At 42.8% G+C, this 72,089-nt stretch overlaps 1 protein-coding gene across 1 annotated transcript; it reads right to left on the bottom strand.

Moving 5' to 3' along the window:
• Positions 1-27,081: 27,081 nt before the first annotated feature.
• SMIM7 (small integral membrane protein 7) lies at positions 27,082-68,541 on the bottom strand. The gene is made up of 5 exons (XM_089667644.1): positions 68,435-68,541; positions 52,866-52,907; positions 43,571-43,623; positions 32,515-32,605; positions 27,082-29,327 (listed from the first exon to the last, which is right to left on the bottom strand). The coding sequence occupies exons 1-5, from the start codon at positions 68,458-68,460 to the stop codon at positions 29,312-29,314; spliced, it is 228 nt and encodes a 75-aa protein (XP_089523770.1). The 5' UTR covers positions 68,461-68,541; the 3' UTR covers positions 27,082-29,311.
• Positions 68,542-72,089: the final 3,548 nt, after the last annotated feature.

Here is a 72,089-nt window from a genome sequence, read left to right as displayed (position 1 = left end):
TCTAAAACCTAGGTGCGTCTTATGGAGCGAAAAATACGGTCGGTCTCTCTCTCTCTATCTATCTATATATAGTTAGAATAGTTCTACAGCATCCCCCAACTGGGAGTGAAAAATGCTAGCAGCTTCTCTCCCCCAAAGCGCATGAAGATATAGTAAACTATCTTACACCAAGTCCTTAGGGCCATAATCAAGCCACTGTAATCTTAGCCCCTACAGTAAGGGAACAATACAGCAGAGGCACTACTATGAACTGAATCATCATAAATAAATCACAGTTAAGACTCCTTAGCATTTAAGAATTCATATTGCAATTTTTAATAACCGTTCATAACAAGATATTTTACAGACCTATTAAAAACCCAAAAATAAACTAGTAGTCAATCTTCAAAAAACATTCCTCAAATCCAAATACCTTAACGATCAAGAGCTATTTATGTTTATATCCACAAACCAATGTTCCCGACCTGCTACTTATTCTTTGCCTCCCAAGAACACAGCTCAGTGTTGGGGACATGTAACATCTGTGTGTTATGTGCAAAATTTACAACCTGGCCATCTAGAGGTTGAAGAGGAACGATGTTGTCAGCATGATGGACACATCACAATAACTGCAGTCTGGGGGAAGTTCTGCTCTAAGCTACTAGAAATGTTTCACAGGGAGACTTTATTTCCACTATATTACAGATAATTTTAAAGACTACATAAATTATCCTATCATACCATCTAAGCTGCATGTAGGCCTTATGCATACAGTTTTCATAACCATAGGAGATCCAGTCTGGAAAAATATGCTACTTTATTCACCTCTATGGTAAATGCAAACCAAGCAGCACACCATAAATAAATTTAGCTGGATGCCAAAACAACTGGAGCCCGCATACATGCCTGCATCAGAAACATTTCAATCATATGGTACATGACAAAGGTTTCTGAGCCACGTGCGCTTCCATGTCAATACAACACAAGAAAGGAGGTGCCACATACCAACATAGTACTGGTAAGAGCCATTCACACAGACACAGGAGAAACAGAGGTTACAGCAACCCAGTTCTACTTTGAGTTGGTCGGCTCCTAACAAATATGCAGATTAGAAACAAAATATTGCAACCAAAAGGGGCGGCACAACAGCCAAACACCCAACATTTTCAAAAAGCAGATGCCATGGTACAGTCTGCGTTAGCACATAGTCAGTTTATTCCAATATATAAAACCTCAGACTAGAGGCGTTTTAACCATATCTAAACCCAAAAGCAAAATGTAATATTTACTGCCGCTTTCAAATTCTTAGATGCAGAGGCTGCATTAGTATCACTTATATTTCCTTTATTTTCACCTGGTGATCCAGCTCGTAAGTCTTATTTTTCAACTTTCTTTAACCGACCAAGCTGTCCAGCAAAAGTGGCAGTTAAGCCAACCATAGATGGATCTAATCTCATCTGGTTCAGCAGGAACAGGCTGAAATTGGATCCATCTAAGAGCAGGCTTATTGTATCCAAGTTGATCCTTCAATCAACCAGCCTGTCCGATTTTTAGCATGCAATTACTGCCCATGGCTATAGCTGCTAGCAGTAATCGTATTCTACAGACTGGAAAAGCTCACCGCAACCCCCCGCCAGCAGAATACAACAGTGTGTCTGGGGGAATGCTTCCCGTGGAGCTGACTGATAATGGGGAAAATTCAGCGATATTCTTTCAACCTATGGGGGAGGGAAAGAAAAACTATGACTTTGCTTAGGGGGTTGAGACAAACCATTTAAAACTGACAGGGGGTTTACAATGGTCAGCCTCTGTCTCGAAAGGAAAGAAGAAAACAGTTTTCTGTTCTGCACCAAAAACACCTGTTCTAATAGAAGTCTATTGGAAAGCACAGGTAACCTGCATGAAAATGGTAGGCAAACTGCGATGCACCCATACTGCATCGGGGCAGTATGAAAGCATCCCTAAGCTGAACTCCAGTTAAAGCGGAACTAAACCTTGCTATCCTTTACTGCCAAGGAAGCTGCCATCTTGGCCTCTGTTTGACCTGCAGTGGCCACTGTCCTGCACGTGGTCATTTATCACACCAGCCACTTGATAGCTTGACAGTTCAGTTGAGAGCACAAGCAACTGTGACAGTTATTTACAACATGCTTTGAATGTAACCATTTTGGGTAACAACTGATTTGAATTCTGCTTTAAGTCCATCTAAATCTGTTAGTGCATCTAACACTTGCCTTCTCCCCAGACTGACAATACTGTGTCCAGGTGTTACATTAGCCAGATCACCAGCTGAAAATAAAGAGAAGACTGTTTAAAAGAACAAAAAAAAAAAATCACACCAAAGAAAACTTATTTTAGCCACCACATTTAAAGTGGAACTAAAGGCTCTATATGTGTTAACTCCTCTTTAACGGTCTGAACTCCATGGGGTGTCCCTCAGCGGCATCTTCTCTCAGAGTGCCCGTCTTTGGGGATATTTATTGGCCAGGGCAGGGGGATGTAACTTCTATGCATGAACAGGAGTCTGTGATCCCTGCACACAGGAACCATGCTAGCAATGCAAGCTGAGCATGCGCTGGTCTGTTTGCTCTAAGCAGTAAACTGCCAGCAGGCAGGTAGGTGTATTTGATCACAGAGAAGACATTGCATTCTTACCTAACAGAACAAGCTGGCTGCTATAAATTCCAGTTTAAGTAAATTCTGCCCATTGTTTTTCCATTTAGATATCTCCACATACAAAACACATGCATATCAACACCACCGCTGGAAATAAGGCCTAAAGAAATAAAATTTAGAGTATTACTAAACCCAGGACCCTGCATTCACTATATCTGGTCTCCCACAGTACACAGAACATGGAAGTGCAATTATTTTAGTAAATATAAACTGCTAAATACCTTTTCTCATCAGAAGTTAGAGCAGTCTTGTGACTTCTATCCATGTCCAGCAGAGCACTGGTTAAAGGTTGTAGGAGATTTCATTTTACTCTAGGAGGATGCAGAACCCCTGACCTCTATCTGGGCAGTACTGATTGGCCATGTGCTGATCACATGCACTCCCCCAAGGGAAAAAAAAAAACCTCTATAGCAACACACCAAACTGAGCATGTGCAGAGTGACTCCACACGCTACGTCTTATCAGGAGATGAGAGGGACACACTGAAAGAAGGGGAGGAGCAGAGAAGTCAGCAAACACCCTTTTTTATACAGTGTGGATTAACCCCTTAGGATCCGCAGTTAGTATAACAAGCATGCTTTACTGCATACACAGGACTGATTTTTACTGTAGTGGGTTTAGTAACACTTTTAAGGAAAAAAAAAAAAAAAAAACTGCACAGAGGTTTTAACTTTCCCACTCAAACATTTTAACACATTCAATTGCTTGCCCTTTCGGGTTTTTTTTTTTTTTTTTTAAACGCATTAAATGTGTTCTGGATTCCTAACCTTCAGTCTCAGGCCCCGTTCACACCAGGGCATAGTGGAAAGACGGGCAGAAACGTGTGGGCAGCAGTCGCATGTTTTCCACAGGAAAAAAGCGCAGAAACGTGCAACACAAAATGTGCTTGGCTCATGTCCAAAGCTTGGTACATTAGCATGCTTCTAGAAGGGAGGGAGGCATACTCATATGAATAGTGCTGCTCCAAAAAAGAACCAAACCGTGATGCGGTAGCGTCACTCAACTTTGAACGGGGCTTCAGAGACAACAGTCATTTGGAAAAACCATGACAGTAGGTCTCCCCAACAGGGACAAACCTGACAAAAGGTTCAACCCCTTTCCTACTATTTCCAGAATAATCTATGAGGGGAAAAAAAAAAAGTTCTGGTTGGTGATCTTAAAGGCCTCATGCACATGAAGTCAAAAACACTGTTTTAAGGCCATTTGACTTTTCTTTCTGCCTGTAAACTACCCTCCATGTTAGCCTATGTGTCCATGTACACAAGCTTTTACAGGCATAACACAACAGGTGTGTTTAGGGGCAGAAAAAATAACCATCAATTGCGTGTTCAGGAAAGGAGTGTTTCATCTGAAAAGAAAAACCCTGATGCGTCTAAACACAAGGCGTGTTTAGCGCTTGGGCATTCATTCATGTCAATGGGCAGAATAAGTTAGGATTCTGGGCAATGGGATGAATGAGCACACAAACCTTGATGCCCCTAAACACATTTGAAAAATGCAGCTTCAGACACTTTATTTTTGCTGCTCTTCACCTGCCAGGAGAAAAGGCATTCAGAAGAGCTGGGCAAACTAACAGTGTGCATGAGGCCTAAAGTACAGATATACTGGGAAAAAACACCTGTTTTCTGCAATTACAGACCTCTTCATGAAAATGCTAGTTAGCCACTTAAATATGATTTCAGTAGGAACAACCATGCAATATGTGAAGTCTGTGGTGTCACAATAGACCTCCTGACCGCATCACTGTCCCAAAAAGTGTGCCAAAGAACTGGGGCAATTCTACGGGAAAGAGGCAACTAGTATTTTTAAAAAGTTGTCAGCAATGGTAACCTAAATGTTCCTACATTACAGCTTTACTTCAAAGCTAGAAAAAGTGACAGAATGAAAGAAATAATTTGTCATTGTACTTGGGAGAGGAAAGCCATCAACTGTATCCACTGTACTAAACAAAAACATCCAAAAATAAGTGTATATATTAGAAATGACACCTGAACTCCAGGTAAAGCACTAATGGTTATGTGAATGGTATCATCCACCATAGGGTTTTAAATTGAGCCCAGACAACTTCATTCAAGTGTCAAGACAGAACAGCCAGGAGTGTGCCGCCATTTACTCTCTCAGAGGTACAGTACAACTAAAAAGGCTCCTGTATGACATTGTGAACAAATGTGATGCACAACCCTCAAAAACAAAAAAGTGAGTGAGCCAAATCCCCTTGTGTGTCTTCACATGCTCCACCCCCAGACACTGCAGCTCAAAATGTGGGGGATTCCAGCAACAGAGTCAGTGCTGCCAATCCAGAAAGCAGTGGACAGGACTGTGTGCAACAAGGTACTGAATGGCAAGCTGCTGGATAGTGAATCAGCAATGACAATGCTGATAGCTGCACCCTTTGCAACATTTCCCATCCCACTGTAGTACAAGCAGACAGAGCCTACATGAGAGTGACAACGCTGCTCTGAATTCAGGAGCAGTACAGCATCATTGCCACCGCATTACAGGAAGCAACATTAGGTGGACTTAAAGCAGTATTAAACCCAAAACCAACCAAGATTATATATATTTATTGGATAGTTGTCCGATGTAGCGGCTGCATTAGTTTTCTTTTGTAGGCTTTCCCTTTGTTTTCACCAGCAACAGACACCTTTGGACAGCAGCATTCACTCTGGGGGGAGGGTAATGTTAGGTGAACTAGTAGATTTAGAAACACTAAACAAATTGAAGCCACACTCCAGCTCACAAGCAGTTACAGCAAACAGTTTTCTTCATTTTGGGATTAAGGTTTTACACTAATGAATAAAACCTGACCGATGTAAACACCTAGATGTAGCAGTTAGAGGGTTGGTTTCAACCCTCTAACTGCTAAATCTGCACGACTGCTTGTTGTGTTGAAAATCAATAGACTCACTGGCAAGGGAAAAAAAAAAAAAAATCTAAGCGTGCATGCACACTAGCATAAAATAAAAAAAAAAAAAAAACTGCTGCTTCCACAGGAGTTTTGTGTTCTGCCTAAACAAACCTAAAAACATTGTACAAAAATGCTTTACATGAGCGTTTGTCTGCCAAGGGAATGGGCATTTTTTTTAAGCCAGCATGCATGGAGCCTAAAAAAAAAAACTAAAAAAAAAAAAAAAAAAAACTAACGCAGCTATGACATCTAACAATTGATAAGATGTATTACAATATTTTCTTTTGTGTTTAATACTGCTTTAGCTTCCAGAATCAAAAGGTATTTGTGAGCCTTTGAAGGGGGACTATAGGAGAACTACTGGGCCAAAAATATTTAAAAGGCTTCATGCACACTGGGCTTAAAAAAAAAACAAAAAAAAAAAACAAAAAAAAACGCACTACTTTTACAGGCGTTTGGGTCATTTGAGCATTAATGCATTCCAATGGCCAGGATAAATGAATCCATTCATGTGGTTCTAAAATCTGAAGGCTTTTTACCTTCATGCATTTTATGTTCCTGACATTGGATGCCAACATTGGACCTGAGGGGAAAATTATACTGCTGGGCTGAATCATGCCACAGACTGCATTTCCACCAACCCTGCAAACCACTGGAAACCTCTTGTCAATCCATGGTTCCTTAACAGCAATATAGAGGAAACAGCCCTTACTACCGGCACACTTTCTATTGGTTAATACTTGTGATTCACAGTCTACCTGTAGTGGGAAGCTTAACCAACATACTAGTATTTCACTGTATTTCTGGTACAATAATCAAACACTTGTTTAATAATCAAAACAAATGTATGGCCCAAACACCCCCCCCCCAATTTGGTTTAGGGAAGGATTAAAACCACCATCAGGTTATTTTTGCTGTCTGTACCCCACTGGGAAGAATTCCATCCACTTCTTGCCCTAAAGATGCAACAGGAAATGAAAGCAAATCTCTCCACAATGAAGATGGGCAATTCGAATTTTAGGCAGTTGTCACCAGAACATCTGTACCTATTAATGGATTCTCCCTTAGTCTAGGGTCACAACCAAGCATTTTGCAGTAACGCACTATAGTCCATTTAACATGATTTCCTATGTGACATGTTCACATCTCCATGTGTTCACCTGGTGCTTTTTTGGAAAGGGTGAGGGACTTTTATAAAATGCAAAATGTTGCATTTTGATTCAATGGAGACGTTGCAGAAATGCATGTAGTCCACGTTTTTGATGCATTTTAATCTGCCCAGCAACAAGTTGTCAAAAAAAAAAAAAGCAAAAACGTGGAAAATAGCAACGCAGTCTGCATAGGTGTGAACCTAGCCTTGCCCCTTGCTCAAATGACAGCTCTAAAATATTGAATTTTCCCTTGATTTCTGCCTCTGTGATAATGCTCATCAGGGAAAACAGATGGGAATCTTCTCAGCATGAGCAGCACAAGTAATACAAAACCAAAACCCTAAGCAAACCTTCTCTTCCTAGTGCTCAAAAGTTTTTAAAGCTAAAATTCAGAGATATAAAAAGTGACAGCTGTTTTCAACAATATATTTTGAATGCAAGCAGTTTGGTACCTGAATTTGACCTATTACCAACCGTAGGCAGCATCTGTACAGCAGAACTCAGACTGGAAGAGAGCAGAGCGACAGAGAATGAATTCATCATTGTGCTGCATCTCCTTTCACTGTCCAATAACAGGCTGCTGTGGGGAGGAAACCTGCTTGACTAACCTACCTGCATGACTAACCTACCTGCATGACTAACCTGTAGAAGAAAAAAAAAACGTATTCTGCCCTGCCAGATACAGCTGTGTGGTGTATTATGACTGTAAATCTCAGGACTAGATGGATAGAAATACAAATCTTTTGGCAGGTAAACCAACTCCAATGTATGCATTTGATCTCCATTGCACAGAATGCTGTTAGGGCCCATTCACACCAAATGCATTGTCCCTGCCCAACACAGTCTGAACACAGACAAGACAAAAAAAAACAAAAAAACCTTGTTCCCTATCATGGCAATTCACAGCACCATGCGGTGATGGTGTGCCCTGAAAAAAGTACGACATGCACTCTTTACCAGTGCAGTATGGCAAGATGTAATCCACAGCACTTCAGCCAACAAAATTGCATGAAATGTCACTTTGTGACATTTCAATATTGTTGGGAAAAAAAAGCTACAGTGTAACATGTTGCTTTCACAGTGCATAAGTACTGCTGTCATCATACTGCACACCAGTGGCCATGTGGTGGTAGTGCCCACATCTGCTATCAACAAACCTTAAAGTTTCTAGAGATGTCAGGTCAGGAGGAAAGGCTCTGTAATGCCTAAAGCACATGTCCTTACAATGTGCAGAACCTGCGCAATCAATCTCCCGGGACCCACAGCTACTGCATATAAAGCTGCCCATTGAGATGAATTAGAAGATATGGCTGGGTGTTGCATAAAGCACCTGCAGTAATGTGCACACTGCCTGCATTTGGAGGGTATTCCATGCATTACACAACCCCTGGTGCATACCTCTGTACAGCTACATCTTCTAATTCATCTCAAAGGGTGGCTGTATGTGGCAGCTGTGGGTCCCAGGTAAGTGATGACAAAGGCTCTGCATGCTCTACAGCCCCTGCACAGCTGCATGCATGAAAGTAGAACTAAAGGCAAAACTTTTCTCATTTTAGATAGCAGTAAAGGCAGATTATAACTCCTGCCAGGTTATTGTCAGCTGTGTCTCAATGGGGAGATCTCCCTTTACTTCCTGCCCTATAGCCAAAACAGGAAGTGAGTGGAAATCCTTCCAAAGTGGTTCTCTCTAGAATCAGAACTAGTTTTCCATTGAAAGATTTCCTCTCTATACCTGTTCTGGGGACAACACAAATGTTGGCCTTTCACTTTTGATGAGAATAGTAAATACAGCAAACAGAGAAGGCGGATGTCCCCAGCAGGGGCATAAAAAGCATTAAACACTTTCTAAGTGTTCTGATCCCTTCCCACACTATCCAAAAAAGGTTTTGTTATACTTAAAGCCTAGTGGTGACCATACACTATATGAACTTTAGATTTACAATCAACTACATAGTGCAAGTGCTTTTCTGACTGGATAAAAACTTAATGGATTGTTCAGATCTGTCCTCACATAACAGATTGAATAGAGTTTGGCAACTGTAAATTTGATCATACATTGTAAAATCTCTTTTAGATCTGCCATCAACAATGTAGTACAAGGGCCTATCTGACTATATACTAGTTCAATTGTTTAGGTTTGCCTTCAAATTACATCGTTTAGATAAATCTAATGGAGAATGTACAAACTGTATGGTCAGTATAAAGCTGAACATACACTGTTCAATCTCCTTTAGATCAATTATACAGTGCAAGGGCCTGCCTGACTAGATATAAAGTGAATTGATTGTTTCGGTCAGGGGGTCTCCAAACATTTTAAAGAAAGGGACAGTGTACTGTCCTTCAGACTTTAGGGGGGCCAGACTGTGCCCAATGAGAGCAAACTCCCAATATTTTGTATTAGGGGAAGAAATAGCTGGTGCAGCGGCAGGCACGGCGCCACATTGTTGGCGTCAGCGGCAGGCACGGCGCCACATTGTTGGCGGCAGGCACGGCGCCACATTGCTGGCGGCAGCGGCAGGCAAGGCGCCACATTGCTGGCATCAGCGGCAGGAATAATGGCTCAAGGGCTGGATAAAGGCAAGCAAAGGGCCACATCCAGCCCCAGAGCTGCAGATCGGAGACCAATCAGGTGCATCCTCATATATCCACTATTGGTGGTAGAACTAAAGGAAACTGTACAATCAAACCTTACAGTGCAGCCACTCAACCAGGGTTCTGTGGAACCCTAGAGTTCCTTGAACTATGGCTAATTGACCTCCTATCTGATGGTGCCTCCATAGATCCAGGTCCATCACCACTTTGGGCCCCTTTCGCTTGAAGGGTCTGATCAGGTTTGCCTGTCAGTTTTTCAGGTGGACCAGATCAGACCCTCCATACACCCCTATGGACCTGCAGGTGTAAAACTTGTGTCCATTTACAATGGCCTACTTCAAACCTGATCCACAATATATTAAAAAAAAAAAAACACACAGGAGGGGATCCACATCCCTCTGTCTAGGTAGATCTGATTTGAGATAGTCACATGTAAGTGGAGAGCAGAATCTGTTTACACCCACCGGCCCATAGAGTAGGGCATGCTGTCTGTATTCTCTGTGCATAGACTGAGTGGACATGGACCTGTTCTGCTCAGCACAGGGTGGAAAGATCCCCTGCTTATCATAATGGAGTCAGCCCTGTCTGAAGGGGCCTAGCAGAGCCACAGGCATGACACCACTGATCTTTTAAACTGCCTGTAAGGGTGCATTCTTTCCATAGATTGCCAATGCAAAGGGTCTTTTCTTAGCGACCCCGAGTGGCCTAATCCTAGCAGACGTGAAGGGTGACAAAGTGGGCTATAGTGTATGGCCAATCTAGGTCAGCGGTGGCTTGCTAGAACTTTAGTGAGGCCGGACAGCCTGCTGAAGCAGAGAGAGCAGCCCTTGGCCACTGTTAATCAGAACCTGGCTCCCAGTATAGGTCTAGGGGGTCTGGAAATGAAGCGATGACTGTCACGTTGCCCTGAATGATACAATAGAAACACATTCATGTTGTACAGGTCTAGGAGATTTTTATTATGCTGAGAGACAAGGGAAGAGTGGAGGGGCAGCCCCTGGGTGTTCAGTCCCTTGGAATGACAGATGGCCTTGTGGAAGGTGAAGGCCTGGCTTCTTGGTGGACTTGTTCAGTCAGTGACCTGCTGGAGTACAGAGAGGGGTACAGTATGTGTGAGGGGGACATGGCCGGGCCTGCTCCCTCCCAGCCGCCCCAGCCACGTTCCCCTCACACACACTGACACCTGGCCGGCAACAAGTGTCCAGGCCGGCAGTCCTGTCCCGGCACACAGGTGTCCTCGAAGTCCTGAGGGAGCAGGCCTGTGTCTGTCTGTCTGCCGGCTTCTCAACGGTCAGCTCAGCTCCAGCACCTTACTAACAGCCTTACCGGCTCTGTTCAGTCACCATTCCCCAGCCGGCCACCCTCACCCCCCACTCCCCTTCCCCACGGCCCCGGCACTCACATTGCTGTGCGGATCGATGGCCTGCAGCAGCCTCTCCCTGATCTCCCGCGGGGATACCGGAGCCGCTGTCATTGCCTCTGTCCGGGGATCACTGCGGAGGGCGGCGCGGCATGTTCCCGGGTAGGGAGGGACACACTGGCCCGGGCACCGGGAGCGCTCGACACCGGAGACTCCCAGGCGCGTCTCTCCAGCTGGAGCCGAGCGACCGGGAGCCCCGAGGCAGGACGGGAAATCCGCCGCCGCACGCTTTGTGACGCCACTGGGGCGACGTCCTTGCGTCACCATTCCTCTGGGCAGCACGCACGTCACGTTGAACGTCGGCACGCACGATTCCCCTCCCCCTCTACTCACAGGAAGTGTCAAGAGGCAGCGTGGGGCTGTCTGTCAGCTGTGTCATGCTTGTGGCATGCGTTGCTGTTTTAAGGCGGCTGTTGGCCAGGGCAGCCAGCGAGTTGTTAATCCAACGTTTTGTTGGGAAATCGCATTTAAAACTGAAATATATATGCTAGTTATAAATAAAGCTGTGTTTTACGAATGTGGGAATGGAGACTATAACTTATTTTTAATGAGAGAAATCAAAATATATTTTGCCATGCAAAATTGGTATATTTTATTGTTATATGCCCAAAGAACCATTACTGGAAGTGTAATCAGTGGGGGAGATTAAAGCTGGCTGCACATTTTACAATTTTCCTCTGGATTTTGCAAAACCGTATAACAGGAGGTCAACCATAAGACTTTCAAATGGTACACAATCAGACCAGCTCTTAGGTGAAGGTAAATCTAAAGGAAATTGAACAAGAAAATTGTATTGTGTAGCCAGCTTTAGTAAAACTAGACCGCTTAGATTCACTTGGTCACTTCACTCCCTGATTTCGAGGGACTGTCCCTCCTTTAGAACAAAGGCCCTCTGTCACACGTCTCCTCATTTGAGCTGATGTATATATCTGTTTTAAAGAAGTACAGCCAAAGCTCAGAATAAGATGCACTCTTGTGACCCGTTTTCAGCCGACAGCTGGCTAAAAGTCTGCTATTGGCCAATGTTACTTAGCTGGTCCAAGCAGGGGAAAGATCACCAGCATATGGTCGGGATCCACCCAGGACCAACAGTTGGCTCAGCCTCTCAGGCTAGGTTCACACTAACCCACACTCTGCAGGCTGGTTGCGGGTATCGATGCGATTCCCACACCTGCATTGCGCTTCTCTTGCGAGACATGGAGGGTGTCATTCATTCTGAATGACACCCCCACGCATCTCGTCCCACAGCACAATTACAGTATGATTGCGGGTTCGGGAACTGCACGGAAACCACATTGTCAAAAAGACCATGCGGTTTCTATGTGGATACGTTTCAGAGAAGGCGCATCCACCTTTTCCTTGTGAACACAGCAGCCCATTCAAAGGAAGGGGCTGCTGTGCCCACCCAAACACAGGCCACACAACCCACACTACTGTCAAAAATTATATGTCACTTTCTTCAATTAAAATATGTAGATTTCCAGCCTTGCTTGTATGCCTTGGCTCTATTCACACCTCTGCAGTTTGCTTTGTGTCCATTGTACAGTGCTTTTTGCATTCTTCTGCATGTGTTTTTGATGCGTTTTACCACATTTTGTTCAGCTCTTAGAGAGTAAGGCTGACAAAGCAGCTTTACAATGATGAAGCTCTCAGGCTGCCCAGAAGGGAGAAAGGGAGATAACACAAGAGATCATCTTTGTAAATATAAGTCTGTTGTGACTCCCTGGCAGAAGAGATTGTCCTGTTATTCCTCCTGCTTTGCTTTTCTTCCTCCCTAACCTGTGTTTCCTCCACACAGTCTGTCATTCGTGTTGCTTTCTTCCCCTTTCCGCAACAGTAAGGCCTCATGCACACAGGATAAAAATTCTCCTAGAAGTCCTCCCGACAGCAGCACTCATTTCATTGGCCAGCAAGATAATTTATTCTGGCCATTGAAATGAATTAATGCTCAAGCGCCAAGCGTGCCTAGCGTTTAGCCACGTCAAGCGTTTTTTCTGCCAAAATGCTGCAGCTCCTGGATGCACTGGCCCTGATTTTTTTTTTTTTTTCTGCTGGCAAATGCTACTACTACTAAAAGCTTCTAAAAGTCTATAATATGGATAACATGAAGGGGTGTTTGGAAGCAGAAAAAAAAAACCAGAACACTTGACGCCCCTAAAAGTGGCTGCAAAAACAGCGTGTGCATGAGGCGTAAATCTTAAAGCTGGCAGTTGATCAGCCCCTAGCAGCTCTGATTTTAGGCACGGTGCCAAGTATAGCGAGCAAATGAGCATGTGCAGGGTAGGGTGAGACTGTGCATTACTGGATTGTAAACAGTATAGGTATTTATTTTTAATGTTTTACATAACTATACCTGCAAAAGGGGCCAGTCTGAAGTGATCTATCAGGACTTAATTTTCTCAATAAAGTTAAGTTTAATGTGCTTTTTCTCCTTTTTTACCTTCTCAACAAAATACCCTTTATTTTCTTCACATACCTTATTGTATATCCAGTGACACCATTACTTTGTCTCTCTACTTCTCTGCACAATGCAAAGAGATCATGACTGATGGGTGGGGCCAGCAAGGTGCTATACAAAGCTCCCTGAAACCATGACAGGCCCCTGCCTCAGTATTCCATTCAAGAACTTTAATGCCTGATGCAAGCGGTAGGCGGACTGTTGGGGGGAGCTAATGTGAAAATGTCTTGATGGGTGGATGTCAGTCTGGAGTGGGCATTCCTAGTCAGGCTGTATTAGCATACAGAATCAATCGCGCACCAAATTATCATATCAAAAGTCTATATAGCTTTACCTGTGACAACCCGTAGAAATACAGTAGCCAATAAATCCCTCTTCTTCAGAGCTTGGGCCAGAGTTCTTATATGGACTGCGGTGAAATCTTCTCAAAGGGGATTATGATCTGAAATCAGACATATATGAAAATCTCAAAGGCCATCTAATGGTGTTGTCAATGTGCAAGCTTCCCTAGTTAACCTCATATGATGCAAAACCTCCATGCTTGAAAGAACTGAAATCCAATGAAAGAAAGGGGCAGGCATTTCAGACAATTCAGCTATGAAGAAAAGGAGTAGATGATACTGTATGTTTTCCAACTAGGAAATGAAGTGGACGCTCTCAGACTTGAAATAACAACATTTCTAGACCCTGGATGTCTCCAAAAAGAGAATCTGTTACGAAAAATCATCACATCTGGGACTCTTTGTCCCCTACGTGATTAAAACAAAAAAAGTTAAGCAAAAATAAATAAAAAATGAAAGTTACACCCAAACATATAATCCCCCCCAAAATTTTTCAAGGCACCCCCCCACATATACATATAAAAGCACGTGCTGGGGTGCCTACACATGAAAACGACGATTGCGATACACGTTACATATCACCGCGCACGCCAGAATGAGAGAAATAATTCTAGCACCAAAACCTGCTCCGTAACACTAAACTAATAAGGGGCTTGAAAAGTGTCACCTATAAAAAAATATAGGGTACTAATGCTAGTTGCCATTTCACACATGCACACAAATTTAACCACTTATCCCCCTTCGTGACCAGGCCATTTTTTGCTGTTCAGCACTGCGCTATTTCAACTGGTAATTGCGCGGCCGTGCAATGCTATACCCAATGCTGTCCTTTTTTTCACACAAATGGACCTTTCTTTTGGTGGTATTTGATCACTTCTGCGGTTTTTACTTTTTGTGCAATTAACACAAAAAAACCAAAAATGTTGAAAAATTATATTTTTCACTTTTGGTTATAAAAAATATCCAATAAACTCAAAGTTCGTTATAAATTTAGGCCAAAATGTATTCCGCTACATGTTTTTGGTACAAAAAAAAAATCTCAATACATGTATATTAATTGGTTTGTGTAAAAGTTACAGCGTCTACAAACTATGGTATATATATTGGAATTTACGACGCTTTTACTTTCTGACTGCCTATCACATTTCTTGAGGTGCTAAAATATCAGGGCAGTACAACCCCCCCCCTCCCAAATGACCCCTTTTTGGAAAGTAGACACCCCCAGGATTTTGCAGAGAGGCATGTTGAGTCCATGGAACATTTTATTTTTTGCCACAAATTTTGTGAAAATTAAAATATTTTTTTTTATACAAATGTATCATTTTAATGATATATTATTCATGCATGCCATGGGTATATGTGGAAAAATACCCCAAAACACATTCTTCTACTTCTCCTGAGTAACATGTACCACAGGCCCCCAAATCCAATGACCACCTCCAGGCTTTCAAAGGGCATATTTCCTCATATCATTTCCCCACTACTACAGTTTCAGAGGCTCTAAAATGCCAGGATAGTACAAACATCCCCCCCCAAATGACCCCTTTTTGGAAAGTAGACACCCTAAGGAATTTGATAAGAGGCATGGTGAGTATTTTCCAGATGTAATTTTTCACAGGGTTTTGAAAAAGAAAAAAATACATTTTTCGTTTTCAAAAAAACGTGGCAACAAATGAGATCTGTAAAATACTCACCATGCCTCTTAGCAAATACCTTGGAGTGTCTACTTTCCAAAAAGGGGTCATTTGGAGGGGTTGCTTCTACTATCCTGGCATTTCAGAGCCATCATTAAAACTTATGCCACACATCACCCGCTCTTGAAGACCAAGCCTTTTCTGACTTTTTGTTCACATGAAAAAAAGTTTTTTTTTGCTGGAGAATTACTAGAAAATTACTTGCTAGAAAATTACTTTAAACCCCCAAACATTATATATTTTTGTAAAGCAGAGGCCCTAGAGAATAAAACGGTGGATGTTGATTTTTTTTACGTCACACATTATTTGCGCAGCGATTTTCAAATGCAAATCTTTTGGGAAAAATACATTTTTTGGAATTTTAATGCACAAAAACACAATATATTGCCCAATTGTTTGATAAAGTATAAAAGCTGATGTTATGCCGAATAAATAGATACCAAACATGACATGCTTTAATATTGCGCTTGCTGGTGCAATGGCAACAAAGTACATACATTTTTATTATCGATAGGCGACGTTTTAAAAACCTTTACAGGTGACCAATTTATATTTATACAGGAGGTCTAGTGCTAGAATTACTGCCCTTGATCTGACGTTCACGGTGATACCTCACATGCATGGTGCAACCATTGCTTACATACCTTCACAGGGTCAACGCTTGCGCATGTGCAGGGAGGGCAAGGGTGCCTTTTTTTTTCGTTATTTTGATTTTTTTAAAATTATTTTTACACTGTCCCTTTCAGTTTTTTTAATTTTTAATGCTATCACAGGGAATGCAAATATCCCCTATAACTTCAATGGGCATTGTCATATATTTTTGGAGAAATCTGGGATCTAGATATCTCCTCTGCCCTTACATGATCTAATCTCACCAAGATCGGTGTGATCAGATGCTTTCCCATTTTACAATTTGCGCTGTTTATATCCTGCAAAACTGAAGTGATGAAATGCTCATAGCTTCCGATTTTTAGACTATAGAGATGATTGGAGCCAATCTGGTCTCTGATCAGCTCTATGGTCAGCCAGCAGACCTGCCGGCTGCATTTTCGAATTCCCCTGTGGGACAGGAGAGCCCAAGAAACTTGTGGAAGGCAGCGGGGGGGGGGGGGGGGTTGGCAATGTCCTTTCCTGCTGCTTATAAAAACATTTCAGCAGGTAATTGGCCACTAGGATTGCTTTAAAATGAAAGCCGACCGCCAGCTGAAAAGAACGATAACAGGATGATGCCTGTAGCTGCAGCCATTATCATGGTATAACCATTCAAATTCCAGCGACGTACCATTGCATTGCTGGTCCATGTTGGGCATATATGTAACAGCAGAGAACATGGGCATATGATGAACGGGGTCTGCAATTCATTCTTTTTTTGTAATGCCCATGTTGAATGTAAGTCCCAAAAAAGTTTTAAATTCAGAAACCGTGATAGGTTTCCATGCAAATTGTCTGGCAAGAACTGAATTTGGGTGGGCGGTGATGTAAGTATAAATTGTGCATATAAATTGCCTTGGCCCACAATCAATTGCTACAAATCTTCCGTGAAAAACAGCAAAGGGCCTAAACGCTAATGCTAGCAGGGAACGGGGCTGATCGTGCTAACATTATGTTTTTTGGGGACACTATACAAAGGAAGCACTAGTATAGTTCTGTTCATCGTCAATATATTGATCTGTACAAACACTATACTAGTAATGGCGGTGATCAGCGACCTATAGTGTGAGTGCAATAGTGTGCGGGCAATCTCACACTAGCTGACCCTGGCTGGGAGAGGCACTAACTGACCATGGCACTAATACAGTGATCAGTGAAACATTCTATGTACTGACACTGTACTAATGGCACTGGCTGGGTGTCGGCGCGACCAAAGGATTAAATTTGCTAATCGAATATGTGTGTGTAAAATGTAGTGCTTTTACTCGGTGTCGTGTTCTCTCTTCTCTCCCTGGACCGACCGGGGGGTCAGCGGGGGGCACAGCCGCATTCACACCTCACACCCCAAAATAGGAAGCGACACAAGACTACGTCACTTTCCCAAGAGCTGCTGCTCACCCGCAAAATTAACCTTAAAAAATAAAAAAAAATAAAAAAATTCTGAATATGGTATTTTTTATTTTTTTTAATGCTTTTATCACAATAGTACAATGTTACCATAGTAACATTGTACAACTGTGGGGGGGGGGGGATCAGGGATTTTTTTTTTTTTCCTTTTACAGCTGTGGGCCAATCACAGCTCACTAGGAAGTGAAGCAGAGGTATTATGAATGAGAATGATGCGTAACAGCTCTGCTTACATTATGATCATGTGATCACATAGCGATCACATGATCACTGGGTCCCGTTCACCGGGATTTTTATTCTGCTGTGTCCGCCGGACACAGCAGTCACAGTTGGGGAGCGCAGAGCCCTCTTGTGTTGGTACAGCCAGAGCGACGTATGGGTACATCGCTTTGCCTGTAGCTGACGCCCAGCCACAGTACATTGCGGTTGGTTGCTCGGGAAGTGGTTAAGGTTTGACATGTCGGATATCTATTTACACAATGCAATCTCATATTTTATATTTTAGAAAAAAAAATTATAATTTATTGCTTTTTGTGCCCTAAAATTAACTTAAGTGTATTTTTTACTGAAATTTTGTTTTTCCTACACCTCTCAGATAATATCGCGTAACATAAAAAATTGGAACTACCGCTATTTTATTCTTTAGGGTGTCTGCTTTCAGAAAATATACGTTTTGGAATTTTGTGTAATCTTCAGGCCTTAAATTATTTTTTTAAACATGCAAAATCGCAAAAACAGCTCTGGCAGTGAAAGGGATAAAGCATAAGCTGGACACTCCCCTTTCTTGACGAACAGCCAATCGGTGCTCATTACACTGAAAGGTATCCCCTCTCCTTGCTTGACCCCCTGGGTGCGGTGCTGGAGACAGGCAGGGAGGGGAGGAGGAGATAAACAGCGCAATGTTAAAAATATTAAACGTTTAAGTCGCTGTAAAGCTCCTTTTGTTTTTAAAAGCCCCAGACATTACTAACAGCACCTCAGATTTAAATACGGTTTTTTATTTTTTTTTTATCAGGACAAGTAGATTGTCACGTGAGACAAGTAGACTTGGGTACCGATTTAGTCCCTGGACAAGTAGTTTTTCCAAAAATTTCCACACACCCGTTTAAATAAATACAATATTTTAGATTTTGGCACCTGGCCAAAAAGTGAGAGTGCCAAGGTCCTAGCTTTTCTTTTTTTTTTTTTATAACATGGAAAAGTCCATGAAGTTTCAGCAAGCATAAAACAGCATGCTAATAGTTTCCCTGCAGTTAGCAATAGTGGCTGTTTGGCTGATAAATCAATTGATGTTGCTAAAGTAAAATACCCACTAGGTAATGTAAAGCAGTTCTATGGTCACATCATGCACTTTCATTTAATAACAGCAGCGTTGTAATAACAATAGTTAACATATCAACATATTGAACAATCCAATATAAGCTTACTTGAAAAATCTTCCTTTTTGTGAGTTCTGCCTATCTGCTGGCCATCTCTTTCCACAACCTCCTGGATTCCCTGCATGATTTGCAGTTTCTCCTCTGCCGTCTACTTTCAGTTTCTAAGGATTACATATCTTATGGTGCCATCCACCTGCAAGCAGTGAATCCTGTACTGATTCCTCCTCCTAAAACTCCTTCTCTCTGAACCTCTGTAGTTCAGAAGGCAGGCCTTGTGAGATGTGTGACACAGTAGAGGCTATTCACAAGGCATAGCGAATATGTGCCATAGACTTCAAAGAAGTAAATGTGAGGGGATCTTCACAAATTCATTCATTGAGACTAATGGGGGGTAGGCTAGAAATAACTGAAATATAATGCAGAAATGAATATATAATTTTACATCCTGACTATAAGTACACTTTAACTGATATATGGTAATGTAAATTTAAGGTTCTTGCAGACAGTTGCAAACTGAAACTAGAGATACAGTTGTGTTCATAATAATAGCAGTGTGTTGAAAAAAGTGAATAAAGCACAAAATCCTTCTAATAGCTTTTATTTCCATACACACAAATGCATTGGGAACACTACACATTCTATTCCAAATCAAAACATGAAGAAAAATATATCAAATTTCTGTTGTTCCTCTAAAAAAATTGAAGAAAAGTGAATATTAGACTGTTCAAAAAAATAGCAGTGTTTGTATTCTTCTTTACAAACTCAAACATTCACTATATAAACTGAAAAATGTTTGAAGATTTTGCTTTCCTTTGAATCACTTAATTAATATTTAGTTGTATAAGCACTGTTTCTGAGAACTGCTGTACATCTGTGTTGCATGGAGTCAACCAACTTCTGGCACCTGTGAACAGGTATTCCAGCCCAGGATGATTGGACTACATTCCACAGTTCTCTATTTTTTGGTTTTGCCTCAGAAACTGCATTTTTGATGTCACCGCACAAGTTTTCTATTGGATTAAGATCCGGGGATTGGGCTGGCCACTCCATAACGTCAATCTTGTTGGTCTGGAACCAAGATGTTGCACGTTTCCTGCTGTGTTTGGGGTCGTTGTCTTGTTGGAACACCCATTTCAAGGGCATTTCCTCTTCAGCATAAGGCAGCATGACCTCTTCAAGTGTTCTGATGCATTCAAACTGATCCATGATCCCTGGTATGCGATAAATAGGCCCAACACCATAGTATGAGAAACATCACCATATCATGATGCTTGCGCAACCATGCTTCACTGTCTTCACAGTGTACTGTGGCTTGAATTCAGTGTTTGGGGGTCTTCTGACAAACTGTCTCCGGCCACTAGACCCAAAAAGAACAATCTTACTTTCATCAGTCCACAGAATGTTGCGTCATTTCTCTTTAGGCCAGTCAATGTGCTCTTTGGCAAACTGTAACCTCTTCAGCACATCTTTTTTCCAACAGTGGGACTTTGCGGGGGGACTCACAGGTAACTTTAGATCTTCTTTAATATTCCTGGAGCTGATTGTTGGCTGAGTCCTTGCCATTTTGGCTATTCTTCTATCTATTGGAATGGTAGTTTTTCGCTTTCTTCCACGTCTTTCAGGTTTTGGTTGCCATTTTAAAGCATTTGTGATCATTTTAGCTGAGCAGCCTATCATTTTCTGCACTTCTTTATATGTTTTCCCTTCTCCAATCAACTTTTCAATCAAGGTACGCTGTTCTTCTGAACAATGTCTGGAACAACCCATTTTCCTCAGAATTTCAGAGAGAAATGCACTGTAACCAGCATGTACAACATTTGCTGCCTTCCTTCCTTAAATAAGGGCAATAATTGCCACCTGTTTTTCAAAGAATGAATGACCTCACTAATAGAACTCCACACTGCTATTATTTTGAACATGCCCCTTTCAATTAATGATTCAATTACACAGAATCAGCAGCATGCATGTCATGACTGTTGGGTCTGTTGGATTTCTATTACTGTACTACACCTACTAGTAAATTATTTGCCATGTAGAAATATAATTTCTACCAAAAATAGTGATTGATCAGGTTAGTGATGTCTGGCTGCTATTATTTTGAACACAACTGTACATAAAAATACTGGGTTTTTGGGCCCCCTTTAGCATTTCATAGATACAGTTAAAGCAACATTAAAAAAAAAAAAATTGCCATATTTAGAAAGAGCTAGGGCATGGGTGTCAAACTGGTGGCCCTTCAGCTGTTGCTTAACTTACAAGTTCCATGAGACATTGCAAGGCTAAATGTTGCAAGCATGACTCCCAAAGGCAGAGGCATGAGGGCCGCCAGGTTGACACCCCTGCACTAGGGTATGAAGAAAGAACCATAACAGAAGGAAAACAGCTACTAAGAGCACCAGCAAAAAAGTAGCAGAATAAAAAAATGAATCCCAATTAGCAAGCACTGGGATTTTTGCCGCCATATACAAAAACATTTCTAACACCACTGAATCACTTCTTAACCCTATAACAACACAGTAAAACATATTCATTCTTGTCATGCTCCACAATGAGCTCCCAGCACAGAGCCAGGCTCTCACTGAGTCCTGTACTAACAATCAGGACCCTGGATTCCAGCTTCCCAGTCACCTGATCACTATGATAGCCTTAGACTGGCTATCACAGTGATCAGTCACTGTGCAGCCTGCCCATGCGTTTTCTTTCTCCCATGAATTGAGAGAAAAATACATTGTATCATTCTCTCCTCGCAGAGGAGAAAGATTTAAAAGATAAGTTCACCTTTGGGAACATGCTACCTTAGCGGCTGTTGGCTTGTTGTTTTCAATGAACTACCACGGTGCTGTGGAGCGCTATGGTAGTTCATTGAATCTTCCTATCAGTATATCTGCTTCCTCATACATCCCGTACAAGAAAGCATATATACTGAGAGATCTGCAGGAGACCTGCATGGCACCAGCGATCTGCTTTCCAGGCTCCTGCAGATAAAAAAAATAGGTGCACATTTTTTTACCTGCAAAAATTATATTTGTGCAAAAGGTGAACTTATACTTTAAAACAGGGGTCTCCAAACTTATTAAACAAAGTGCTAGTCATCCTTCACACATTAGGAGGGCCAGATTGTGGCTAGCGGAAGTAGAAAACGCCTCTTCTTTGGTATTATGGGAAATAGTGCCACATTGTTGGTGTCAGTTGGAGGAATAGTGCCCTATCATTGGTATCAGAGGAAGGAATAGTGCCCCGTTGGTTTTATCAGTAAGAGGAATAGGGCCCCATTGTTGGTGCCAGTGGAAGGAATAGTGTCCCGTTATTCCCATCAGTAGGATGAATAGTCCCCCATCATTGGTATCAGGGGGAGGAATACTGCCCCATCATTTGTATCAGTGGGAGGAATAGTACCCCATCATTGGTATCAGTGGGAGGAATAGTACCCCATCTTTGGTATCAGTGGGAGGAATATTGCTCCATCATTGGTACCAGTGGGAGGAATAGTGCCCCATCATTGGTGTGTCAGTGGGAGGAATAGTGCCCCATCATTGGTGTGTCAGTGGAATAAATAGTGCCCCATCATTAGTATTTGTGGGAGGAATAGTGCCTCGTTATTGGTAATAGTGGGAGGAATAGTGCCCCATCATTGGTGTGTCAGTGGAATAAATAGTGCCCCATCATTAGTATTTGTGGGAGGAATAGTGCCTCGTTATTGGTAATAGTGGGAGGAATAGTGCCCCATCATTGGTAGCAGTGGGAAGAATAATGCCCTGTTGTTGGAGTCCATGGATAGAATGGATTGCCTCAAGGACTAGATAAAGGCAGGCAAAAGGCCGCATCTGGTCCCCAGGCCACAGTTTGGAGACCACGACTTTAAACAAATAAATGCGTGTAAAAGAAAAGAATACAGCAAGATCAATTTCAGGAGCAGGAGAATTTATTTTGGTGGTACAGTAGTAGCAAGAAATATACTGCTAAATTTAAAATAAAAAATATTTTTTTTTTACTATTTTAGGCCAGTTTTTTTTTTAATTAAAAAAGAAAAAAAATCAGTCGATATCCATTACCATTTACCACCAAATGAAAGCCCAATTTGTCCCGAGAAAAAAAAAAAAAAGAGATAAACCACCTGGATACACAAAGTAGTTGCGATAGTATGTAGAGATTTGCTAACACAGGTCAAAGTTGCGAAATTGGGTATGGGCATTAAGTTTTGTTTTACTCTTGATGATAAAGGGGTTAAATAGTGATGTCTTTAAACTCTATCTTGTGGAATACAAATGTATAACATCTGAACCCAAATCGTGACTCCAGGTACACATTAAAGCAGTAATAAAATACCACTTGGTCACTGGTACCAAGGATAAGCCATATAATAAGGCTTACCTGTTTGTACAGTGAAAATCTCCTAGACGTACACCATTTAGGAGATATTCACATCTGTAGCAGCCGCGTACGTCACAGACGCATGCGCACTGTGCTCTCAATGGACGGCACAGTCCATTGAGTGGGCCGCTCATTAAAAGCATTGTGCAACGATCGTGACTCCTGTAAGCATACATGGGAATGACGTCATCACGGCTCAGCCATTCAAACGGTCAGAGCCCGCAAACCTAGAGGAAATCCAGGTGAAGATAGAAGCTGTGGCACCAGTGACAGCACACCACTAGAGAGATTGCTTTTATAGGAAAGACTATCATAATGTGCCGGTATGCAGTGCATACTGGCACATTATGTCATTAACATGCAGGGGGACCCTTTTTTTTTTTTCTTTTTGGTGCCTTAACTACAACTTTAAATCAACATTTAATACAGTTGGGTGTTCATTTGATAATAATACACTTTAAATACCAGCCAAAGCTTTTTTGTTTGTTTTGCACAAATATAAATACGTTTCAAATTTTTATTACTGCAATAACCTGAAAATGGTACTAACCCTTCTCCATTTACAGGAAAAATAAGTATTTGTCCTGATTTGAGTCTCCTGTCACCCCCTAGCACAACACCAAACAGCACTTTAGACTGGTAAAAGGGGGGAGCAGCACCAGGAGCTAATCCAACACTGCTGCTTGCACATGTGCTAAGTAGAGAAGAGAGCAGAATTAATGACTTATTAGTGTGCTGCTTTTCCTCTGTGCTCCAATAATGATGTGACACCACTGTATTCCTTACCTGTAACAGAGAAATAGGTGTCACTCTTTTAGCTGTGCTGTTTATTAGAGGAGTATGAATCGTAAATCTGTTAGCAAATGAGACAATTCACTTATGTATTAGGTTTTTTGGCTGGAGGACAATTATAAAAATGGAACTGTAGCTTACAAAAAAAACGGACCTGACATTGTAAGATTTCAGGTGCGGTAATCTCCCATAGACCGTTGTAGGGATGTGGGTGGTGTAGAATAGATGCAGAACTTTCATCAGCACAAGTGTACCCATTCAGAGAGAAGGAGGACTTATGATCTGAATTCAGTATTAATACAGCAAATTCAAAGAGCCACTGGATTTAGCCATGCCTATATGGACTGCCAACGTTACAACAGTGAACAAGTGAATGATAATGGAGTGCAACATGACCCATTTCAGTAACGTTGAATAGGTATTCAGTCGCAAACTTTGTAATCCTTAGCGTCACTTGCTGTAGACAGGAAGGAGCTGACAAATGGTATTTCAGCTAGTAAAGAACTGGGTTTGGATCCAGAAAGGCGAGAGAGAGGAGGAGGAAGAAGTTTGTGAGCTAATGGGAGCACCAGGAGGATGTATGAGTGATCCCTACTGAGAACAAAACAAGGAGATCTCTATCCAAACTATAAAAATACTTAGACTGCTGCAATACAATGCAGTGCCTTCGCATACATGACCCCTCTAGTGCAGGAGCCACCCAAAATCATGTGCTGCCATTTGCCTCCAGTTTCAATATTTCTTTTTAATGTTGAAGGCTGTTCCAATACGCTCGTTGCTATGATTGGTAGTCTCACTGATTTCAAGTTTAAAGTGGAATTAAAGTAGAATTCCAGACAAAACCTAACTGCTCTTAAAACTGTTCCTTTCCCTCTCCTAACACCTATTCTGAATAACCTGTGTAAGAAAGAGACAGATAAAGTATACTCACCTATTTTCAGGCCACTCTGGTCCAGTCCCATGATCTAGCATCCCTATATCAGCCAGTGGGGCTGCAGGGGAGAAGAGGGAGCGCCAACAATGAATGGGCCATAATATGCCTATGGTTGACATCATCAGTCGAGGCTTTACTAACTGAACGCTCTCTCCTCTCTCTTGTAGCTGGTGCTGGCTGACACAGGAGAAATCACATGACTGAACCGGAGGAGCCTGAAAATAGTAAGTATACAGATTTTTCCTACACAGGTAAGTAAAAAAAGAAAGTGTTAGGAGGGAGGAGGGGATAGTTTTAGGAACAGTTAGGTTTTGACCGGTATTTTACTTTGGTAATCTCATAGATTTCCTCTTTCTTACACTACTTCTTCACAATAGGTGTTAGCAGGGGGAAGGGTACAGCTTTAGGACTAGTTAAGTTTTGACCAGAATTCTACTTTACCTATAAAGCCTCATGACGTTTTTGCAGCTGCTGTTTTTGACTTTCGGTGTTTTTTTCTACAGCTAGTAAACTCCCAAGCATGTTATCATATGTGTCCATGCACACATAGGCTTTAATCAGCATTTTTTGCCAGGAGCATTTTTAGGCTGGAAAAACCCCCAGAACTAGTGGGTTGCTAGAGGAGTTTTTTAGCTGTAAAAACGCTCTAACACTGGTAAACGCGGTAAAACGCAGCAAACCAGCCTTTTTGGGCATTTTTTGAGCAACAATGTTATTTTGTTTTTGTGTAAAAAACGCAAATGCAGAAAACGCTAATGTAAAATGCTAAAAAATGCAGAAAAACTTGCGTTTTTAACGTAACTTTATACAGCTAACACTACTGGTGTTTTTAAAACGCTTAGTGTGCGTGAAGAATAAAACGGGGTGAAAGTGTAATTTCTAAGTTTCAAAAGATATGCTCCTGGGAAAAATGGCCTTCATTGCTTGTGTGCTTTAAGTCTCTACATTTGCATGCAGTATACCTAGTAGCTGGGATAGCTCCATAGGCTTTATTTCTTCAATTCAAACTCTGCACAGCAGATAGCAGGTACAAAAAGCAGACGGTATTAAGATAATAGTTGTGGGAGCATAGTTTTTACAACAGCACATCTTGTCATCTATAGCCTTTCCAAAGCTTTATGATAAAAATCCTAAAATTATGCTCTAGGCTTTGATGAATTTTAAATTTGATGATTTTTAGTTGGGCCTGCTCCAGTCCCCTCCTGCTTCTAAGCCCTATTATTGGCCAATGAGGTCACCCATTAGAATGACATGCAAATATTGAGGTTAAGAGGTGGGACAAGTCAGTAAATATGCATTTCTGAGCACCAGCACTTATGGACTTAAGTCAACTGCTTTCTTAACATGAAGGAAACTGAAGGGGTCTGCTATGTCCTACCAACATGGATTAGGTACTTGTTTTCTGCTTCCTGTTAATCATCAAGCATAAACCTAACACAAAACACATTTTGGCATAGAATTCTAATTTTGTTAGAGTTCAGTAAGTTCTGGTGCACCATGCATAATATAGTTAACATAACATAATAGCAACATTAATGGCAAATCTCGCATTTCTCCCCCTCAGGTTAGTTACATTTTGAGCATCTCTCTAATTTCACATGACAGTAGTCTGCACGGTGAAGGATGTACAGTAACTTTTGGTCTGGCACAGATCTCTGTTATGATACCTGAAAAAGGAATGACATCAAGAGTTCTTATTCCTGCTATGATGAACCATTTGGAATGCTGTGGTGGTTGTAAAATTCAGACATGAAAAATGAACAAAGCACATCCCACTATAGTGTGCACTAACCTTAATCCATAGCACCAAATCTGGTTCTTCTCTGATCTCTCCTCTTTCTGCATGACTCGCTATTAATAGATTAGGCCGGCACCTCAGCCTCCTAGGAGAAGGTCCGCTCCCAGCACACAGCAGATGACGCACACCCTGAGCTTTATGTTTCTCTGAGCCTGTGAAGGGGGGGGGGGGGTCACTTTCCAATCAGCTATCAAATAACACTCAGCTCTGTGAATTCAGACCCCGCCCCCTGCTTTCTGCTGCGGAGATGCTGTATAAAATGTGTGTTTTGATAGACCGGAGAGCAGAGAGGGCTTTAGAAAAACATGTACAACTTATGTAGGAGGAACTATTTCATCTTTATGGATCACCTGAGGCCAGTCACTTCACTGGATATATGTAAGAATTTACAACCACTACATATTGTCTACTTTTTCATAAACAGTAGTAAACAGCATTGGGCACATCTGTCCTTCTGGAAATTTTTCAGCAAGATAAATAATTTTTTGTTACCTAGTCTTCGAACCTATACAGGGGAAAAATACAGACCATTTAGTTTAAATGTTTATTGTATAGAGATCTTACAGGTATGAAACAGTAATTCAATAACACTGTTCTAGAAACACAAAAGACTAGAGAGAATAATAACCAAATGCTTTCTATCATTAAATTACACAGCAACAGTACATCTCGAATATGACCAGTCAAAATCAGATTACAGGATTGGTAAACCTGATTTATAAAGAAATTTATGTAAAATAATGAAAAATAAATATAGGTATTTATCAGAACCAAAGATTTTCAAAGTTCAAGTTCACCCTCCTAGCAGATACCCTTTTAGCAATTGTTAAAATAAATGTGGATACAACCGCTCTGTCATCATCTTAAGTAAAATGAAAGAAAAAAAAAAGTCCTCCTGTAAACCCAGCTGAACAAAAATATCACATATTTATGTCCAAACTCCAATACAGCAGGAAAGGTTAGAGCCACTGACAGGATTTTATTAGGTGTCTGTATTGGGGAGATTTCTTCTTACTACCTCTGAGAACGGGAAGTAATGAGAAACTTTACCAAAGAGGACACTTACAAAAACAAAACCACATTTTATTAGAAACGTTTTACAATGCTTCTCTTGCTGACCTTCCCCGTTAACAAAAATTGGGTAGAAAATCTAACTCTTCCATACTCTATCCAAAACTAAAAAAAATAGCTTGAGGGCTTTAACTTCTGCATAGGCATAGTTTTCTACATACATATTTAAAAATATATAAAATAACACATTTTGTAATGTACTATGTATTCCAGGTTTTCTTAACATTGTTCCCAACTCTTACCTCAATTACCATTATTGGTGCACATTTACCAGCTCTTTGCACAGATCATAATTAAGATGATGAATGGCAGGTACTTTTAGTACAAAACGTACCTGACAATTTTAAAGCTTTAAAAAAAACCTTTAACTAGTACTTTTCATGGTGTGTGATAATGTAGCCTAGGAGCAAACTACAAGCTTGATAAGACAAGGGCCAGGGAGATTGACAATGATTTACACTGCACACCGTTTCTCACAGGAATTCACTGCTAAGATATATCTTGCAGCATTTCTCAAAGAGATCTCTTCAAAACAGATTAGTCAGCATAATTGGCTGACAGTATATGTTGGCTGATGTAATGTTCTACAATGTAGTGCAACGGTTTAAAAAAAAAAAAAATGCAGTGATGTTCAGTAGAAGCAAAAGATGTAGTGATAAGCACAGCCAACTGATATTACCCTACGGCAGCATCACATGAGACATTTTCTCTTAATGCCACAGAGAAAACATATTTGAGCTGATGACTGCTGCATCATCTTGGTATGGTGGCCAACAAGTAACACAGTCTATGGCCCATGTTCATTTACCTTCTCCATTTGTATTGTAACAGTACTGTCTCCATATTGTAAAGTGCTACGAAAACAGTTGGCGCTATATAAATCCTGTATAATAATAATTTATCTCCAGCAAAGGAATAGGTTGTAAAAAGTTTCCAAAAGGGATCATATTCCATTAACAACTGCCTAAGTGGAGATTCCCTCATGCTTTGGAGTGAGTTTTTGCTCACTTAAGAGTTATGTCTTTGGGGCAGGAAATGAAAAGAATTTTCTTAAGTAGAACACAGAAAATAAAACCCTGATAAATCAATTCATCAATCACTGGATTGCTTTTTTTTTCTACAGATTTAGATTATTGCTGTACCATGACATCAAACTAAAAATAATAAAAAGTAAGGGTTCTATTTACAAAGAATCACACAGCTTTTACCCAAGATTCACACATTATTTAAATTGATTTATCTTAGAAAAATGCATGAACCATGGGTGAAAAGTGTTTAAATCTTATACCCCTAAACATCATACATATTAAAAAAACCTCTGTATACACTCACATTTGTCCCTGGAAAAGAAATTCACCCCAAATGCCATTTGAAAGTAGTTCATTACAAAAGGACAGGGCATATTGGGTTTTGTTGTATAATTTAGCAAGAATATTACAGGTCATGATATATGAATTAGTTTTTAAAATGTTTCCATCTAGAACATACTTTTGTTTTACCATTTTAAACCCAGAGCCATTTTGGCTATGCAAGTCACAACTTATCTTTTATTTACAAGTATACAGAAAGACAGTATTTACAAACAAGCTGGAACCTTTGTACAGAAATATGCCTGGTGGCAGAGAGGGAGCTTAAAAGACATATCTGGTGTAGAAAATCCACTTAGTCCAGTAGGCATCATTGTCACATTTATGAGCCAAATAACCTAAAAATTGAAAAGAAACAAATTACAAATTAACCAATAGCATAAGACATAAATGTATTATACATTTAATAATATATTTTTCTGCAAGGCCCTCTTTAATACTAATCTCAGATAAAATGTTACCTTTAGGTGTAACGCTAAAGGGGTTAACTAAAAACAAAAAAAGGAAATTAGTTAAAAAGGAGGACACATTAGGGGAAATTTACTAAAATTGGACATTGCAAAATCTAGTGCAGCTTTGCATAGAAACCAATCAGCTTCTACGTTTTTTTGCCAAAAAAAAGTTGAAGTTAGAAGATGAATGGTTACCGTGCACAACTGCACCAGATTCTAAGTGCTCCAGTTTTAGTAAATCCCCCCCCCCCATTCTGTCTCCTGCCATCTAGCACCAAATTTGAAATGATAAGTTCACCTTTTCTAACATATTCAGGGTGTAAAACGTAAAATGTTAGCACTGCAGCTCCCCCGTGTCCCCCTGAGTCCCTGCTGTGACAGCAGACTAGGCCTTGCGCCCGCATCATTCATTTACAAAATTCTTTGTGGCTGTCGGCTTGTAATTCTCAATGAACCACCACAGCGTTATTGAGCGCTGTGGTAGTTCATTCTCTCTTCCTGTCTGTGTATATCTGCCTGCTCAAACGAGGTACGAGTACACAGATATACAGACAGGTCTGCAGGAGTCCAGCATGGCACCTGCAATCTGCTGATCATGTGTGCAACGGTTTTCAGGCTCCTAGCAAACAAAATAATAAATGCACATTTTTTTTACCTGCAAAAAAGATGTGCATTTATTATTTATTTATTTTTACAAAGGTGAACTTACCCTTTAAAGCCCAGTTCAAGTCACAGAAATAGATATGCATTCAGACCCATCAATATTTAAATGAGAAGTTCACCTTCGGAAACATGTTACGTTTCCCCTTATCTCTCCCTGTCTCTAACAGCAGGTCAGGGATCTTCTCCCTGCACCTGCTATCACAATCACACAGTTCTGTGAATGAATAGACTACAAGTACTGAAAGTCTTTGCGGCTGATGGCTTGTAGTTATCCATTAACTTCTAGGACCCTGGTGAGCATCGCGTAGTTCTTTGATTCTTCCTGCACTGAAGAAACTGCCTTCCTGTATCAAGGTACAGGCAGACAGCTGTACCAACAGTCTACAGGAGCCTGACATTGCACCCGCGATCTTCTGATGGCGGGTGCAATGTGTTCCAGGCTCCTAAGAAAATACATAGTAAATGCACATTTCTTTACATGAAAAAAAAAGTTAACTTTCCTTTAAATATGATTTGAGAATTCCAATAGGCACCAGAGTAAGCCAGTGCTCCCACTAATCTGTACTCTGTAACAAGGTTGGTTGTCATTAAAGGATAAATTCACCTTTAAAAAATAAATAAATAATAAATGCGCTTTTTTTTTTTTTTTTTTTTAAATCAGCAGATCGCAGGTGCAATCTCAGAATCATGCAGACTATCACAGTATCTGTCTGCTTGTACCTTGTACAGACAGGCAGTTTCACAATGACAAGATGACTCAAACTACCTAGAGCACTCACTAGTGTCCTGGTAGTTTGTTGAGAACTACAAGTCGTCAGCTGCAAAGGCTGCTGGTACGGGTAGTTAATTCATTCACAGATCTCTGTGAATGAATGACTTGGCCAAAGGGGGGTGGGGGGGAAGGGTGGGGTGGGGGTTGAAAATCGGCAAAAGGCTGCAAGAGTGGGAACATGTTACATGTTCCACCATAAAAGTGGATGGAACATGTAACATGTTCCCAAAGGTGAACCTATCCTTTAGGGTGAGTTCACACTGTAAGGAGAGCTGCCACAGTACTTTACTACTGCGACAGCTCTCCGATGCCAGCTGTACTAGGGGCAGTGTTGTGTGCGCTTCAGCACATCACACTGCTCCCTTTCTTTATTCTTTGTTTTATAAAAAGCTTTATTTTTATTTGAAGTGTACAAAATGTACACACTTCAATCACTGAAAATTGGGCTGCCTGACATTGCAGTGCAATTCGGGCCAGTACGATGCGATAAAATGCAGCATGTCTGCATTTTATCGCAGCACTAGGCTGCGTTGGTATGCATAGGAAACAATTGTTTCTTATGTGTATCTGCGGGGACAGGTGTTTTACCAAACCAGAAACGTTTTTTACCGCACATAGTGTGAACTGGCCCTTAAGTCTGTGTGAGAATTCCTATGGTTTGGGGTATGGCTGTTACTCAGCACTGGAGTGGGAGGACAGAAAGCAGCAATATTACATAGAAAAAAGGCATTTTAGAGAATTCCCTGACATAGATCAGGCACAAATAGCATGCAGGCCTACAGAACTACATTTAAAAATAGAAAAATGGGAAACTTTAACTACTACTGTCGCATTCAGCAAGGGCATGCAAAAAAGAAGAAAAAAGAAAAAAAACTGTAAGAGCAAAATGCAATTACACACAGCAATCAATCAAATAATAGTTTACTCCAGTCAGGATAGTTTTGGTTGGTAACCATGGATTACTGTATTTTGCCTTCCTAAATAAATGTGTTTGACATTAAACATAAGACATTAAATAAAAAGTCAATACATTATTGAAGCTTATATGGGGTATTTAGTATATATCTTGTAATTTTGTCACTAAACTGGAAACTAAGAAGGCATGTTCGATATCCAATTTGTGTATTCAACAAGGCATTGTTTACACAGGTGTCAGTGAAAGTAGGTGGTTTTAGTTCAGTATTTCAATAGAAAATCTTTCTTCAGCAAAAAAAACAGGCATTCAGGAGGTGGCAGTATGTAGAATCTGATTGTACAGTCTTCTTTAAAATTACAGATAACTATGTACTGTAGTACAGGGGCCTGCCTGATTGAATACAATATGAATGATTTTTATAGATATCCCATACACTTTTGGTAAACCTAAAGTAAACTGTGAGTCGGTTTGTAATGTGCATGCCCAGCTTAATTGTGTAATGCACTCCAGCAAACCCATCAAGTTTCACATACTCTTCAGTCTTTACATCTGTTTTCCACTCCCTTGAAAAAGACAATCAAATCATATAGTTTCTAGAAGTTTATATTCACCCAACTTAGGTAAGTCTTCATTCTTGCATACAATACATTTACAAAAAATTCCAGTTGCTGCAGTAGTTAGACAGACCCTAAATCGATAAAATAAAATCAGTGTACACTTACACAATCATACAAAACATCATAAAAACGTTCCACAACGCAATGAAGATCCGGAAGTATCGGAGGCTGAGCAGGAATTCACGAATGTTGTCTCCTGAAATAAATGGAAGAAATAGAATATGCCTCTAGATGAGGAAAAGCAATATGCAGAGCAAACATTGATTGCCCTACCTTGGGGTGGAAAAGGATTTGGGAGATAGGGAGGGTGTTAGAATACAGCTCATCCTTAGGAACCCACTGGAACAATTTACCTGCCAACAATTCTTCATAACTTGAATATCACTTTGGGTAGACAGGCCAATAAAATGGCTACTAAGGTCTCACACCATATGTGCAGAAAAATTGATGTACAAATGTTGCAGATTTGACTTGCAGAGAATACTTTGAAGTTGTTTACGCTACGTGGTTTGTTCGTTTTTTTAAGGTAGGTCTCTACAAGCACAGGAAGAAAACAATTGTTTATAGGAGTCCTGTTCACACCATAACACCACTTGATGTTGTGAGGTTTTTTTTTTCTGCACACAAAACTGCATACATATTGCAGATTCCTACACAAAAAAAATCTGCACGATACCAATGTTGTGGTATGAACAGGCCACATAGAACACAATTATTTTCTTTGTGCCCGTGCAGAAAATCTGTGAATGAGGCCTTAGGGCCAATTCACACCAGTGCGTTGATCTGCATTTTAGCACAGCTGTAAAATGCAGATCAATGGAAGGACATCTGAAAAACAATTTCCAATGTGTCCTGTTCACACCAGAACGCTGCATTGACCTGCGCTGTGCTAAGATGCAACATGTATGTATTTTAGCACAACACAACAGATGTAAGCTTATGTAAATGGATGTCAACATAATGAACAGGATATCCTGTGAAAATGCAGTACACTTTAACACACGCTAAAATGCATGTCAATGGACGTCAAAATGTATGTCAACGAGCGACTAAAATAGCTGGAAATGTACATCCATTTTCTATACATTTCAGCGTAAGTCAGTGTTAATTGGCCCTAACGCAGCACATCTGTCAAAAAACACAGCAAGAATAGTAGCAATATGGAAATCTGAATAGCCAATAGAGAATCAACCACTAATATTTTATGATAATATCTCCTAGATTGTAAGCTCCAAGGAGCAGGGCCCTCCTTTCCCTCTTGTATTGAACTGTATTGTTGCTGTATTGTCTCCCGTTATATTGTAAAGCGCTGAGCAAACTGTTGGCGCTATAGAAATCCTGTATAATAATAATCTTAGATTGTAAGCTCCAAGGAGCAGGGTCCTCCTATCCCTCTTGTATTGAACTGTATTGTTGCTGTATTGTCTCCCATTATATTGTAAAGCGCTGAGCAAACTGTTGGCGCTATAGAAATCCTGTATAATAATAATAATATACACTCTATAATATCTTAGATTGTAAGCTCCCAGGATCAGGGCCCTCCTAACCCTCTTGTATTGAACTGTATCGTTGCTGTATTGTCTCCCGTTATATTGTAAAGTGCTGAGCAAACTGTTGGCGCTATATAAATCCTGTATAATAATAATGTTAGATTGTAAGCTCCAAGGAGCAGGGCCCTCCTACCCCTCTTGTATTGAACTGTATTGTTGCTGTATTGTCTCCCTTTATATTGTAAAGTGCTGAGCAAACTGTTGGCGCTATAGAAATCCTGTATATTAATAATGATAAACATTTTTGGAGTAGCTGCTCTGGAGGGATTTTTGCTACTCTATACAACATCGATGTTATTCCTAGAAACAGGAAGAATGTGCAGCACATGGATGGTGTGGCTTGCTTAAAAGATAAGGGCATTTCTCATGCAAATTTTTGGCAACACAGAGAAAACAAACAAACATACAGTCATGAAGGATTGTGATAATTAAACCTTGTATTTGCACAACCCTTGTCCTGTACCACAAATACTTTAAACTCTGTTACTCTGTGTAAAAAAGAAGACTAAACAGAAAGATCACAAAGCATATAGATTTTTTTTTCATTTAATGTTACATATTACAAGGAATAAATTGCTCTCCAAAAATCCTGTAGGTAGACAATTATTCACCGGCATTAGCAAATGATGCTATTTGACAAAGTGATCTTTAAAAGAGGTAGAATGAAGAGGCTTTGTGTTACCTGATGGAGTTTGTATGATCTGTGCACAAACAACTTAAAGAGAAACTGTAAGTCAAACATGAAAGTTGCCATTGCAGGATGCAAGGCTATCGTCCTTCCTTTAGTAGCTGCCCTGGTACAAGCACACACTGTAAACCAAGATGAACTTGCTACGTCAGAAGCCTGCTCTTTTAGGGCTCATGTCAAATGCAGCTCCTAAACTTCAGGAGCCGTTGAGCGTTTTTTTTTTCAGCGGTCCCTGAACTCTCCCTGTTTTCCTGTGTCCATGTACACATAGTCGTTTACAGTCATTTCAAACGCCAAATGTTCGTAAATGCGTGTAAACGCAGTTAACCACGTTTAAAAGCGTTTGCATTTAGAAGCAGTTTTTAACTGTTCCGTGTCCAGATGCTGTCCAGAGCCTTTTTCATCATCAGAAATGCATGCAAAGCGATTTCTATGTATTCAAATGGACCTACTACACCAGTGCAGTCAGTTGCAGGTTTCTCGTGAAGGAAAAAATGGTAGAACATGCTGCATTATGCTCATGATGGGATCCATAGTGAATACAACCTGAAAAGACAGGTCATTTCAACACATACTGCTCTCTCTGCTTCTGCTCTCTCTATTCCTCTCAAAATGTCTGAAATAGTTAATTATTTACTATTTTTCAGTGCATTGTGGGCATTTGGTCTCCTGAGGTTATCTTTTAAAAACACTTTAAATGCAAACGCACATAAACGTGGTATGCAAACGCAGCTAAACTGGTCTTTTTAACCTACGTTTTCCAGCAGTCAGTTTCCATCATTCAGAAGAGTTTTCCAAACGTCCCGTGTACATAAGCCCTTAAAAACAAGTTAGCAGTGGCAGCTGAAAGAATACTATCCTTACCAGATCACATTAAAGTAAATTTAACTGATTTCAAGGTTTTCACTATCAATACTAGTGCTTCAATTAATTTTTTAATTTGGTGTACTTTGGTTTTCATTTATCATTCTAAGCTATAGCTCAATACATTTCATATTTTCAATCCAGAAAAGCACTAAATACATTGCTGAAGTACATACAGAATATGGGTGCCATCTCACCTACCAAAGGATTATATTTGTCGATGGCATACTGAGATTGACACAGCCTAACATACAGCACAGCTAGTCTGCCGGCTTGTATATTTTTCTGCTGCAGTTAAGCAACACAGCTGAGTAATTTCTCTGCCATGTGCCTGTAATTGCAGGATGAAGGAGCAGCAAGACTGATGAGGTCATCTCTTTGCTCTCTTCTCTTGACAGCATATATAAATGCAGTACATCCAAAAGGCCTCAGAATTGCTACTCCCTCTTCTAGTCAGAGTAAGTATGTATACTATTTACATTTAAAATACATCACACTTTGTTTAACCACTTGTCCTCCTGAGGATTTACCCCCCCTTCCTGACCAGGCCAATTTTTGCGTTACGGCGCTGCATTACTTTAACTGACAATTGTGTAGTCATGCAACACTGCACCCAAATTTTATTTACGTTTTTTCCCCCACGGATTGAGCTTTCTTTCGGTGGTATTTCATCGCCTCTGCGTTAGTTTTTGCGCTATTAAAAAAAACCCGCCAATTTTGAGAGAAAAAAAAACAATATTTTTGACTATTAACTAGTTGCCTACAGACACAGCTGATCACGTGATGTGGTAAAAGGCCAATCACAGCGGCCTTTTACCACGTGATCAGCCTTGTCCAATGACACGCTGATCACCCGGAAATGCAATTGCCGGTTCTCGGCTGCATTTTCCTTACGCTGTCAGAGCGTGAGGAAAGTACTGCAGAGAACCAGCAGTTGTCAGAGCAGGGATCAGCGCCGATCATCAGGGCACTGATGATCAGTGCCCAGCAGTGCCGCCCACTTGCGGTACGTACACTTCCGGTTTAGGCTGATGACATCAAGCCTTAACCAGAAGTGTACGTACCTCCATTTTGAATAAGGGATCCAAGTTATTCCATTCATGAAATACACTGTATAAAGAGTCCTTAATCCTGTAGTGTCCCAGGTGGACACTTACAAATGTGAGTGCATTTTAATACATTTTGGCTGTACTTCACTATATGGAGCTTTTTTTTTTTTCATTTATCTGCGGAGCGTTTTGGAGCTTAGATGTCCTGAAGGAGGTGGATAGCTTTTGTACCAGCATACCCTCCCGAGTTAAAGGCGCAGTTTGACCTGAGTATTCAGGTCAAACCAGAAGGTGAGCGCAATAGTGTGTCAGAGGTGGATAAGCACTAACGAGGTGGTGGCGGTGGCGGTAGCGGTAGTAGTAGTAGTAGTAGTAGTAGTAGTAGTAGTAGAGTGATCACACAAATTCACTTGGAGTACAGCGGTCTTAAAGGGGCAGTTCACCAGCAATTTCATACCATAACATTGGGACACTTGCTTGATGGTATATGATGCATAGGAGGCATATCGCATAAGCACATGTGAAGATTTTGGAGTATTAACCACTTGCCGACCGCGCATAGCCGAAAGACGGCTTCACCGCGGCCGGCCAGTTCTGAGTGGACGTCATATGACGTCCTCCCAGAACGCGCTTCTCCTGCGCGCCCCAGGGGGCGCGCACCCGGCGATCTCCGTGATCGCTGTGTCCTACGGACACAGCTGATCACGAGATGTGGTGAAAGGCCGATCCCACCGGCCTTTTACCACGTGATCAGCGGTGTCCAATGACACGCTGATCACAGGAAAATGCAAGTGCCGGTTCTCGGCTGCACTTTCCTCACGCTGTCAGATCGTGAGGAAAGTACTGCCGAGAACCGGCAGTTGTCAGAGCGGGGATCGGCACCGATCATCAGGGCACTGATGATCAGTGCCCTGATGATCGGTGCCCAGCAGTGACCCCCGCAAGTTCCGATCAGCAGTGCGCCCACTAGCCCCGCCCACCCATTCCCAGCAGTGCCCCCACCTGTGCCCAGCAGTGCCCCCACCTGTGCCACTCTGCAGTGCCACCTACCTGTGCCCAGAAGTGCCACCTACATGTGCCAAGCAGTGCCACCCACCTGTGCCCACCCACCTGTGCCCACCAGTGCCACCCACCTGTGCCCACCAGTGCCACCCACCTGTGCCCACCCACCAGTGCTGTCCACCAGTGCCACCCACCAGTGCCACCCACCAGTGCTGCCAGTCAGTGCCACCAGTCAGTGCCCAGGGGTTGTGCCAGTCAGTGCCACCAGTCAGTGCCCAGAAGTGATGCCAGTCAGTGCCGTCTATCAGTACCCATCATCAGTGTCACCTATCAGTGCCGCCTATCAGTGCTGCATATCAGTGCCGCCTATCCGTGACCCCTAATTAGTGCTGTCTATCAGTGCCGCCTATCCGTGCCACCTCATTAGTACTGCCTATCAGTGCCCTTTAGTGCTGCCTATCAGTGCCCATCAGTGCCGCCTATCAGTGCCCATCAGTGCCGCCTCATCAACGCAAATCAGTGAAGGAGAAAAAATACCTGTTTGAAAAATTTTATAAAAGAAACAAATAAACTTTTTTTTTTTTTTCAAATTTTTTGCACTTTTTTTCATTTATAGCGCAAAAAGTAAAGCGCCCAGTGGCGATTAAATACCACCAAAAGAAAGCTCTATTTGTGAGAAAAAAATGATCAAAATTTCATATGGGTACAATGTTGCATGACCGCGCAATTGTCAATCAAAGTGCGGCAGCGCTGAAAGCTGAAAATTGGCCTGGTAAGGAAGGGGGTATAAGTGCCTGGTAGGCAAGTGGTTAAAGGGACAGTTCACCATGTATATGATTCATTTGGTATTTGGACACATTATTATTTAGCACTGGTATATGCAGTTTATTTACATATATGTGTTGATATTTATTTGATGTAGCACATATTATTGTCACAAAGCACAACTGTATTCACATATGTACATTGATTTATTTAGCACTTTATTTGAGTATATAGTACTGCGCTGCATTTTTTTGATTTATGGTTTATATGTGGGAAAACATTACATGCTAACTGCAATATTTGATGTATAGGAGATCCATTGTGCTGTACATATTTCATACACATTTAGAAAATTTACCTGTTTGCAAAATTTTATAATAGAAACAAAGAAACTTTTTTTTTTTCTAAATTTTTGCTCTTTTTTTGTTTATAGCACAAAAAGTAAATCACCCAGCAGCAAGTAAATACCACCAAAAGAAAGCTCTATTTATTAGAGAAAAAAAAATAAAAAATGTCATATGGGTACAATGTTGCATGACCGCACAATTGTCAAAGTGCGAGAGCGTTGAAAGCTGAAAATTGGCCTGGTAAGGAAGGGAATATAAGTGCTCAGTAGGCAAGTGGTTAAACATGTCCAGTAAAAAAAATTAAAACATCAAATTTCATCATAAATTTACACCAAAATGTATTCTGCGACATGTCTTTGATAGGAAAAAAAAATCTGTGGTTTCCGTGAAAGGTATAGCGTTTACAAATGGCAATATATATATCAATACTGGAAATTTTTATTTTTACTAGCAACGGCAGCGATCAGCAACTTATAGTGGGACTGCGGCAGACATTCTGATACTGGGGGGAACTGACTTGGTGTCACCGACATCCCCAGTGACACCAATACAGTGATCAGTGCTTTAAAAAAAAAAAAAAAAAAAGCACTGACACTGTACTAATGGCACTAGGCAGGAAGGGGTCAACATGAGGGGCAATCAAAGGGTTAACTGTGTGCTGGGAGTGTTTTACTAGGGGGCTGCGTCTGTGTGCTTCACTGTAATCACACTGCTCTGGATGGCTGCCATCCAGAGCAGTGTGCCCAAGCTGACAGGGAGGAGAACTGTTAGTAAACAAAACAGTCCTCCTCACCATCGAAGATCTTCAGAAATCACCGGGCGCCAGCGAGTAATTACTAGGTGGGACCCGGTGATTGACAGCCGCGGCCGCGAATGTTTTCCTGGTATAGGGCAGACGGGAAGCGGTTAAATAAATACAAAGCTTTATTAATTTAAGCTTCTTTTCTTTTTTTATTTTTAATATACAGCATGCTTAGAGTTAAAAGAGAACTCCAGTCCAATTTTTTATTTTCCCATGCAGTGGGAATGTGCCCGCACTGCATGGGTTAAGTGCTCGTTTTGTCCAAGGGCTCAGGAAAAAGCTATACTTACCCCATCTTCTGATCTTCCAAAAAAATTGTGCTCCCCCATGTCCATCAGTAGACTTTTCCTGCTATACTCATGTCTGGAGCCGTTCTATGGGAGTGATGATGTCAGGAACAGCCCACTCACAAGACTGCTAGTGGGGAAAGGGGGCAGCAGCTGCAGGGACCGATCTTGCACTTGGAGAATCAGTGGATTAGGTAAGTATATCTCTGCTTTCCGAACCCCTAGACAAGAATGAGCATTTCATCCATGCAGTGTAGGAGCAGGGCCCTCCTATCCCTCTTCTATTGAACTGTATTGTTGCTGTATTGTCTCCTGTTATATTGTAAAGTGCTGAGCAAACTGTTGGCGCTATATAAATCCTGTATAATAATAATAATATACACTCTATACTCTCTTAGATTGCAAGCTCCAAGGATCAGGGCCCTCCTAACCCTCTTGTATTGAACTGTATTGTTGCTGTATTGTCTCCCGTTATATTGTAAAGTGCTGAGCAAACTGTTGGTGTTATATAAATCCTGTATAATAATAATCTTAGATTGTAAGCTCCCAGGATCAGGCCCTCCTATCCCTCTTGTATTGAACTGTATTGTTGCTGTAATGTCTCTCGTTATATTGTAAAGCGCTGAGCAAACTGTTGGTGCTATATAAATCCTGTATAATAATAATATTAGATTGTAAGCTCCCAGGATCAGGCCCTCCTAACCCTCTTGTATTGAACTGTATTGTTGCTGTATTGTCTCCCGTTATATTGTAAAGAGCTGAGCAAACTGTTGGCGCTATAGAAATCCTGTATAATAATAATAATAATGCAGTGTGATCACAGCCCCACTGCATGGGAAACTAACATTTGTGACTAGAATTGTTCTTTAAGTTTTAAAGCTAAATTTATAAAACACTTTACACATCTCTTTCTCCAACTTATAGAAACAAATAAAATATCTTTCAGAAAATGCAATGCAGAGGTCAGCAGGTAGCTTATAACTGGTATTAAAATAAATAGTACACATCTTTGCTTACTTGTTGCTTCAAAAAGAAAAAAAGCAAAGGAACACGCTACTGCACTGACAAGACACACGTGTACCTTTGAAAAGTATCCACATTCATTACAGCATATGTCCATTGCTACCTTAATATACAGTAGCTCTACACAACTGCAGAAACTCAAAAACAGCCACCATCATTCCGAATCTAACCAGAGGTGCATCACTTGATAACATATTATATATATTACACACATATATAATTAGATTACAAACACACACGTACAGTAAATACACAAATACACACACATATATGCATACAAATATGGTCACAATCGCCTTTATATCTAAAAGACTTTAAAAAAGATCATACATTCCCTCTAAAGTCTGGGCCTTCACATTAGTACCCAAGGGATATTTTGCCAATAGGATTATCTTAAGTATGCTTAAATGTTATCTGCTGAACATCTACCTAATACTGCATAGAAAAACTGCTTTCATACTGATAAATAATGTGCAACAGCTTGCTAAAACTGGCTAAGAACACAATCTCCAACTTCCAAGCAAACCTGTCACCACTTAAATACCCCTTTTGCACATATACAGTAGTGTGCAAAACTTTTAGGCAGGTGTGAAAAAATGTTTTAAATTAAGAAAGCTTTCAGAAACAGAAGTGTTAATACACTGCTCACAAAAATGGGAGGAACACTTTTTAATCAGAGTATAGCATCAAGTCAATTCAACGCCTGAGATATTGATTTGGTCAGTTATGTAGCAGAGGGGGTTGTTAATCAGTTTCAGCTACTTTGGTGTTAATGAAATTAACAACAGGTGCACTAGAAGGGGAACAATGAGACGACTCCTAAAACAGGAATGGTTTTACCGGTGGCATTTTGATCAAATATCAAAATGGAAAGTAAATGAACAGGAGAGAAACGCAAATCAAATGAATATTTGGTGTGACCAGCCTTTGCCTTCAATGCAGCATCTATCAATCAGTGATCACATGCAGAGTAGTAAGCAAAATGTCACTTCTGACATCATTGCTTACTACGTGTGAAATCTGTGAATGATCACAGAGGTCACATGGTACAAGGCTATTCACAACAGCCTTGTACCATGTGACAAGCTGTGACCAATCACAGCTCGCACAGTATTTCTTAATGGCTGCAAGAATGCAGCCAGACAGAAGGAGAAATTATTGCTTTTACAGCCTTTATGGGTGTAAAAGCAATCAGTGTAAAAAAAAAAAAAAAAATCTTCATCACCCTCCACAAGTAGTACAGTGTCACTATGGTGACACTGTACTGCTAGGGTGACGGTATGTAAGAAAAAAAAACAAAAAAAAAAACCACAAATAATATAAAAAATAAAAATGTAAAAAATTTTTTGGAAAAATAATAATTTTTGGTTATAAATTAATTTGGGATATTTGTTTTTACTAAAAAGATAACTGAATACATTTTGGCCAACATTTATGAAGATTATTTATTTGCGAAATTTTATAAGAAATACACTTTCCGATCAGCAGATCATGGGTACAGTGCCAGGCTCTGCAGACTGTCAATGTGATCTGTCTGTTCGTACATCGTACAGGCAAGGCAGTTTCACACCAACAGACAGAATCAATGAACTACAATGAACACCACAGCACCGCTGTAGTTCAACTACAAGCTACAGTACTCATAGTTGATTCATTCACAGAATTCTGTGAATGGACGACGCAGACATGTGGGCGGAGCCCAGCACGGGTGCCCTCTTTTCAGCGGTTGCCAGCGGTTTAGACATTAATGGCTGTGTGTTGAGTTATTTTGAGGGAACAGCAAATTTACACTGTTATACAAGCTGTACACTCACTACTTTACATTGTAGCAAAGTGTCATTTCTTCAGTGTTGTCACATGAAAAGATAGAATAAAATATTTACAAAAATGTGAGAGGTGTACTCAATTATGTGAAATACTATATATTATATATATATATATATACACACACACACACATATATACACACACACACACACACACACATGTGTGTGTGTGTGTATATACATACATACACGTGCATCTTACTGGTTTCTTTTAGGCCCCTGTAACTTCCTAAAAGTACCTGAGGACCTCGCCAGTAAAGGCCACCTAATGCAACTTCCTGCATTCCACTTAAATTCACAGCAAAAATGCCACTTATGCAGACTGTGCATGGTTGGACTGCATTGGGATGAATGCTGTTGCAGTGTGGATGGCTACCAGCATTTTCACCACTAGTTCACAATCTTGTAGCTTGTCATTCAGCACCTGAACACAACTAGTTCTGCCCATTGCTTTCTAGACTGACAGTTTTGTTACTGAAACCCTCCAACTGTGAGCTGCAGTGTATGGTGGGGGTGTGAAAGACACAAAATGAAGGAGGATTTGGCCCAATCAGGTAAGGTAAGAGAAGGTAAAAGGAAAATTTTGGTTTGCTTTAAAAAAGGTGTACGTATCACATAGTTACAAAATTTAGGACTCCCATTGTAGAATTAGTTTAGACTGTCATACTGGAGCCTTTAGCTTTATTTTAAGTCAGAAAATGGGGGAACCCTTAAATCAGCTGAAATCTACATTGCTTACTAAGCAAGGGCTACCAAAATACAGAAATAACAACAACAATACTACTATCATTATCATCAACAACCACCACCACCAACAGAGATATGGTTGTTGTCACATGGTCCACCTCCCAATGGAGATCCAGAACCATGTTTTTCAGCAGACTCCTATATTGAAGAATCACAGATTTACTTTGGATTTACAAGTCTTATTTTATCTATGCTGAGATGTGGACTTTACCTGTGGTTGCCATTGCAGGGTCATCACCAAATCCTTGGGATTCCTTTTTCTTCCTGTAAATGTAAACAGTGGTGAAGGAATAGTTGTGATTTTTGACTTTACACTTCGCAAACAAACATTCAAAAGTACATCAGAGATATCAAGGAAAATAAAAGTGTTCAGTTGAACACAAAAAATGAAAAGCTCATCTTACACATCAAATGTTCTTTTTCTATATTATGCTTAAATCACACAATTTTAGCACAGAAGTGCTAATGAACACAAGTTTTGGTGGCTATACAAGCAGTTGTGGAAAGTTGGTGTGGAAATTATGGAGTTCAAATAGACAGTGAGGAGGAGTCACATCGCCTCCTCTCTGACAGTGAAATGTCTCTGAAAAGTGATCCGAATGCAGATAACTTTTTAGTGTTGAGTGAGCCTTACAGATATGCAGATACAGATATTTTATTGTTTTTTAGTTGTGGAGCGAGATAATTGAGTGAAAAGTGAATCAGAACAGGAATAAAGGGGAAATTTTCCAATGAGGACACTCTGGCTATGGGGCAGGAAGTGAAATCTCAATAATGGGATACATATGGCCAAAAAAAAAAAAAAAAAAAAAGTTTTGACTGAAGGTTTGAAGATTAATAAAACCCTCAAAAATATGAATTTTCTGAAAGCAGAGACCCTGTAAAATAAATTGATAGGAATTCCAATTCTTTATGTCACAGAAATATTTATGCAATGGTTTATCAAGTGCAAAAAATTCAGTTAAAAAATGCACTAAAGTTAATTTTAGGGCACACAAACACAGTGCTTGGGTGTAACTATTATATGACGACTTTTTTTTTTTTTACTTTCAATACAATTTTATTTATATAACATTGAGGACTAAAAGTCCCCTATGTGATATAATATTTTTAACACAGGTTCTTTTAAAATGAGACAACGGCATACAGTGCATCCAGAAAGTATTCACAGCGCTTAACGTTTGCCACATTTTGTTATGTTACAGCCCTATTCAAAAATGGATTAAATTAATTTTTTTCCTCAACATTCTACAAACAATACCCCATAATGACAACATGAAAGAAGTTTGTTTTGAAATCTTTGCAACTTATTAAAAATAAAAAAATTAAAAAAGCCACATGTACATAAGTATTCACAGCCTTTGCTCAATACTTTGGTGAAGCACCTTTAGCACCAATTACAGCCTCAAGTTGTTTTGAGTATGATGCTACAAGCTTGGCACACCTATTTTTGAGCAATTTCTCCCATTCTTCTTTGCAGTACCTCTCAAGCTCCAGCAGGTTGGATGAAGAGTCTCTGTGCACAGCCATTTTCAGATCTCTCTAGAGATGTTCAATCGGGTTCAAGTCTGGGCTCTGGTTGGGCCACTCCAAGACATTCACAGAGTTGGCCCGTAGCCACTCCTTTGTTATGTGGGCTGTGTGCTTAGAATTGTTGTCCTGTTGAAAGATGAACGGTCGCCCCAGTCTAAGGTCTAGAGCGCTCTGGAACAGGTTTTCATCAAGGATGTCTCTGTACATTGCTACATTCATCTTTCCTTCCATCCTGACTAGTCTCCCAGTTCCTGCCGCTGAAAAACATCCCCACAGCATGATGCTGCCACCACCATGCTTCACTGTAGGGATGGTATTGGCCAGGTGGTGAGTGGTGCCTGGTTTCCTCCAGACATGACGCTTGACAGTCAGGCCAAAGAGTTCAATCTTTGTTTCATCAGACCAGAGTTTTCTCCCTCGATCGCTCATTTTGGCTGGGTGGCCCGCTCTAGGAAGATTCTTGGTGGTTCCAAACTTCTTCCATTTATGGATGATGGAGGCCACTGTGCTCATTGCATCCCTTCCCCAGATCTGTGCCTTGATACAATCCTGTCTCAGAGGTCAATGGACAATTCCGTGGACTTTATGGCTTGGTTTGTGCTCTGACATGCAATGTTAACTGTGGGACCTTTATATAGACAGGTTTATGCCTTTCCTAATCATGTCCAATCAACTGAATTTCCCACAGGTGGACTCCAATCAAGTTGTGGAAACTTCTCCAAGATGACCAGTGGGAACAGGATGCACCAGAGCTCAATTATGAGTGTCATGGCAAAGGCTGTGAATACTTGTGTACATGTGTTTTTTTTTTTCATAAATTGCAAAGATTTCAAAACTAACTTCTTTCACATTTTCATTATGGGGTATTGTTTGTAGAATGTTGAGGAAAAAAATGAATTTAATCAATTTTGGAATAAGGCTGTTATATAACAAAATGTGGCAAAAGTTAAGCGCTGTGAATACTTTCTGGATGCCCTGTATTCTGGGGTCAAAGAAAGTGATAATCAGATTGCTTTCATTAGAAAGCTGTCGGCTTGTGGACTGTACATACATACATACCCCGCGCGTGCTCACTGGAGTGCTGGGCTGTGGAGGGGGCGGGAGTGGCTGGCTCAGGCTCTAAGTAGCTCGCTGGGAGACAGAGACAGGTGCAGCTCCAGACTCTGGGGTGGATCATGACTTTAAAGTAGGGATCTTTCCCCAGCCTGCACCAGCTGAATGAGATCAGCTGACACCAGGCTTCAGCCTGCTGTCAGCTGAAAATGGGTCATAGGAGTGCAGAATAAACTGCACTCCTGTTATCCAAAGGAGAAGTACAGCCAAAAGAGCTTTGGCTGTACTTCTCTTTTAAGTGTGTTTTCAGTACTTAAAATAAAGCATAAGAAATTTGGGCATGGAGAGTCCAAGAGATAGTCTGCCTCCATCCACAGGTTGTCTGCATAAAGGGCTGATCATTTTCAGCTGATCACTGCATGAGCCATTACATACCCTCCCTCTTAGATTGTAAACTCTAACAAGTGGGGTCCTCTGATTCCTCTTGGATTGTATGGTAACTGTACTGTCTACCTTTATTTTTCAAAGCGCTGCGCAAACTCTTGGCACTATATTTTATGTATAATAATAATATTAATAAACACATGTGATCGGCTGCAAATAGCTGCGGAAGCAGTCAGTTCATCCATTGCTTTTTTAAAGGGGCTTCCCGCCTGATTTCAGAGAATTTCCCAGTCTCCCACAGCTACTCGCAAAGGGCTCCATTCACAAGTGAGCAAGTAGTCAGAGACTCAGACAGCACAACAGTAGATCTGTAACAGCCAGCAAATTAGAATTTCTAAAAGCCAGCTATGGCAGCCTTTACACTTCTACAGTGCAGGATTCATTTGCCCTTTACCTGCCTGAGAAATTTTGTTTCTTTCACTTATATATGTGATTGGGCAGATTCACTACTATTACAGAGCCCGAAGCCTGCTCTACAACACATAAACAAAGCGCGGCTGCAGCACAACGCTGAAAAAAACTCTGGAAGCAGTGTCCAAGAAAAGGCAGGTTTGAAGGTGATGGACTAGTCACCAGTATTGCCTGTGGTCTCCCTGCAACTGATCTTTCCTCCTTATGCACTTACCATGCCTTGTTCTGCACTGTGTCTGCGTGGAGGGTGCCATCTTGGTAAAGGCAAGGCTTTGCTTCATGTCAGAGGTACCAGCAAGGCTAACAGTATTGACATAAAATCTCCCAAAATTAGCAGGCAGTGCCTTAAAATTTTAAGCAGCTGATATACAGCTATGAGGAGACTGCTATGGAGACCTAAGCACACTAACAAACCTAGAAGCGCACTGTTTTGTTGGAGGAATTGCAGACAAAAAAAGGGTAATGCTAAGGCACGCATACCATTTCTAGATGTTGCTGATAACATTGTAAATCTTCACTTTGAGTTCAGGTCAAATTTTACGACTTGTTTAGATATGCTTTTTGGTGGTGATGCGATCTTTTAGCATAGTGCCCCCAAGGGAGAAGTCCCCCCTCCAGTCCGAGTCATGACTGAATGGTACTATCACATACCTTATGGAGATTAGAACGTGGTGGAGGCTTCTCTTGCACCTAATGCCCAACACTCCTGAAGGTGGAGACAGAGTGTGGAGACAGGGAGTGGCACGAGTGCCATATTCGTTGGTTAACAGTATCCGACTGCAGGTGGGTAGACCTGGAAGCTACAGTCCTCAGGACACAGAAACAGCTTGGCACCAGAGCAGAGGATAGTAGAGGAAACTGGAGAGCAGGCCGAAGTCAATACCAGCTGGGCAGCATGGGACTGAATCCACAGACAGAGTAAGTCCAGGAATTAGAATGCAGCGACAAGTTCAGTAATTAGGCTAAGGTAAAAGGTAAGCAGATTAGCAGAGTTGAGGCAGAAAGCAGAGGCAAAGTCCAGGGGAAAGCAGGGTCATACAAGGTAGGCAAATTCAACAGATCAGGTCTCAGGAAACACAGGAACAAGCTGAAGATCATTCAGCAGCTTCTCTAAGCGATACATCAGTTTAAGTAGGTGGTTGGACACCAAGTGTGCATGCCAGCTGCTGCATTCACAGCGAACCGTCATAGTACATCTAGTATGCTTACGCAAATCACCCTTAATCTGCACTGGTTTTATGAACTGTGGAATCCTGTTTACCTTACATTGTCCCCCCTAACCGGCAGCCTCCTGATGCCAATGTGGGACATCTGCCCAGGGTGAGTTTGAAAAAACTTTTTCACCAGTCTTGGGGTGTGAACGTTCTTTTTCGGTTCCCATGAGTTTTCTTTTGGATCATAACCCTTCTGCTTTATTAAATATTGAGTTGTTGGACCAAATGTACCAATGTACTTGGGACCCAGTTTCTTGGAAAGGCAAGCCAGTTTCAAATTGGTGGTTGATAGCCAAACCCCGTCACCTGGTTTGAAGTCCAGGTCACCCCTTCTCTTTTTATCAAATCATTTTTTGTCGTCTTGTTGGGCCTTAGAGATAGCTTTCTGTAGAATTTTATTGTTTGCTTTCAGGAATTCCACTCTCTTCTGGACTACTGGTAAAGCAGAGATTATGTCAGGTAAAAAAGAAGGGTAAATAAATCATGGTAAACGAACTCCAATAGAGGAAGGAGTGAAGTCCAGTTACCTTGCATGGTAACCAGGTCTCAATCTTAAGTGACGTACAAAGTTCTTTCCAGAATTTCTATGTAAACTGAACCCCTTGATGAGAGAATATGCTCCAAAAAACCCCATGCAGTTTTACTACTTCTTTGATAAATACCTGTGTAGTCTCTACCGCAAATGGTGCGCCAACCATTGGCACAAAGTAAGCCATCCTGGATAACCTATCGGATTATCACAAAAATGATTTGGAAATTTTTAGATGGTTGGAGTTCAATGATAAAGTTCACGTTAATAGTTTCCCAAGGCTTCCTAGAAATGGGCAAAGGCCTTAATATGCCCCAGGCTTTCGTGTTGTCACTTTTGTTTCAGGTACATATTTCACAGGCCTATATAAAGTCCTGACAATCGGCCTTCAGGCTAGGCAACGAAAAGGACCAATGTAAACGTTCCAAGGTCTTCTGTACTCCAAAATGCCCAGCCAAGGGGTGGTCATGACACAGATTCAAGATTACCTGATGTGTAAGCTTGAGTGCACAAAAACGCTTTGCTCATGTAGAAACAATCAGACCCATTCCCGCAAAGCTTGCTTGAGTGGTGAAACGAAGTCTTCTTGAAGCAGCAGGAAATTTTGTGGAAGCATAATGATATCAGGCTGAGTTGACTCCATTTCATCTAGGATCATGCATGACAGCACATCGGGTTTACCATTCTTTAAGTCTGGTCCATGTGAAAGTGAAAATCCTGAGAAGAAGGCGGCCCATATGGCCTGGCAGGGTTTCAGCCACTTGGCTATATGGAGGTACTCCAGGCTCTTGCAATCTCTGAAAGTCAGAATAAGATGACTAGCACCCTCAAGCAGGTGATGCCATTCCTCTAAGGACCTGATGGCAAGCAACTCAAGATCTATAATATCATAATTCCTTTCCAAAGAACTGAGTTTCTTTGAGAAAAAGGCCAACGGGTGTAGCAGTGACTTGGCACTGTGGTGTTGTGATAGAATGGCACCAATTGCATTTTCTGGTTCAATCATTTTTATTAGCGTTTACATGTTAACAAAAATGGAACGCACAGTAAAGTACAACTAGAAAAGCTACAATTTCTGGGGAAACTGTGTGAAGTGTTCTTGCCTCCACCAGTTGTCTACAACTGGAGTGGGCGGAGTAACTGGGTGGAGTGGCTTGAGTAACTGTTGTGTGGTTGGAGTGGCTGGAGTAACTGTGAAAAGGTTGGACTGGGCAGAGTAACTTTATGGAGTGGGCAGAGTAACTGTGTGGAGTGTTTGAAGTGAGTAAAGATAGTAAACATTACACTAACCAATGGATTGATCAAATTTAAAAAGTGCACATGGCAAGCTTGATAGAGTGAGAAATGCATTTCAACAGCACATTTAATTGCAATGTTGTTGCCCAAAGTGCTTCACAGTTACATTAAAACATACATTTATAAAAACATTAGCAGCATTATCACCTCAAATACTCTCTACTGTAGAAAACTTATTTCCAAACCTTTAACCAGAAGCCGGCCAAACTGTCACAAATTCAAAATTAGATTTCAAATAGGGCAGAGAAGAGCGGTTAAAAACAAACTGCTCCAAATTGCTCACTTCACTGGCATCTTCAAATGGTCGTCGTTTTAAAAACTATAAATCCTACAGCGAAAAGCTTTATATTGTGGGAATCACAAGACCCAGACCTACATTTTGATGCATAGTATGTCTCTGAAATATTAAAAATGAAGGCACAGTCGCAGTTTAGAAATTGCCCTTCAAATTTGAGGTGGCTAGAGTGCAGTTTCAATGAATGTCAATGGGCGGCGTGAGTTGCAAACAAATGGTCATATTGTGAAAACTATCAGGACTATGGCTTAGCCGTGGACATTTTTAGTGGCAGCAGGGATAGCTGAACGTTTTGATATAAGATTTGTGTAGGTTGGCTCGAAAATGAGGGAGTGATGGCAGTTTAGAAATCATGTCCTGATTTTTCAGCTCACACTCTAGCTTTTGTCAGCTCCCACTCTAGTTTTGAACATTCCGCCATTCATTCCTATAGGACCAATTTCACCACAAAAACACCGGTATTTCATGAACCATTCGGCGAAACGTTCCACAAAGAACTTCTCTGCCCTAATAGCACACCAATCGGGAACTGCACGTTTCGGTATATTACTGCCTATGTAGTGTAAAAACTGTGGGAGGAGTTAGGGTGGTAAATTTGGCTATAATAATAAGAATATATATGTGAGATAACAGTAAGTGGTCTTGCCATGCAAGACCACTTAATTAAAATAAAACAAGGGGGAGAGAGAACAGGAGCATTCGATTGCAGGCCAACTGCATTTTCTGAAGCATCCACTTCAAGAGTGAAAGGTAGTGTGAGATCAGGATGTCACAGAATCTGTGCTGATGTGAAGAGAACCTTAAATTTTTAATATTTTGTTTAGTGAGATGGGCAAGTGGGGCTGATGATGGATTAAAAGTTCTTGATATATTTGCGGTTAAAATTGGCAATGTCAACGAATCTCTGGACACCCTTCTGAACTGCTGGAAAAGGCCACTTGAGAATGACAAAAACCTTCTGGGGATCCATTGAGATACCCGAGTTCGGGATAATCAAACCCAAGAACTGGACTGTCTCTTTCTCAAACTAATTTTTCAGCTTTAGCATACAGCTGGTGTTTCCAGAGACAGCTGAAAACCTAACTAGCACTTGTTGTTCTTCCATGGATGAAGAGAACGGAGAAAAGATGAATGAATATCATCACAGCAGACAATCATGAAGAGATCAAGAATGTCCCTAAAGAAATGCTGAAAGATAGCGGGGGCATTGCACAGTCCAAAAGGCATCAATAAACATTCAAAACGCTCAAAGCGGGTACAACAAGCTGTTTTCCTATTCCTGAATCCCCTATCAGGTTATATGCTCCTTGCAAGTCAAGTTTTATAAATAAAAACATTTGCTGTTGTGAACCGCTGAACGAGTTTTGGAACAAGGGACAGGGGGAACCTGTTTTGGACATTTATTTTGTACAAATCATATGCCAGCCCCAGCAGGGGATGTGGATGGATGAATGAACCCCTTTCCAAGTTCTCATCAAGGTATTGACATAAGGCGTCAAGCTCTGGCTCCTGGTTATCAGTTCAATTGGATAACTGTATTACAAAGCAATACAGAATCAGAAAGCATAAACAGGTCCAGTATTCAGGTTGAGGTTAAAAAGTAACCAGATGAGCAGAGTTGAGGCAGAAAGCAGAGCTGAAGTCCAGGGGAAAGCCAGGTACATACACAGGTAGGCATATGCAACAATCAGATCTCAGGAAACAAGGGAACAAGCTGAAGATCATTCAGCAACTTCTCTCAGTGACACATCAGTTTAAATAGGCCGCTGGGTGCCAAGTGTGCATGCCAATTGCTATATACATGTGCATGTGATGAACTGTCGCAGTATGTATGGTATAGTTCTTTTGCCTGGAAGTATGAATGGCACAATGCACATGCACATAAGCATGAGATGAGTCTGCACTGGTTTTCTGAACCTGGAAATCCAGTTTACTTTACAATCGCTTTCAGAGGGCATTTGACAGGCAGTGAGGAGGTGATATGTCACCTCCTCACTGCCTGTTTTAACCCCTAAAAGCACACACTGCCCTGCATTGCACGCAGCTGCTAGGTGGGTGTGGCATTGCCCTGCTCAGTTAAATTGGTTGTGTTCAGCGGACATTGGTGCCGGTCAATCAGGGAGAGTCATTTTTACTATACCCCAAAGCAGAGCATCACAGCCAACGCTTGTGTACATCTCTGTCTGCTGCCTTTACAGTACAAAGTGTAAACGAGCACTAATTTCTCTATGCGTTAGTGTGCCCCTTTGCTAAATCACAGAATGTAAAGATAGTCATTCAAATGAATGAAGAACGCAAGGCAATAAGTCAAACTTCATAAATTATGTACAGCTGTTGGACAGCACAGTAGTACAGAATCAATCACAACAACAGACAATGCCTAAATATTTTTTGTAAAACAACAAAAAGAAAAATTCCCAGCTCAACTTACCGACCAGCCTGCAACCAACCTAATTGTTCTAACAGTTTGTGTTAAAAACAGGGGTTTAGTTTGCACACATTTGCAAACTAAACCCCTTCCTGCAAAGGCCAGTTATAGATTGGGGCAGTTGCCATTAGTTTGTACTGTAAATAATTTTTGTAGCATTACTTATCAATCACAAGTTCATGGAAAGATGTGGTTCTGAATGCATAAAGGTAAACAATCTTGAGCCTTTACAACCACTTGCTGAGAATATCTAAACTAAACAAACAATTGCATTGAAAGAAAAGAACAGAAAAATAAACTTACAGTTTGAAGTTCAACACAGCTCCTGCATTGACAAGCAATGTCCTGCAATCAAAGCAATAAAAAACAGCAATAAATAAAACAGGATCACACAAGCTTAAAGAAATAGGACATCTAAATGCATAGTATAAGCATCAGTATGTGAAAGGAGGACTAATTTATTAAAGTAATAACACCATAAACAGCGCTGTTTATGGTGTTATTACACTAATGTATTTTTTTTTTATTGTATTTTATTTAAAATAGCATCTCCAGTCACGGTTTGATTTATATGATTGATAGAATTTATTTCACATTTAGTGCATGGATATAGGCTACTTTTTGAGCTTTTTTTTTATTGTTCTAATTTATTAAAGTGTTTAATGAACTGGATTTACCCTTATGGGTAATAGTCTTCATTACTCCTCCATGATATCCCAAAGTAAGTGACTGCTCCTGCTGCCCATACACAAAACAAAATACAATTGTGCATTTATTCAACAGGCCACAAAGCATGTCTAGTCAGAATCTTTGATCTGCAAAAGTGTTAAGGCTAAAGGGAATCAGTATAGTAACCAAATAGCTAGTATTTTCAGAAGGCAGGCTCAGAATCAGCCTACATATTCCTTTTCATTGCCCTCCTGAAGGGATTCTCCTCATCAATATATATTGTTTCTTACAATGTCTGTCTTTCTACGTCACCCAGCAGTAGTTAATTTTATAACCTTAACAGAAACTGAGGGCAGAAATGTCCGTTGTGCCCTTTATGACTTTTTAGAAAGGTGGAGGCACCAGAAACTTACAAATGAGTCAATGACCTGAAACTAGAATGCAGCCAGAAAAGTATGAAAAGTCCTAACTCCTCCTTTTGTAAATTCCTTTAAATTAAAGTGTATGTATAGCCTTTTCTAGTTTGATAGAGTAGGGAAGGGGGAAAGGGTTAAACCCCTTGACAGGTTTTTTTCATCTTTTCTGTCTATGTACCATTGGGGATATTTCCGTTCACTTCCTGTCTCAAGAAACGCAACAAGAAGTTAGTGGAAATCTTCCACAGTGATGGCAATCCCCCTCTTAGACAGTTGTCCCTTGAACAAGTGTCCCTGTTAGAAGATTTCCCCTCAACTCTTGTTCTGGAGACAACTCTAAAATTTTTGGAACAAAGACTGAAAAAAGGCCAAAATGCCACAAAAGTTTAGGTTTTCCCCAGATGAGAGAAGGGTCATACAAAAAGCACAATGATGCTAATTAATAAAGACAATTGAAAGTTTCTGCCCTTACTGGGTCTGCAGCCCTGATTTCCTGATGACAAACAAAATCAGGCCTCCACCCTATGTCATCCACACTGAGGTAACACGTGAACAACCAATACCTAACACTGTGCCAAGGTCTGAAGCATGTTTTCATCTGCTGCTGAACCATTCATCCATGCCCAAGACTGGGAACTCAGCCTAACCCTGGTTGAATGTCACTTAACCACTGCTCTCTCTAAGGCAGAGGCAGGCAACCTTTGAGAGATGGAGATCTACATGGACAATATTGAAGGGATCAAAGATCACCAGGGTGCAGCACCAACTTTTTTAAATTACAGTTGTGTTCAAAATAATAGCAGTCAGACATCACTAACCTGATCAATCACTGTTTTTGGTAGAAATGATATTTTTACATGGCAAATAATTTACTAGCGGGTGTAGCAGAGTAATAGAAATCCAACAGACCCAACAGTCATGACATGCATGCTGCCGATTCTGTGTAATTGAATCACTAATTGAAAGGGGCATGTTCAAAATAATAGCAGTGTGGAGTTCTATTAGTGAGGTCATTCATTCTTTGAAAAACAGGTGGCAGTTATTGCCCTTATTTAAGGAAGGAAGGCAGCAAATGTTGTACATGCTGGTTACAGTGCATTTCTCTCTGAAATTCTGAGGAAAATGGGTTGTTCCAGACATTGTTCAGAAGAACAGCGTACCTTGATTAAAAAGTTGATTGGAGAGGGGAAAACATATAAAGAAGTGCAGAAAATGATAGGCTCCTCAGCTAAAATGATCACAAATGCTTTAAAATGGCAACCAAAACCTGAAAGATGTGGAAGAAAGCGAAAAACTACCATTCCAATAGATAGAAGAATAGCCAAAATGGCAAGGACTCAGCCAACAATCAGCTCCAGGAAGATCAAAGAAGGTCTAAAGTTACCTGTGAGTACTGTTACAATTAGAAGACGCCTATGTGAAGCCAAGCTATCTGCAAGAAGCCCCCGCAAAGTCCCACTGTTGAAAAAAAGACATGTGCTGAAGAGGTTACAATTTGCCAAAGAGCACATTGACTGGCCTAAAGAGAAATGGTGCAACATTTTGTGGACTGATGAAAGTAAGATTGTTCTTTTTGGGTCTAGTGGCCGGAGACAGTTTGTCAGACGACCCCCAAACACTGAATTCAAGCCACAGTACACTGTGAAGACAGTGAAGCATGGTTGCACAAGCATCATGATATGGGGATGTTTCTCATACTACGGTGTTGGGCCTATTTATCTCATACCAGGAATCATGGATCAGTTTGAATACATCAGAATACTTGAAGAGGTCATGCTGCCTTATGCTGAAGAGGAAATGCCCTTGAAATGGGTGTTCCAACAAGACAACGACCCCAAACACACCAGTAAACGTGCAACATCTTGGTTCCAGACCAACAAAATTGACGTTATGGAGTGGCCAGCCCAATCCCCGGATCTTAATCCAATAGAAAACTTGTGGGGTGACATCAAAAATGCAGTTTCTGAGGCAAAACCAAGAAATAGAGAAGAACTGTGGAATGTAGTCCAATCATCCTGGGCTGCTATTTTTTGAACAGTCTAATATTTACTTTTCTTTTTTTTTTTTCAGAAGAACAACACAAATGTGATATATTTTTCTTCATGTTTTGATTTGGAATAGAATGTGTAGTGTTCCCAATGCATTTGTGTGTATGGAAATAAAAGCTATTAGAAGGATTTTGAGCTTTATTCACTTTTTTCAACACACTGCTATTATTTTGAACACAACTGTACCTAGCAAGTCTCCAATAAAAAAAAATCATCATAAAGAAAACCTAGAGAAATCTACTAAAATTAATGCCACTGTAAAAATATAAACTTAGCCTACCTCAAAAGTTAGCTTCAGTGAGAAACTTGGCATTCACTTTCATTCACAATTTTTTTCATGCCTGGGGAGTAATTGGTTACCCTTACAAGACTGATGCTGGAGTTCATCATGAAAGCAAAACATCTGGTACTGCAGGCTGACTTTTTTAATTGGTTTCAGGCCTGGCTATCTACTCTGATCTCTGGCCAGTGTAGGTAGGATGTAAGGCAGCGTCCAGAGGTCGGGAGGATGTAGAGGAGCGTCCAGAGGACGGGAGGATGTAGAGGAGCGTCCAGAGGACGGGAGGATGTAGAGGAGCGTCCAGAGGACGGGAGGATGTAGAGGAGCGTCCAGAGGACGGGAGGATGTAGAGGAGCGTCCAGAGGACGGGAGGATGTAGAGGAGCGTCCAGAGGTCGGGAGGATGTAGAGGAGCGTCCAGAGGTCGGGAGGATGTAGAGGAGCGTCCAGAGGTCGGGAGGATGTAGGGCAGCGTCCAGAGGTCGGGAGGATGTAGGGCAGCGTCCAGAGGTCGGGAGGATGTAGGGCAGCGTCCAGAGGTCGGGAGGATGTAGGGCAGCGTCCAGAGGTCGGGAGGATGTAGGGCAGCGTCCAGAGGTCGGGAGGATGTAGGGCAGCGTCCAGAGGTCGGGAGGATGTAGGGCAGCGTCCAGAGGTCGGGAGGATGTAGGGCAGCGTCCAGAGGTCGGGAGGATGTAGGGCAGCGTCCAGAGGTCGGGAGGATGTAGGGCAGCGTCCAGAGGTCGGGAGGATGTAGGGCAGCGTCCAGAGGTCGGGAGGATGTAGGGCAGCGTCCAGAGGTCGGGAGGATGTAGGGCAGCGTCCAGAGGTCGGGAGGATGTAGGGCAGCGTCCAGAGGTCGGGAGGATGTAGGGCAGCGTCCAGAGGTCGGGAGGATGTAGGGCAGCGTCCAGAGGTCGGGAGGATGTAGGGCAGCGTCCAGAGGTCGGGAGGATGTAGGGCAGCGTCCAGAGGTCGGGAGGATGTAGGGCAGCGTCCAGAGGTCGGGAGGATGTAGGGCAGCGTCCAGAGGTCGGGAGGATGTAGGGCAGCGTCCAGAGGTCGGGAGGATGTAGGGCAGCGTCCAGAGGTCGGGAGGATGTAGGGCAGCGTCCAGAGGTCGGGAGGATGTAGGGCAGCGTCCAGAGGTCGGGAGGATGTAGGGCAGCGTCCAGAGGTCGGGAGGATGTAGGGCAGCGTCCAGAGGTCGGGAGGATGTAGGGCAGCGTCCAGAGGTCGGGAGGATGTAGGGCAGCGTCCAGAGGTCGGGAGGATGTAGGGCAGCGTCCAGAGGTCGGGAGGATGTAGGGCAGCGTCCAGAGGTCGGGAGGATGTAGGGCAGCGTCCAGAGGTCGGGAGGATGTAGGGCAGCGTCCAGAGGTCGGGAGGATGTAGGGCAGCGTCCAGAGGTCGGGAGGATGTAGGGCAGCGTCCAGAGGTCGGGAGGATGTAGGGCAGCGTCCAGAGGTCGGGAGGATGTAGGGCAGCGTCCAGAGGTCGGGAGGATGTAGGGCAGCGTCCAGAGGTCGGGAGGATGTAGGGCAGCGTCCAGAGGTCGGGAGGATGTAGGGCAGCGTCCAGAGGTCGGGAGGATGTAGGGCAGCGTCCAGAGGTCGGGAGGATGTAGGGCAGCGTCCAGAGGTCGGGAGGATGTAGGGCAGCGTCCAGAGGTCGGGAGGATGTAGGGCAGCGTCCAGAGGTCGGGAGGATGTAGGGCAGCGTCCAGAGGTCGGGAGGATGTAGGGCAGCGTCCAGAGGTCGGGAGGATGTAGGGCAGCGTCCAGAGGTCGGGAGGATGTAGGGCAGCGTCCAGAGGTCGGGAGGATGTAGGGCAGCGTCCAGAGGTCGGGAGGATGTAGGGCAGCGTCCAGAGGTCGGGAGGATGTAGGGCAGCGTCCAGAGGTCGGGAGGATGTAGGGCAGCGTCCAGAGGTCGGGAGGATGTAGGGCAGCGTCCAGAGGTCGGGAGGATGTAGGGCAGCGTCCAGAGGTCGGGAGGATGTAGGGCAGCGTCCAGAGGTCGGGAGGATGTAGGGCAGCGTCCAGAGGTCGGGAGGATGTAGGGCAGCGTCCAGAGGTCGGGAGGATGTAGGGCAGCGTCCAGAGGTCGGTAGGATGTAGGGCAGCGTCCAGAGGTCGGTAGGATGTAGGGCAGCGTCCAGAGGTCGGTAGGATGTAGGGCAGCGTCCAGAGGTCGGTAGGATGTAGGGCAGCGTCCAGAGGTCGGTAGGATGTAGGGCAGCGTCCAGAGGTCGGTAGGATGTAGGGCAGCGTCCAGAGGTCGGTAGGATGTAGGGCAGCGTCCAGAGGTCGGTAGGATGTAGGGCAGCGTCCAGAGGTCGGTAGGATGTAGGGCAGCGTCCAGAGGTCGGTAGGATGTAGGGCAGCGTCCAGAGGTCGGTAGGATGTAGGGCAGCGTCCAGAGGTCGGTAGGATGTAGGGCAGCGTCCAGAGGTCGGTAGGATGTAGGGCAGCGTCCAGAGGTCGGTAGGATGTAGGGCAGCGTCCAGAGGTCGGTAGGATGTAGGGCAGCGTCCAGAGGTCGGTAGGATGTAGGGCAGCGTCCAGAGGTCGGTAGGATGTAGGGCAGCGTCCAGAGGTCGGTAGGATGTAGGGCAGCGTCCAGAGGTCGGTAGGATGTAGGGCAGCGTCCAGAGGTCGGTAGGATGTAGGGCAGCGTCCAGAGGTCGGTAGGATGTAGGGCAGCGTCCAGAGGTCGGTAGGATGTAGGGCAGCGTCCAGAGGTCGGTAGGATGTAGGGCAGCGTCCAGAGGTCGGTAGGATGTAGAGCAGCGTACAGAGGTCGTGGAATGTAGCGCAGTGTAGAGAGGTTGGTAGGATGCAGCTCAGTGTAGAGAGGTTGGTAGGATGCAGCTCAATGTAGAGAGGTCTGTAGGATGTAAGGCAGCATACAGAGGTCAGTAGGGTAAGGTGTAGGGGGTCAGAAGGGCAGGGTACGGGTGGGGGCAGGAGAGTATGGCACTGTGGGTCAGGAAGATATGGTACTGGGAGATCAGGAGGGCACAGTACAGGGGGTCAGGATGGCTGGAGTGTCAAGAGGGCATGGCACTGGGGCGGTCAGAAAGGTATGGTACTGGGGGGGATCAGGAGGGTTGGGGTGTGAGAAGGGCATGGTACTGGAGATTCAGGAGGGCATGGTACTGGAGGGTCAGGAGAGTATTGTACTGGATGGTCAGGAGGGTATTGTACTGGATGGTCAGGAGGGCTGTGGTGTTAGGAAGGCACAGAAGTTATTGTTTCTTAATGCAGAGTGGTGCAGGAAAGGTGTAGTGCAGCCTACATGTCTGGCTCTGATCAATGCCGGCAATCCTATTTCGCCTTCTTACCTGGTATCACCCACAAGCGCCTTGGATCTGGGAGGAGGGCAGGTGGATAGGATTGCGGAAGAGCTCAGGCATGTGCGGAGAAGACCAGAACCCTCCCAATCTATTCCAGAGGCTTTCCCCATCCCGCAGCCACACATTTTCAAGGGGATGGCGCTATCTCTGCAGCCTAGGATTGGGTGACTGTGTTGCTCTGGAGCTCTAGTTAGAACACCAGGTTGGCAACACTGGAATGTGTTTGAGAGCTACATGTCACCTGTAGGCAGTTGAAGGGTAGCTCAGATCGACGGTGTGCCAACCCCCGCTCTAAGGCCTGGTTCACACTAGTGCGGGCCGCGCGGCCTATGTTTGCTGTGCCCGCGTTTCACACAAGAAAAAGGTTCATGCACCTTTTCAAAAACTCATCTGCAGGGAAACCACCTTGTCTCACTGACCCTGTGGTTCCCGCACCCGCGAATGCACTGTAGGCTGAGATGCGTGGAGGTGCTATTCAAAATGAATGGCCGCCCCACGCATCTCACAAGGGCAGCTTGCGGGCTTGTGTGCACCTAGCCTAAAAGGTCTCAAATACCAATTAATACAAGATCAGATCAAATCACAACGTAGTACACACATCAAAGGCCTTGCTCCTGACCCCTGCTAAAAACGCAGTTTAAAAAAGGCATTTTACTATGCTTCCATACCAATAGCTAGAAACATCTTTCCTGTCTCCAGCTTTCATTTAAAGTGGTTGTAAAGGTTTAAGATTTTTTACCTTCATGCATTCTATGCATGAAGGTAAAAAACCTGTGTGCAGCAGATACCTGAGCACCATCTCAATCCAGTGATGTGCTTGAGAGCAGCAGCCTTCCAGGCACTCTCTCTCCTCATTGGCTGAGACAGCAGCAGCAGCCATTGGCTCCTGCTACTGTTATTCACAGCCAGCGAGTCATTGAGGAGCAAGTGGGGCAGAGCCACATTCCATGTGTGAATGGATACACAAAGCAGCGGCGAGCTGGAGAGAGCCAGTTTGGGTTCCCCCATAGAAAGTTGCGTGCTACAGAGGCACTAGGCAGGAGGGAGGGGCCAGGACCGCCAGTGGGGAACACAAGAAGCAGAGGATTGGGGCTGCTCTGTGCAAAACCATTGCACAGAGCAGGTAAGTATGACATGTCTGATATTTAAAAAAAAAATCTGCCTTAAATATCACTTTAACTTTAATTAGTTTGTTTGAACCAAGCTGGTTCAAATTAATTATTTCCTTCACAAATACATGTGACAGCTGTGAGCGCTGTATAAACTATATGTATATAGTAGCTCCACCGCCTCCTGCACTGACAGTCACATCTAAAGCTGCGGGGTCCTCCAGCTCTGGAATAGAAAGATTTGGCTGTTCCTATACTTACTGCTCTGGAGAGGGTTCCTGCTGTGCTAATATCCACCAGTGAGGGGGACTGACCCATCTGCTGACCTGATATCTGTGGAAGTGGATCCTGGTTCCTGGTTGATGCGATAATATATGAGAAAGGATTTTTGGCCCTGCAGGGTCACTCCATGGAGGTGAGGGGGCATTTTGCCTAGTGTTGGATCCCATTGCATTGTGTATTCACCTTTATAACACCAGCACTAAGAACTACTTAACACCTTCACCGTTTAAGGTGTATTGGACTTCACGTTCTGGCTGGAGTAAATGTAGTTCATTCGACTTGTTATCGGGTCCTTTGTATATTATTCAGGACCCATTGTGTTCATATTGTTTATGTCAATTATACACTGTCTATTTCACATACCACTGATTTAGGGGTCATGGTCTTGCGATTTCACTTGTATTCTATTCATCACATTTTCACTTGAATCCGTAAGTTTCAACGGATTTTATATTTCAGCAATAGATTTGTGTTGCAAAAAAAACTTGCAGTTTTATTTTTCATCTACACAGTTTCTACTGTTTATTTATTTTTATTTATCACTTTCACTTATTTTTTATGTTCACCGTGAACACTTAAAAACTTTGGGAGCATATCCTATACCTATAGGAACTAATTAGTTGCAGTATAGAATTTTTGTCGTTGTACTTGTATCACTGATTTTTGGGATCCTAAAAAGGATCATTTCATGGATTTACTTTTTATATATATGTTTTGTTCACCCATAGTCACCTATTTATTTCTAGTGGTGTACCTAGGTTACACCTTTTTACATTTGGGTGCTATTCACTGTTATCATGTGCATTCTATTCAATATTCTAATTTTGGTTTTGTGTATATTATTTTTACAAGTTTTAGTTTAATCTACACTGTGTGTGGTATACTCATAACAGGAGTTTGTCACCTAGATATAGCGCAGCACCAATTAGTCCTTAATTTATAAGTAGCATCGGCTACAGACAGTATACAGCGCTGTGTTTGGCAGCAGTTGAAGAACGCCCTGCCCCACTCCTAGAACAAAATTGCTGCTCAACCATTCGCAGGAAGTTTTGTATTTTTATAAACAAAAACAAAGCTTCCTCTGATTGGTTGAGGTGTAGATTTTGACTTAATTCACCCATTTCTCCACCTCAGTTAATCAAATGAAGCCTTGTATTCACTCATAAAATACAAGGCTTCCCTGTAAGTGACTGAGCAGCACTCAGCGACTCAATATTGTTCTGGGAACTAAGCTGTAAGTCCCCATATCACTGCCGAAACACTGCACTGTAAACTGATGCTACATACAAGTTATACAGTGCTGACAGCAGCCACATGTCCTAGTGAATGAATTAGTTTGCTTGGACCAGCCTGACCCAAAAAGAATGGTTTAAAGTTAAATGAAAGCTGGAGTTAGGCTTTAAGTTTGCCATAGAGATTTTGTTTCGGCACCACCTGGCTCACCAAAGTTGATTTTCTAATTGATTTTTGTCAAAGAAGTTAGGTATGAAATTGTCAGCCAAACAGTGACTGCAGCCAGTCAAATAAGTGGCCGCTCAAGTACTGAGAGCCGCGGGTGCAGGCTTTCAAGAGTACAATACCCAGCAGGAGAGATTTCTCCATCCTCACTGTTTAGTGTGCAAGAGAAATCTATATGTGTATGGCTAGCCTCAGACAGACAAACTTGTTTACATCAAAATAATATCAAGGACTGAAAAAAGCATCTGCTCGTCTATCAGAGGTTAAAGCTCATGACACATACAGGTATTCTATGGCAGAAGCATCTGTAAACCAAAAGAAATCATGTCTAGTATTTTTGTAAAATCTGTCTCCATAAACAAGGTCAAAAAATAAATTATAAACAAGTCTACCAGTTTTACAAAAGGTTTACACTAAAGCAGGGGTCTACAAACTTTATAAGCAAAGCGCCAGTTTACTATCCTTCAGACTTTAGGGAGACCGGTGGTGGAAGTCGAAAATGCCCCAGCGTCAGTGGTAAACAGTTTCTCAGGCTTGGTGGTCAGTAGGAGTAAAAAAATTACAAAGCACACATGATTAGTAGGAGGTGGGATAACCAACTACTGGTGTCAGTGGAAGGAATGGTGCCTAAACCTTGTTGATAGTGGGAGGAATAGTGCTTCCTATCATTGGGAGGAATAGTGACCCAAGGGCCGGATAAAGGTAAGAAAACGGCCACATCCTGCCCACGGGCCGCAGTTTGGAGACCAATGCACTAAAGGATAGTGTCACGGATCCAATCCACACGCACACGCCCACAGCGACTAGCTAACCGAGACGCGCACGTGTGGCAGTGACTTGGGGTAAGAGGGAATAAGGGGGACTTAATCTGAATATATATAAGACCAGCCATGATATACTTTCACAGCCCGCACTACCTCTGGCCACCACTAGAGGGAGACTCCACTCCAATCCAGCTGGCTGACCAAACACAGTTAGGTACGAATCTTATATACAATCTGGTGCACGCTAAGGGTTGGGAAGCAGCCTAGCGATTGGCACACATCCTCCAGCTATCCTACAAGCTAGAACTCCGGCGTTAATAACTCTTCCACTGTCCACACACCCCCACACCAGACAAACCACAAACGGTAGCTTGCCACCACCCAACAGTTTTATCCACAGACTGGCCTGCTGGGCCACCACACACACACACAGATCTCCATCTGGCAGACCTGTTACCTTTACAATCTGCATGCAATCTGCCAACACGCAGTGCAATTGCATACAGATTGGCAATGAACTTGACTGAGCATATAAAGACACTGCAATACAATACAATCTAATTTCTCTGGAGATATGAGCCCGAGCTTAAGTACCCAGAAGTCACTTATTAATTTTATGATTTAATATCCCGAAAGTGGGCAGTGCATAAAAATGTACAAAGTATAAAAAGCTACAGAAAATACAAGAAGACACACAATTGGCTATTGACTATAAAATAAAAGGGAAATAAAACAGAAATAAAACTTTTACCAAGAGTTTTCCTGTGATTGGAGCAAGTCAGAGAAAGTCCGCAATCCGTCAGTCAATAGAACTGGCTCCATACGAATCACATCGTTCATATCCCAGGTCCTCAATTTATGGGAATATGGATGTAGACTGGACACTAGCCCTTGGCCAATCGACTCTGCGGGGTGTTCCTGTACCAGCCCACAGGACGTTCTGGGTACTGAAATGCCCAAAGTAGATTGGACCAGGAACGGATTGAATCACCAAGTCAGGGATTGAATTTCCGACACCAACGCATCAGTCCGATCGCGACAGTACCAATCACTGTTCAGCTGTCGCAATCAGGTGCCATATAACCATTTTCTGCATTTCTCTGGGACTCTACATAGGCTACAAATACAGTTTTACATGCAAGTGTAGCCTACAGTGTGTCCAATCAGAAGGAAGTATTTTCATCGCTCCGCAACTAATATTTAAGCTTTTATGAGAGATTAAATATATTCCTTTGATCTGCTGATATACTTTAGAGCTCCTAGACAGATCGGAGCCCTCTCTTGGTCTCCCGCTGCCTCTGAAACTGAAATGTTTAGAAGTAGGTGACAAGTCTTATTGGCATCTAGGTGTCACCACCAGTCTAGAGGAAGCTCTGTCCCTTCAGATGCTAATTGGTGACCACATGTCTCTGGCTTAATTCTGAACACATCTTATATTAACATGGAATGAGCTAAATCTACAATGTCATATTTCTATAGATCACATCTCAGTTACTCAAATCTTACATGTACGTTACAGATAGGAGGGTTTAGTTTAACTAAATTAAAGCTGAACTCCAGCTAACACTTTAAAGACAGTCAAGTCCATCTAAATCCGCTAGTAGATCTATTATCCTTTCCCAAGTTTTAAAATGCTGCTATCCAAAATGTGTCTCAGTTGCTGCTCCATCCAGAGTAGAGTAACCCTAACAGGAAGCATATTACGGACCAGATAACTAGATGAAAATAAAGAGAAAAAATCCTAAAACAGAAAACTAGTGCAGCACCACATTTAGAGCTTGTTCACATCACAGTTTCAGAGTTCCGTATGTGCTTCAGCATACGCAGTTACACATGGTTTTTATGTGTTCAATGCAGATGAGCATGTTTGTTTCCTTTTATTGTTTTCTATTTTGACACTTTAATACTCTACATCAGGGCTTGAAATTTCCACTCGCCTGCTCGCATTGGCAAGTGGAAATTATGGTGGGGGTGAGTGTGTCCCCAGGGCCGTCTTGCTGAGCAGGCTCGGAACTCAGGGCTGGATCTGTCATTGGCACTGGGAGCCATCAGACTGCTCAATAGTTGAGCAAAATGAAAGCCAAGGAAGGAGTGTGTGCTGTGCTCTCTGCCTCCCCTAGAGTGCTGTGAGTGAAGGCAACGATATACTGCAAATTTTTTAGGGCTGTGTGTGAGTGTATGTGTGTGTATTTGTAAGTATGTATGTGTGTGCGTATCTGTGTGTATGTGTCTGTGTGTATGTACATGTGTGTTTGTGTGTGTATGTACATGAGTCTGTGCGTGTGTATTTCTGTGTATGTACATGTGTCTGTGTATGTGTGTCTGTACATGTGTCTCTGGGCGTGTGTGTACATGTTTCTGTGTGTGTGTGAGTACATGTCTCTGTGTGTGTGTGTGTGCGTGCATGTACATGTGTCTGTATGTAAACCTACATGTATGGGTGGTTTGGTCAGGTTCAGGATTATGTGGTTATTATGGATGGTAGAGTAAGGGGCACTTGAGGTATTGCTGGTTGGATAGTAGGTAGGATATGCTTGGTAGAGTTATGGTTTTGTGAGTGAAAGATTATGGGAGGTTATGGTTGTATGCGGTGCATGGTCTGTATGATGGATTGTTTAGGGGAACATTGGAGACCCTGATGTAATGTGGGTAACATTTAACATGTGTAATTTCAAGTGTAATTTCATGAAATAGTTTACGAGGGCGTGTTTAGGGGTGGAATTAGGGGTATAGCAGGGTAGGGGTTGGGTGGGGCAACTTATGGCGAGTAACTCTTAAGGCCTGACTAATAGCTCAGGACTTGAAGTTTTAAGCCCTGCTCTACATCATTTTCATTAGGACAATGTGCATTCTTGTGCAGTTACATGTACTTTTATGCAATCGAGATGAAAAAAAATGTAGCAAGTTGTACTTTTGTTGAAAGCACTGGAACTGAGTGCACTGGTGTGAACTAGGGCCACAGGAATACATGGTAAACATAGTGCATGCAGTCTGGATGTCGTTTAAACATGCACCTGGTGTGAACCAGTCCTTCGGTCTTGCTGACCAGCAAGATAACTTGGATGCACTTCAATTAACACAGTTTACACCACTGTGGTGCTTTCATTTGTGTTTTAAAAATGCAGCATTTTTTGCATGTAAACCTACCTGAAGGCATATGAAAGCACATGACAGCATGTGACATGCAACTCAGTAACGAAAAAAATCATCACGAATGCATGTAGATGCAGGGACTGAGGTGTAAATAAATCCTTACACCAGAAGTAGAAAGAAGTAGGCTATGACCATCTTTCCAGGACATGTGGTGTCACATAGAAGTCATGCTGAGACTTCCATTGCAAACAGCAGGGGTGGAACCATGCATATCCTTCTAGATAAGGAAGTGCCCTGGCTCAATTAGGAGCACTAAGTGTTATTTCTGTCTGCTGCTTCTTTCTTCTGCTATCAGCATGAATCACTTCTTACACGTTTTCCTGACACCAAGTGAAAAATGGTGACGGGGAGAGACCTCCAGCAGATTAACAGCCTCAACTCTGTTCCTGTGAGGGGTGGAGGTGTGCGTTTGGGGGTGGGGGGTACCTTCCCTCCAATCAGCTTTCAGAGCTCTCCTCAGTGAGCTCTGCAGAGTCCAATTTCTGCTCTCCCCTTTTTCTGAACTCTCAGACAACCTGTATAAATTCAGCAATTTGAAAAGATGTAGAGAAGAGATGGCTGCAGATAGACAAGTACAACTTACGTAGGAGGATTTGTTTTTTTATCTCTGTGTATCACCTGAGGCCAGTCACTTCACTGGGTATATGTGAGGGTTTACAACCACTTTAACCACTTGAGCTCTGGAAGATTTTACCCCTTCATGGCCAGGTCATTTTTTCCCACTTTAGCGATTTCAGTTATGCAATGCAGTATGCAAACAACAATTTATATTGGGGTTTTTTCACACAAATAGAGCTTTCTTTTGGTGGTATTTGATCACCCGTGGGGTTTTTTATTTTGTGGAAAAAATATTTTTTGGGAAAAAAACCCACATTATTTTCTACTATATAACATATCCAATAAGAAAAATACAAAATTAAATTCTTAATAATTTGTAATGTATTTTGCTAGACATCTTTGGTAAACAAAAATCCCAATAAGTATATATTAATTGCTTTGTGTGAAAGTTATAGCATCTACAAACTATGGTATACATACTAGAAGTTTTATTTCTTTATACTAGTAAATCAGTGACTTAAAGTGTGACTGCGATAGTGTGGCAGGCAATCTGACACTAACTTGGGGGAACTTACTAACCAACACTAATACAGTGATCAAGGCTCATAATATACACTGTCACTGTAACAATGACACCGGCTGGGAAGGTTAAAGCGGAGCTCCACCCAAAAAGGGAAGCTCCGCTTGTCTGCACCCTCCCCCCCCTCCACTGCCAAACTTGGCACTTATTTGGGGGGGGGGGGGGTACCTAGTTGTGACAGGTACCCGCTCCCACTTCCAACTCACTGCGGCGATCTGAGCCGGAAGTTCAGCCTTCTTCCTTCCCCCCGCAGTCTTCTGGGACACTTTACAGGTCCCAGGAGACTACAGGTCCAATCACAAGGCACAGTGCGACTCAAGTATGTGCTGTAGGAAACCGGCAGTGAAGCTGCAAGGCTTCACTCCTGGTTTCCCTTACTTGCAATGCTGGTGCCAGGAACCCGGAGACTAGTGAAGAACTAGCCCGGGTGACAATGGCACTGGACCCCTGGACAGGTAAGTGTCCTTATATTAAAAGTTTGCAGCTTCTGACTTTTAATTTTTTGGGGGGAGCCTGGATCTCCTCTTTACTCTCATATGCATATTTAGCATGTTTTTGCAACAAAGCAGTTTGAAAGCAATGTTTAAACACACGAAAAATGCGTAATGCATTGTACAACACATCAGTGTGAATGGGCCCAAACTCCTACACATGATGCTGAGATTGTGCCTGCAGGTGCAGTAAGCTAGGGATGTAGGCATATCTTTCAGCATTGATATGTGTATGTGCAGTGAAGGCTAGGAGAAGGGAAGAGACAAACTGCCAGTCCAAATGGGTAGTAGCTAAGGCTTCAAAAGCAGCCAGGAATGGATTGGGCAGGTGTGTTGGGGAAGATGTCAGTTCTGGCACATCTGTCTGTAAAGTCCAGGCTGCTGGTAAACAGTTCAGTCTCTACTCGCTGTAAGGCCAGGAGAAGTCAGGGCAGGAGCATGCGCAGAACGGCTGCCGGGCATGGGGGGTGGGGTGGAGAGATGGTAAGGGTATGAGGGAAAGAACATGAGTTACAAAAAGCTCCAACAACGTGGGCTTCTGGTCCCCAGCACAATTACGGCAATGGTGTTCTATTAACCCACAATATACCGAGAATAAACGGGTGACGTAACAGCACCACACAGCAGGACTGCAGCCACAAAATGTGATGCCCAACTCCTCCCGTTACATCCATTTGTAAAAATGCCCATAGTCTGCCCGCTCTCACCCGAACAACAACAGGTCCCCGATCATTGTGCCACAGCAGCAGCCAGCTCACCAGGGCCGAGCTTCTTCCGCCTTCCGGGGACCAGGAGCTTAGGAGACCAATCAGAGCATTGAACTCTGCACACGTGATACCTCTGGCGTTGTATGCTGTCCCCAAAAAGACGCCATTTTGGTGAAGATTGTCGTGTTTACAAGGGAATTGTTTACACTCAGTGGCGTGTAAAGAGTGCTAGGGTGTGTGTGGGGATTACTGTGTCCTGTCACACACTACCCACATGTAGTATGCCGTCCTATTTTGGCAGCAACACTTCATCCGCTGCTGCTAAATATCTTCTGTCACTGAGTTTCTGGTGGGAGCACTGCACTGTGAGCTGCAACGTGCCAACTCCGGCTGGCCCTGTGCTTCAAGTCGGGAGTTGTGATTTGTACATCTCTATGTGGGAAGAGGATGTGTCAAGCTCCCCTAGTCTGGCAGCACTTGTGTAGCTGGTCCTGTGGATAGAATGAGAGCCATGTACTACTGAGGTGGAGGGCCACTTTTGCTTGCAAAGTAGTGTGTGAAATGCATACTCCTGAACTCTGTCCACTGTACACGTCGCACTCCTGAACTCTGCACACTGTGTGGTGAGTACAGAGGGCTGAGTTCAGGAGTGCGACGTGTGCAGAGTTCAGAGACCTGGAGTGCGGCAGGTACAGAGGGCAGAGTTCAAGAGTGCGATGTGTGCAGAGATCAGGAGTGTGGCAGGTACAGAGGGCAGAGTTCAGGAGTGCCATGTGTACAGAGTGCAGAGACCAGGAGTGTGGCAGGTACAGAGGGCAGAGTTCAGGAGTACGGCGTTTACAGAGGGCAGAGTTCAGGAGTGCGATGTGCACAGAGTGCAGAGATCAGGAGTGTGCCAGGTACAGAGGGCAGAGTTCAGGAGTGCGATGTGTACAGAGATTAGGAGTGTGGCAGGTACAGAGGGCAGAGCTCAGGAGTGCGGTGTGTACAGAGGGCAGAGCTCAGGAGCGCGGCGTGTGCAGTGGGCAGGGCTCAGGAGTGTGGCGTATACAGTGGGCAGAGTTCAGGAGTGCGGCGTGCACAGAGGGCAAAATTCAGGAGTGTGGTTTGAACAGAGGACAGAGCACTCTCTACACACCGCACTCCTGAACTCTGCACTCTGTACACACCGCACCCCTGAACTCTTCACTCTGTACACACCGCACTTCTGAACTCTGTCCACTGTACACGCTGCACTCCTGAACTCTGTACACGCCGCACTCCTGAACTCTGCCCTCTGTACACACTGCACTCCTGAACTCTGCCCTCTGTACACACCGCACTCCTGAACTCTGCCCTCTGTACACACCGCACTCCTGAACTCTGCCCTCTGTACACACCGCACTCCTGAACTCTGTCCACTGTACACGCCGCACTCCTGAACTCTGTACACGCCGCACTCCTGAACTCTGCCCTCTGTACACAATGCACTCCTGAACTCTGCCCTCTGTACACACTGCACTCCTGAACTCTGCCCTCTCTGCACACCGCACTCCTGAACTCTGCCCTCTCTGCACACCGCACTCCTGAACTCTGTCCACTGTACCTGCCGCTTTCCTGTACTCTGCCCTCTGTATACGCTGCGCTCCTGAACTCTGTTCCATTGTACATGCCGCTCTCCTGAACTCTGCCCACTGTACACACCGCACTCCTGAACTCTGCCCTCTGTACACGCTGCACTCCTGAACTCTGTCCACTGTACACGCCGCACTCCTGAATTCTGTACACACCGCACTCCTGAACTCTGTCTTCTGTACACAGCGCACTCCTGAACTCTGCCCTCTGTACACACCGCACTTCTGAACTCTGCCTCTGTACACAATGCACTCCTGAACTCTGCCCTCTGGACACTCCGCACTCCTGAACTCTGCCCTCTGTACACACCGCACTCCTGAACTCTGTCCACTTTACCTGCCGTTTTCCTGTACTCTGCCCTCTGTATACGCCGCACTCCTGAACTCTGCCCACTGTACACGCCACACTCCTGAACTCTGTCTACTGTACCTGACGCTTTCCTGTACTCTGCCCCGTGTACGCGCTGCACTCCTGAACTCTGTACACGCCGCACACTGTGGTTTGAACAGAGGACAGAGCACTCTCTACACACCGCACTCCTGAACTCTGCACTCTGTACACACCGCACCCCTGAACTCTTCACTCTGTACACACCGCACTTCTGAACTCTGTCCACTGTACACGCTGCACTCCTGAACTCTGTACACGCCGCACTCCTGAACTCTGCCCTCTGTACACACTGCACTCCTGAACTCTGCCCTCTGTACACACCGCACTCCTGAACTCTGCCCTCTGTACACACCGCACTCCTGAACTCTGCCCTCTGTACACACCGCACTCCTGAACTCTGTCCACTGTACACGCCGCACTCCTGAACTCTGTACACGCCGCACTCCTGAACTCTGCCCTCTGTACACAATGCACTCCTGAACTCTGCCCTCTGTACACACTGCACTCCTGAACTCTGCCCTCTCTGCACACCGCACTCCTGAACTCTGCCCTCTCTGCACACCGCACTCCTGAACTCTGTCCACTGTACCTGCCGCTTTCCTGTACTCTGCCCTCTGTATACGCTGCGCTCCTGAACTCTGTTCCATTGTACATGCCGCTCTCCTGAACTCTGCCCACTGTACACACCGCACTCCTGAACTCTGCCCTCTGTACACGCTGCACTCCTGAACTCTGTCCACTGTACACGCCGCACTCCTGAATTCTGTACACACCGCACTCCTGAACTCTGTCTTCTGTACACAGCGCACTCCTGAACTCTGCCCTCTGTACACACCGCACTTCTGAACTCTGCCTCTGTACACAATGCACTCCTGAACTCTGCCCTCTGGACACTCCGCACTCCTGAACTCTGCCCTCTGTACACACCGCACTCCTGAACTCTGTCCACTTTACCTGCCGTTTTCCTGTACTCTGCCCTCTGTATACGCCGCACTCCTGAACTCTGCCCACTGTACACGCCACACTCCTGAACTCTGTCTACTGTACCTGACGCTTTCCTGTACTCTGCCCCGTGTACGCGCTGCACTCCTGAACTCTGTACACGCCGCACTCCTAAACTCTGTCCACTGTACACGCCGCACTCCTGAACTCTGTCCTCTGTACACACCGCACTCCTGAACTCTGTCCTCTGTACACACCGCACTCCTGAACTCTGCCCTCTGTACACACCGCACTTCTGAACTCTGCCCTCTGTACACACCACATGAACTCTGCACTCTGTACACACCGCACTCCTGAACTCTGTCCACTGTACACAGCGCACTCCTGAACGCTGCCCTTTGTACACACGACGCATTCCTGAACTCTGCATTCTGTACACACCGCTCTCCTGATCTCTGCACTCTGTACACACCGCACTCCTGAACTGTGCCCTTTGTACACACCGCACTCCTGAACTCTGTCCACTGTACCCACCGCTTTCCTGTGCACTCTGTACGCAGCACACTCCTTAACTCTGCGCTCTGTACACACTGCACTGCTGCATAGCTCCCAACTGTCCCTGATTTTGAACAAAGTCCCTCTGTTCCGCTTTCCTCCTCATTTGTCCTGCACTTTGGTCTGATCTATACAGTTGTATATAAAATGCAAT

This window comes from Staurois parvus, unplaced genomic scaffold (genome assembly GCF_062004578.1).
Source record: "Staurois parvus isolate SC_StPar_1 unplaced genomic scaffold, SC_StPar_1.0 ptg000053l, whole genome shotgun sequence".
NCBI classification, from domain to species: domain Eukaryota; kingdom Metazoa; phylum Chordata; class Amphibia; order Anura; family Ranidae; genus Staurois; species Staurois parvus.
The sequence above is the reverse complement of the archived record's forward strand: the minus strand, read 5'-3'. Positions and strand labels throughout refer to the sequence as shown.

Bases quoted from the DNA above. Each gene is read 5' to 3' on its own strand.
- SMIM7 (XM_089667644.1), bottom strand. From the start codon at position 68,460: ATGATCGGGGACCTGTTGTTGTTCGG. The intron at 43,624-52,865 runs GTAAGTTTATTT...TTACATTTACAG, and splicing joins GCTGTGTTGAACTTCAAACT to GAAGAAAAAGGAATCCCAAG. The intron at 32,606-43,570 runs GTAAAGTCCACA...CATTTATTTCAG, and splicing joins CCCTGCAATGGCAACCACAG to GAGACAACATTCGTGAATTC.